General features: G+C 37.9%; 1 protein-coding gene, 2 non-coding genes and 2 pseudogenes across 3 annotated transcripts; 1 reads left to right on the forward strand and 4 right to left on the reverse strand.

The window, feature by feature from the left end:
- Window positions 1-6,157: 6,157 nt before the first annotated feature.
- On the reverse strand, window positions 6,158-6,239 carry TRNAS-AGA (transfer RNA serine (anticodon AGA)). The gene has a single exon. It is a non-coding gene; the product is annotated as a tRNA-Ser (tRNA).
- Window positions 6,240-7,369: 1,130 nt separating this feature from the next.
- Window positions 7,370-30,286, reverse strand: LOC104226197 (auxin-responsive protein IAA13-like; annotated as a pseudogene).
- A 12,035-nt stretch (window positions 30,287-42,321) lies between these two features.
- LOC104242110 (uncharacterized) lies at window positions 42,322-44,851 on the reverse strand. The gene is made up of 2 exons (XM_009797110.2): window positions 44,283-44,851; window positions 42,322-43,868 (listed from the first exon to the last, which is right to left on the reverse strand). The coding sequence occupies exons 1-2, from the start codon at window positions 44,655-44,657 to the stop codon at window positions 42,606-42,608; spliced, it is 1,638 nt and encodes a 545-aa protein (XP_009795412.1). The 5' UTR covers window positions 44,658-44,851; the 3' UTR covers window positions 42,322-42,605.
- A 17,771-nt stretch (window positions 44,852-62,622) lies between these two features.
- On the reverse strand, window positions 62,623-62,725 carry LOC138880556 (small nucleolar RNA R71). The gene has a single exon (XR_011403290.1). It is a non-coding gene; the product is annotated as a small nucleolar RNA R71 (small nucleolar RNA).
- Window positions 62,726-70,833: 8,108 nt separating this feature from the next.
- Window positions 70,834-72,089, forward strand: part of LOC104242109 (pescadillo homolog) — a 1,946-nt pseudogene continuing 690 nt past the window's right edge.

The following is a 72,089-nucleotide window of genomic DNA, read 5'->3' on the forward strand; positions in this document are numbered from 1 at the left end:
TAAGCTTGTTACTAATCTGTATTTGTAAACTAGTTATGAAAAAATAGAATAACATATAAATAGAAAATGCAAAGAAACAAAAATCAATTCGAGCTCACTGAATTCACAGTGTTTCCTTAAGGAATTTAATCCCCTCCTAGTACCCAAGGTTATGGATTATTTCCTCTCAGGATAGAGCGAATTACACACTGGTGTAGTGGTACTTCAAACCCCAGTGTTTCAGCGAACACAAAGTTCGGTAACAAACCACAATTACTGTTGCTTTCTTTGAAGTTAAAACAATGCAGAAGAAGGAGGAGAAACTCAGAAAAACGTATGGAAATTCTTAGAGAATAGACTTGTATTTATAGCCAAAGTTGGACTGAAATCTGAAGAGGTGCAACTCTTCAGAATAGCTGTTTATGCAAAATGGCCATAGCATAAATGCCATAGCATAAATGGTTATTTACTCAACAATAAAGAGGGAAAATTGAAGAGGGTAGTTTAATTTTCAGTTACACAACTGAAAAATGAAAAACTGATTGGATTTAATATTAATATTTATTTTAATATTAACATTCTGTTATTAAAGTGAATATTTAATAACATTTCTGTTAATATTTTACTATTACCAAATAAATTTGGTCCAAAAAATTAATTAATCAATCGATCATTTGACCGAATCCAAATCCGAAGCCGAGCCGAGCGACGACGACGACGGTGCGAGGCTTGCCTTCTTCTCAACTCTTTAAGAGATAGAAGAAGAGCAATTGCTTATATACCTATAGAAAACCTCTTCTTCTTCTAATATAGGACAATGTTCTTTCATCAGGGGGGGGAGGGAACTTAAAATTTCACTTAAAAATTTCATTTCTCTCCATTTCTCATTCACCCTCTTCTAAGCATTTAATATACTTAAAACCCCAACAGCTATGACTAATTTTTTTAATTGTATATTTCTTATTTATCACGCCAAATCTATAAAAATTAGGCTAGAACTCATTATCAGTGTTTTAAAAGGCGCGAGCGTAAAGCTAGGCGTTTTGCATATGCATCAGCGGGGCGTAAGCCCCGAGGCACGCTAAGCCCTATGGGTGTTCAATTTTTAATATTTTATAAAATAATATAATTATAAAAAATATTATTAAATAGGTAAAATTGCATAAAATTATGAAAAAAAACTATAAATAAGTGAAATATATAATTAATCCCATATTATCAAATGAATTATATAGAAGTCCCAAATAAAGTGAAATTACATATAAATCCCAAATAATTATATATAAGTGAAATCCCATTATCTAATGAAATTATAAATCCCAAATAAATAAGTGAAATTATATATAAATCTAATCAATATATATAAAAGCACGCATACATATAATCCCATATTATATTTTGAAAGAGAGCAAGAGAAGCACTAAACTTAAAAAACTAATTACATACATATTTACAAACTAACAGTGAAATATAAAAAGAGAGGAAAGTAATGAGTTCAAAATAATAAAGCTTTTACATGAAGGAAAGAACAAACCTGTTGAATTTGACTTACGGAGAAGAATGAAGTTTTCCGTTGCCAAAAAAAGTGATAAGTCGTTGCTCTTGGTAGAGGCAGACTAGCGGAAAGAATTGGGAAAGAGTTCTAATTTAGGGCTTTTAGCAATATTAAAAAGTTTACTTTTAAATTTAATGTTTTTAATTCCTTTTTAAAAAGATATCTCTTGGGCTTACGCCTCAACCAAAAAACTCGCCTCAACCAAAAACCTCGCCCGGGCGTACGCCTCGAACTTCTGGGCATACGCCTTACGGGATTTTCGCCCCCCACCGTTTTTGGTACGCCTCGCTCCGGGGCTCGCCTTTTAAAACACTGCTCATTATTTTTAGCCGAATAGAACTTTTCTTAGCCAAAATCATGGAGTTTCAATTGTGTATTTCTTGTTATTTAGATGTAATGACTAATTTATTCTAATCATATATTTTGTGGTCAAATTTGAAAAAAAAAAAGTTCCTAGAGTTTTATTATTCTAGCCAATTATTATTTTTTATCCAAAATAATAGAGTTTCAACTGTGTATTTTTTTCTTTAGATGCAATCATTATTTGCTTTAAAACTGCATATTTCTTTTTTTGTTTTTCCAAACCTGTAAAAAGAATTTATAATGTTTTAATTGATGGATTGTGCAAACATGGCCAGTTCGACAAGGCTCATGCTATTTTTGAGAAGCTTTCTTTAATTGGATTGTTTCCCAATGTGATTACATACACAATAATAATTACTGGATTTTGTCTAGAAGGGTTGTTAGATGAAGCTGATGATATGTTAAGAAAAATGGTCATTCGCCAAACAATGTCAGTTACATATTATTGTGCGAGGATTTCTCAAGTTTGGTAAAACTAGTGAAATGATAATTTTTTTCGAAGGAAAAGACTGGAAGGGCTTCTCATTTGATGCAAGTACAATAGAGTTACTAATAGATGCTATATCGATCGAAGGATTCTTCTTTGCTTAACATGATACCACAATTTCACTTGGGAAATAAGAACTGACATTTATTTCACTTGATTTATTCAGCTAAGTTACAATATGATGCAATTTCCTTTTACTTCTGCGAATAAATCATATCTAGTCTAGTTGCCGAAGTTGAAACAATGACAACTAGAACATTTCTTGAGCTTTCCAAACAAGTTTATTGAGGAGGTACATCAGTTCTAATTATAATTTGGTTGTTATGCCACTCTACTTTATCTTGGAAATCATATTTTTTGCATAAGCGATTTGGGTTTCCTCATGTATACACATTATAAGTCCAAGAATAGTATTTTTAGTGGTAAAAGTCTCGTTTGAAAATTCGATAGCAGCTCTAAAACTATAAAGATAGTAGACTAACAAAAACTGAGAAAGGTGAAAAACTTAAGATGGTTTTTCTCTTACATTTGATAAAAAGTACACTTCAAAGTTTTGAGATTTTAGCCTCATTACGATTGAGATTGCTGCTCATTCATCTAAGAATCCTTCATTTTAAAATTTTTGTTTTCTGTATTCCTCACATCACCAATCAACAAGCACTTGAATATTTGGTGGAGACTATCACTGCTTCATCATTTTGCTGCACCTTCTTTTAATACTCTCCTTAGTGTCCGGAAAGCTTTTACTACGATTTGTACATCGAGAAATATGAGATTTCCAGCTGCTACTTAAACCAAAAGGTTGTAACTTAGGATGGTTTCATGTTACATTGATTGTTACAACACTTGAATTTCCTTTTTGATAATTTGGTATCATTATCTTTGTGTTTGATGCTTATTCATCTAGGAATCCTTCGTTTTATTGTATCTTTTTGCAGTGTTGTCAAAGGCGTGCTTAAAGCACACATAAGCCCTAAAGCGAGGCTCAAAACATGTTGAGCACTTCACCTCGCTTAGCGGTCAGTGTTGTCATCAAGGCACAAAGGCATACTTTTCCTTGCCAATGAGTGTAATCCCGACGAGGCGACACTGAACAATGATATTTCAGACTTTCAGTTGATAGTAATTCTTTTTCAATTTCTTTGTCCATATATTGTTATTCGCACTTGTAATTTTTGGTCTTGGTCTATACATACATATTTGTATTTTTTCTCCATTTGCGTCTTTCTTCATTAAAGCCCACGCTTTATTTGCGCTTTGCACTTAAAGTCCCAATAGACTTTAGAGCGTTTTTGTGCTTTTCGCCTTAGATAACACTGTCTTTTTGAAGCTTTTTCCTTATCTGCAGGATCATCTAAATACTTCAGAGATCAAACGAGGGAAAGAGCTTAAGATGGTTTTTGCTACATTGATAAATAATAGTTCTACATTAAATTCTTTTGACTTTCGAGATTTGGTGTCAATGTCATTGACTTATTTAGCGTGTCTTTTGCTGCTTATTCATCTATGATAGAAATATGAGACTTCCCCTAGCGATTTTTTGACGTTTTCGGCAAACTGAATTTGTTCCAAGATATTTGAATTTTCAAAAAAATGAAGAATTGCCTTCTTCATTTTTCTCATGTTTGCAGTTGAGGCATTTGACTCTTCAAAGATGTTTCGTACATCCTCCACCTGGAACTAAGTCACATTTTCCTTTGAATTTCTTGGAGTCCGTTGCTCAAGCATTTGGTGCTGGAACAGCCATTTTGTTAAATGGACCTTGGGCGTAACTCAACCCCAAAAGCTAGCTCAAGAGGTGAGGATTGCCCAAGTCCATATGAGGAGACCACCCATCCCTTCATTGTCGATGTGAGACTCAACACCCCCTCTCACGCCCAGGACTAAACATCTGGAGCGTGGACAATTATGGGGGCCCAACATCGAAAAATCGGGATGGGTCTTCCTCTGATACCATGTTAAATGGACCTTGGCCCTAACTCAACCCCAAAAGCTAGCTCAAGAGGTGAGGATTGCCAAGTCCGTATAAGGAAACCACTCATCCCCTTCATTGTCGATGTGGGACTCAACAAGTTCAAACCACATTGAAATTGATGCTCCCTGGCTGAGGTCATTTGTTTTCTCAGACAATGTACATACACTTCATCTAAAAAATGTTCCTCTTCTTGCAAAAGTTTCTTTTCACTTCACACCATCTTCTGGGAGGCAGGAAATCACGTGCTTGCCAAGCTTTTTGAGTATGTTCCTGCTCTTGAGAATCTCCACTAGAAATACTGTATGTTTCGGGTAACTGTTGTTTCACAACATCATTGTAATGCGTTTTGGGCTTATGAGTCATCCTGATTTTTTTATTGTAGAAGCATGTCAAGTACCAAGAAGGCTTTCCTCTGCTCTGAACTGTCTTAAACATCTGTACATGAATTTAGTGTGCCTGGATGAATTACATGAGCTTCGAGGTGCTCTTTGCTTGATAAGAAGCTCCCCATATTTATAAGATATTGAAAATTGAGGTTCTTAATGAAGTTTTTCTCACTCCTTTTTTTGATGTTATTCTGATTTAATTGCTTTATTATTTTCATGTATGTTGCTCGGACTCTCTGAAATGTTGCCGGTGTGTGTTGGATCCTCCAAAAGTAACTGCATTTTTGGAGGATCCGACACGGGTGCGGCATCATTTTGGAGAGTCAGCGCAACATAGATTTTCATACTCAAAGGATTTTCAATTTAACTTGAAGATTTTTCTTAATCTTTCTCAGGAGTCTCAACGTTTTCCGCCTGGTGAATCAGATAAATTGCTTAATCCAGCAACCAGGGATTATGTTGATCAAACTCCTGCAAGCTTCTCAGATGTGACATTGAATCACCTGATGGCAGTTAAGCTTCAACGTATAGCTGGAACAAGGCCGGAAATGCAGCTGATCAAGCTTCTATTGGCCATCCAGCACCGATCAGAACGAGAATCGACCCCTATGCAATGTCAGAAATAAAATCTCTCAAAGTACTGGGGAAGATAAAAAAATTTCAGTGGATTAATGTTGGGCATGGGAACAACAAGTATTTCTTTGCTTGTATGAAAGCTAGAGCTAGCTCAACCAATATCTCTATCTTAGGATATGCTGGTAGAGTGCTGCAGAAACAGATAAAATACTTCAATTCTACAAAGGGCTCTTAGGTTCTTCTGCAGAAAGGTTATACTTGAGCATCATGAGGCAGCCACCTAGTCTTACAATACAGCAGAAAAGGGATATATGTTGTGAGGTTTCGTACGAGGAGATTAAAAATGCTTTATTTGTTATTGATGATAATATGGCACCAGGGATTGATGGTTTCAGTGCATTTTTTTTTTCATGAAAGCCTGGGAGATTGTCAAAGAGGATATTTGCAATGCAGTGCAGGAATTCTTTAACGAGAACAAATGCAAGACCTGTGAACAACACTGTAGTTACTCTGGTTCCAAAGAATACAGATCCAGAAAATGTGACCGACTTTAGACTTTTTTTTGTTCAACAAGCTCTTATAAAGAAACAGTCCGAATGACATAAGATCATTAACCAAATATTTAAAAAAATGTTAACTCCCTAAATAAGCTTACAAAAGTTCTGTTAATATACTTAGATGTAGCATAATTTATGTGCTCAATTTTTTGGAAAATATATTAGCCATTTTTTTTTTGAAATAAGAATATATATGTACCATTTAAAACTTCTCCAATAGAATCTGTAAAATGCAAGTCAAAATACCAAGTAAAAAAAATATGTAATAAAGCAGCCAAACGTGGTCGGCAGGATTCGAACCTGCGCGGGCAAAGCCCACATGATTTCTAGTCATGCCCGATAACCACTCCGGCACGACCACTTGGTACTACAAAATTACTTCATATTATATATATTTTCTGTTTATAATACCACAACAACAACCCAACCTATTCCCACAAGTGGGGAGGGTAGGATGTATTTGTTGATTTGGTTTCCCAATCTTTGCATTTTTAACATTCAGAGTACATTAGTTCCTCTATTCAAGTGTTTTCCTTCTTTTTGTTGTTGGATATCTCGTTCATTACATCTTCTTTTTGTTTTACAATCCTTTAGTAAGTTACAGTCAAATTAAATTCGAAAAGGTCAACCTTTGTTGAAGTTCTACCCTTCTATGAATATTAGGAAGGAGAGATTATTCCAATTTCGAAACAAGGACTTTGGCATAGAATGGGCGAAATCTCGGGCTCGAGTACGCACTATTCTAGTTCTCTCGCAGAAGAGAAATCAAAAGTAACTCATTCCATGAAGTTATCGCGATTCGCACGCATTTATATGTCTTATAAAGATCTGTAGTACAATGCCAAAGGTCTTGTTATATATCTTTGAGTTTAAATTGTTCTATCTTAAGTGAAATTGAGATTGTAATTATTATTTTTGATTGGAGGATAATCATTTCTAATTTGGTTAGTCCGATGTTGAATAAGGTCGTCGACGACAAGAGAAGGTTGCTCAAGTGGTAAACACCCTTCATCTCCTACTTTGAAATTGTACGTTCGGTCTTGCCCGGAGAATGTAATATTCGTGTATATCCTCGTGTAGAAGAAAGTTAGAACAAAAGAAAGACTACTGAAGATAATTTCACACTTTCTATATCAGAAAATTCCAGGCTGGCTGATTTGGAAAGGCTCGAGAAACTGGACCAAAAGATTGAGAAACTTGAAAAGTATTTGATTAAGAAAATCGTTCAATTACAATTCAAGATTGGTGCAAAAGATCCGAAATTTGTACTTGAAATGGATGTAACTAGTAACTAGTCGTATTTAAGTATAGAAATTGGACTTACTGGTCTAATATTTAAATATTGAAAATGGCTTTGTCTTCATAATTTGACCTAGGAAAATAGACAAAACAAGAACTTAGCATATGATCTAGTGAAGTAAGTATGTGTTAAGCTGGGTAAAGTTCATAATTTTTTGTTTAAAAGAAAAATCATTAAAATTTCAATAAATTTTAAAATTTGAACTCATAAAGATAAAAGTGCAATGTATTAGGAGTAACAACATAAAGATTGAACTCATCAAGTTTAACTTCTGACTCAACCTGTACGAAAGATAAAAGAGCATTTCCATATATACATTATGAGACAAAAAAGTTCAATTAAGCACGGATTCGTGTATCAACTATAAGAGGGATTTCAAGAACTACCCTCAACGAGGCTTACATTAAAAAAAGAAGCTAATTTAGACAGAAAAATGGGTACAAAACAAAATTTGCAACCATAGAAAAGTATCAAATTAAAATGTCTAGACAATGAATAGATTGGTTTTGTTTTGTGTCTCTCCATTGTTTTATCCGATTCTTCTTCTACATACCAACTCCATTGGCTTCATTATTCTTAGCCTTTCCACAGTGCTGAGAAACATCCTAGAAGACAATGCAAAAAAATATGTAAGAACCAATGAGGAGAATGGAATTGCATAATTTCCATGCTTTTGTATGACAAGATTTTAACTAACTATAGAGCACTAAGGACAGCTATGCGCACAAAGCATCTTGCGTCTATGCAGGGTCCAGAAAAGGATCGAACTCCTAGGATCGTTACAGGCAGTCTACGTTCCCTAATGCAAGCATTAATGGCTAGGTCACACGAAAATAATTTTACCGTTATTCTAAAGCTCCCCTTCAAAGTACGATAATTATAAAGAGAATTTCTTAACCCCATGGAACATCTCCCACAAGCATCCAATCTCCATCTTTATCCTCATATGTAAGAACAAACTCGGATGATCCATCCAAAAGCTTATAGGACTTTGTCAATTCTTCCTTTTCTTTATGACCTATTTAAAATAGCACAAATGCAATTGAGCATTATACAATCACTAATAAGAACAATCACACTAACATACAATTAACTCGTCGATAGGGATTTAACTAATTAATCATATACATGCTCGCACTATAGAGAATTTTGTCACTATCAAGTAATACTTTTTTTTTGGTAATAACGGTGAAATTACCATTAACAGTCAAAACATACACCTAAAGAGCACCTAATAACTATATCCACACCTTCAAGTAATATATTTTAATTATATTTTAGATAAGCTGATAGTGCAAAAATAATTTTGCAATACAAACTCTCTTAATCCCAAACTAATTAAGGCAACATGATTTTAAAGCGAATGTAATAATTTAACTAAAGGTAGTCTGGTGCACAAAGCATCCATCATTCACGCAGGATTCAGAGAAGGGTCGCACCCCATAGGGTGTAATATAGACAACCTACTCTAATGCAAGTATTAATAATTGTTTTCGAGGTTATAACCCATAATCTATATGTCACATGTAGTAACGTAGATAACTTTACCATTGTTCCAAGGCTAGCTCCCATTTAAATATAGTAGTTTAACTAATGGAAACATAGTTTACAAGAAGAATTCATACTTTTGATTGATTTGAAGAACATTTCCTCCAAAGTTTTGGCTAAGGTTTTATAGCAAGAATGAGCATTCAAATCCACCATTCTTGTAATTGGCAATCCATCCATATTCACCTACGCAAACCCTAGTTGTCCTCTTTCTTTGACAGTAGCAACATCATTCTTGGTATTTTCATGATTTTTCTTTTTCTTGGAATTCTCATGATTTTTCTTTTGAAACTTGGAATTCTCTTCCTTTTCGTTTCCAGCAACTACATTTTCTTGTTCAACATTTGTAACCTTTGATTGGTTAACCAAACTGTTCATCCTGTAAGTTCTTACTGGTGGCCATCCCACAACCTGACTGCTTCAAAAATGCAAATGTGTCAATTATATATACTCCTCTCCACCCATCAAGTATTATATGTACTCTATTTTTATTAACGGTTCTAACTTAAAAGCTAACATGTCAAAAGGGGAAAGAGAGACAAGATGTTCAACGTACTCCCTCCGTTCACTTTTATTTGTCAAGTATTCTAAAAATAAATTTTTATTTTTACTTGTCACTTTTCGTATATCAAGAGAAAAATAATTTATTTTTCCTGTTTTATCCTTAGTATTAATTACTAATATATTCCAAATTATTTTCTAAATTCATTAAGACTATACCACAATTAATATGAGTATCATGGTAAATTATACACTTTATTTATTGTTTCTTAAGGGACGTCCAAAGCTCAAAGTGGACAAGTAAAAGTGAACGGAGAGAGTATTTACCAAATTAATTTATATATATGAAAAAAATATCTCGTTATATATGTATTTAACCAAAAAATAGAATATGTTATTGATAGAATAGTCTAATAAACACCTTTACTTGTCCCGTTTTGTTATCATGGTTATTATACTCCACGGGATTTTAACCAAATTAAATACTAGTAGTTGTTAAAACACACTGCTTTAAGTTGAATATGAAAGTATTTACTCGTTATGGAAACTCTAGGTATCAAAGTGTGGACTTCAAGTTGGCCACGCAATAACAACCTCTAACTCCCCAAATCATTACAACAGGAGGAGGTGTTGCCTATCAACTTACCTTGTCAAGAGGTGACAGAAGCTCAACAAAAAGTTTAGTCTAAATCTACTTAAACAACCTAAAAATGTCCCTAGCAACCACAGTATTCCCCACCACCCACACATCAAATCAAGAAAAGAAGAAAAATAATTAAAAATAAAAACCTGAAAGTTGAAAGTGAATATAGAGTAGGCAGCTAACCTTAAGGGAAGAATGGACCAATAAATATAATTGCTAAGTGACAGAAATGAAACTATGCATAAAGTACAAAACCTTTGGCCTATTTTTGTAAGTATTATGGCAAATATAATGGTAGAATATTATCTTATGTCAGAATAACGAGCAAAAGAGATTCTTTAGCAAATAGTATATAGTATAATCAAGCTCAGTTTCATCAGAATAAGATGAAGACTCTGAAGTACACGTGTCCATTTTTGACACACTTGAACTTGTATCTTCACCAACTAGTAAACCAAGGGTTGTTTCCATGAGAAGGGGTTCAAGATTGTTATAAGAAACAGTTCAATAAAGGGATCGGATGAGAATATAATGAAGTGATGTTGGGAGAGAATAAGAGAACTAGAGAAGTAAAGGTGAAAGGAGAAGAGAGAATGTATAGAGGGTTTAACGTAGCTTAAAAAGCAGGCCGAAGTTGAGAAGCAGAGTCAATATTTGAAATTTATGAGTTCGGAAATCTAATATGCTTCGAGTTATTGGGTTCCGACAAATATTATTGGATTCGGATGAATATATCTAGTAAGTATTGTTTAAATTTTATATTTGTATTAAAAAACTTATTATATATTCATAAATATTTCTGCCATTAAACAATAGCAGACAAGATCTCCTACTGATGGTTATGTCTTCCATTGAGCCAATAACAATGGCAGACAAGAACAGATCAATTCTGTCTCTTCAAGTTTCATTTACATTCGTTTCCACTTCAGTTTGATTTATATGGCCATGTGTTTGACTTTACTAGAAAGTGTTTTTCCATGTCCCCGGATTTCAGGGGCGGATGTTGCCTTTGGGTTATGTGTTTAAGTAGGCGTTTGGACATGAATTCCAAAAAAAATTTAAAATTTGAAATTTCACTAAAATTTGAATTGATGATGAAGTAGTGTTTGGTTATAATTTTTGCAAAATATTTGGATGTCTTTGTTTTCAAAATCATGAAACATGATTTATATCCCACAACTTATAAAAAATATCAAAACTACCCCAATTTGATTATCCTACTTGAAATAACAAATCAAACATGTTATTGTTTAACTGTTATCATATTCTGCTTTAGTGCCATACAGAGAGATGCAAAGTCAATATCACATTTTCTAACATAGTCAGCTTTCCACTGCTATTACCACTGTTACCAAACATGTAGGTTAATAATTGATGGGGTCATTTTATAAATTTTAAAAGTATAGGGTAAATTTGTAAACTTAAAAACTAGCAAATTCTCATTTTCAAGTGAAATTGGAAAAATTGGGAGGATTTTGATAACCAAACATTGTTTTCAAAACAAAATTTGGAAAAAAGGAAAAATTTTGTATATCCAAACGGGCTCTAAATATATTCATAATTTTCAACATAGAGTATAAATTTATTTGTGAAAATCTATTAAAATTTCAATAAGTATTAGGTTGAACCTATAATTTTAACAGTATAATGAGTTTGATAAATAATTAAATTTATTTTTTTGTAAAATAATTCCATATCTTGCAAATATCTTGTCCAACATCAACAATGTAATTTTTTTTATACTTGCAGGTCGCCTAAAAAGTATATACAATTAATCCTTCACAAAATATAAGATTTCTATTCTTGAAAATAATAAGATAAATTTCTTGCTATAATAGATAAAGATGACTTAATAACGTAAAAACTTTAAATCATATGTAGATATTAGTTAAACTCTTTAATTATTCGACTCCTATTAAGTAAACTACTCTACTAGTCTACTATCCAAACCATATAAGATTGGAGTTTTTTCTTCTTCTACTTTACCTTACATCATAAACTTTTAGTGAAAATTTTCATGTTTAATTATATTTAAACAAAAAATATGGATTCCTTTTGATCCTTTTAGTCATATTTGTTAAAGATGAAAATTAATTGTTAAAACAAATTTCACGAGGTTTTTCCAAACTTCAATTTTAAGTATTTTATTACTTCTTAAATTCCACTCAAATATTATCGAACGACCGCTAAAAGCTCGAGACGAGAAAGATAAAAGCATGTCGCATCAAAGAAACAAGCAGACACAAGTCACAGGATTCGTAAAATGTCAAATGTCACGTAATTCGACAAGTCAAGCAGCTGACCAGGAAAGTACATTTTCACTTTAATTCTTTTGTCCTTTTTATATTTAATCTATATCTATATCAATATTATTATAAAGTGAAAAGCGTTAAAAGTTAAATTACATATGTCTTTAATAATTAAATATTCTACTTAAAAAATAAATAAAAAGAAAAGGGTGCTATAATAGTTTTAAGAAGTGTCTTTTCTTAAAGAGCTGTGCCCTTTCATTTGGGAAAGGGTCAAATACGGTTAAGGGAATCTAATCTTCATATCCGAAAAATAAAAGACCCAAAATCCCATTCCTCAAATCAGATTATTTAATATGGAGTATTTAGTGAATTGGTATCTTCTTCACTGTTTTAATTTTGATTGTTATTGAGCATTTATGTTGGTAATTTAATAGAAATGTTATAAGACGTGAAAAAAAGATTATGGGTTATTTTACTTTGCTAACACTTGAGGGGGAAAATCTCCATACCCCGATCAAGTGCATGAAAAAGGACTTGGATTCTAATGTGCTACATACATTTTTCATCCTTTAATTGAACTTATTCATTTTTCTCATTTGTATTATTTTCAAGTGAATATTTAATTTAGTGAGAAATTACTATATCCAATGTGACATCATGGTGTAATAATTTAATTGATTGTTGGTGTTAGATTAATTTAACAACGATTGCTCTCTGAACTCTTAATTTACAATCTATGTTTACCTTTCTTATATAAGTGTAGTTATTCACTGGCGGTATTTTAAATGCAAAAATAATAATTAATTTGAGATGTGATGTAAGGCATTGCATTTATATATGGTAAAACATGATTTGCTCGGAATTAATATCTAACACTTGCTGCTCTTAGAGTGCCATGTTCATAATAATTATGATTTATTTTGTCTATTTATTGGTTGTTGAGTTTCTTTTTAATATAGAAAGGTATTAAAAAGAGGGTGAGTGAGAAATGGAGGGAAATGAAAATTTTGAGTAAAATTTTAAGTTTCCCTCTTCTTTTAATGAGACATTGTCCCTCATTGGTAGAGGAAAAGAAGTTTTGTGGGTTTATATACAGATGCACTTCATGTAGCTCTTAAAGAGTTAAGAAGAAGACAAACCTCGCGCCGTCGTCGTTGCTCGCTCGGCTTCGGCTACGGCTTCGGACCAAATTTATTTGTTAATAGTAAATATTAACGTAATAATATCCGTGTTTGTAACGGATATGTTCCAATCCATGCATTTGTGCGTCTCCCACCATTGCCAAATGCTTGCTCCATAATAGCAAGTGATTACTGTCACACCTCCTTTTTGCGCGCCCCGCCCCGAAGGGTAAAATGCGCGAGGGAGTTTTTCCAATTTAAGTGACAATATTCGAAATGAGATTATTTATTTAATTCAGAGTCGCCACTTGGGAAAGGTTTGGCTTTTGGTGTCCCAAGTCACCGGTTTATCTTGAATCCCAAATCGAGGAAATTTTCGACTTTTCCAAATGAAGTCTGCGAACCAGAAATTCTAAGTAAGGAATTCTGTTGACCCGAGGGAAGGTGTTAGGCACCCTCGAATCCCGTGGTTCTAGCACGGTCGCTTAAATTGTTATAATGGCTAAATATCTGATTTAAATACATGTTGTGACTTATGTGCTTTTATTAAGTTTAAACCGCTTTTATTATTATCATTTATTTTTATAGAATTGCAACGTCGTGAAAATGCATCTCGAACCACGTCACAATCAATGCACCCGTGGTCGTCGACACATTTTGACTCCGTTGAGATTCGGATTTGGGTCACATCAATGTGCACCCGTGTTTAAGAAGGTTAAATTATTAAAAGTGCGCCTAGAGCAGCTAGCGTATTGTTATTTTAGGAAGGCCGCAAAATTCGCTAAACGGCTTTTCCCGAATTCTAAGCATTTTAATATATACATTTAGAGGGCCCCGCAGCTTGTGCATTTTTGTTTGTCGAGGCTCGTCTTATTTTTATTTAAAAGGATAAACCTACAGTGACTACATTTCTATTATGTTCGTCTCTAATAAAATGAAAGAAGGAGAAATACACGCTAATTACATGCTTGACCAACTTCGGATTCTTATTTGATTATCTGATTTTATGAGGCGTGAATTGTTTTGTGCCTTATTTCATAGATGAACATGTTGTTCAATTGCTAGAGGAGATTAATGTACAAGATTAATAAAACTGCTAAAGCCTATGTTAAATGTTCTTCAAACCCGAATTTGAAACTTACTTATTTAAACCAGGTCAGTAGAATTAACTATCGGAAACTGCTACTAATAGGGTTTGAACGTGGTCATGCGAACTGCCTAACGAGATCCGATAAAACTACATTATACCTGGCAAGGTTAAGGCATTCTGCTCTATACATGCAAAATATAGCCGAAAGGTTAAAGCATTCTGCTCTATACATACAAAATATGGCCGAAAGGAAGTCTAATTATCTGTGTGCCAAACACTCATGCATTCCTTATCATACAAACCACCAAATAGCTGAAATCACAATTTTAAAACAAACTAAGCTTCAATTAAGTACAGGCTACCTGATGTGTTTCTTTATTGAGTTACAAACTAAACAAGTTACACAAATCTAATAACATTCATAAAAAACTGTAACTGCATCAACGAATGATTAAACTCTCGCCTATTTTTATTTCATGCTTTCATCAGATGCGAAGTTCTAGTATGTACCTGGATGTTGGATAGAACAGAAGAAGAAGGGAGGTCAGTAGAGCAATAGAAGCAATACCAAACAGCAGTAGTAACAGCAGGTAACAAATAGAACAAATCCCAGTGCAAGATGCAGCTAGAGCCGATGGAAAAAATGGCAGAATGACAGCAATAACCAGTAGTATGGAATCAGAATTCAGGCAGAACAAATCCAAAAATGAACTAATGCTACACACAACCAGTAACCTCAGTCAGGACTCGGAAAAAATCAGTGTGGAGCTGACAAGTCCAGACCGGTGAAAATCAAGACAACAATGGAAATGCAGTTCCTATTTTCTGTGTTATGCCTCTCTCAATGTGTATCTGTATATCCCCTCTATTTCTCTCTTCTTTTCAAAATTCAGTCCCCAAAATCAATCCCCCAATGTGTATGCCTTACTTCTCTTACCTCTCTATGTATTTCTTTTTGACAAACCCAGAAGAATCCAGTCTCCTTTTGTCTCCTTTTTTTTTCCAGTCCCCTTTTCTAATGGAAATTCCCTCCTCTTATAAGCCCAGCCTCAATCCTTTACAGCCTCTAGACAAATCAGAACCCCTCCCATGTGGTATGTGGTTTTTCCACTCAACTATTTAAAATAAGACCCCTACCATGATATTCCCTGACAGACATATCTCTGAATGGGCTTATTATTTCTAAATTAAAACAGGGTATAGGCAGCAGGGGTGTGTTCTGACAACACCTGTTGACAAGCTTATTTTAATCCTAAAGGCCCTAAATGCATATGCTGTGCACAAATGCACATGACAACAATTCAGATTGCAACTAAACAAACCAAATCCTGTTATATTTCTGATTCAAATCAACAACTATAAGTAGCTAAACTCAATCCCTAATTGATTCAGACAATGCTTAACAGAAGCAGATCAATTTGTTATTGTTCAAACAGCTGAAACTAATCGACGACATATGTCGACTCGACTATACTAATCATAACATGTACAATCGAAAACCATGATCAGAAATCTAACAGTACTAACAAAGGGGTTCAGATTGCAATGTCAAAACAGAGATTAACTTGGGGATTGACTACTCAAACAATTTCAATTCAATCGATTAGGCAGTTTACATACACACACATTATCGGTGAATGAGGAAACATTTGACCAAATACAGAGGTCCAGGCAAGGTGAGCAAAAACAGTTGGTAAAATTCAAAACACAAATTAAACAAGACGTTTGGTCATATGAACAGACCTTTAACAAACACACGAAATGAAATAAAGAAAAGCAAACGAACTTACCTTAAAATCTTTGAAAGAAAAAATCAGAAAAATCAGCTCGTGTTTGAACGGACCCTTCTTAGGGTTGAACGGACTTTAATCGAAGTGTTCTCAGCTGAGAATACTTCGATTAAGGTCCATTAGACCCTAATCACTTTAGCTCAAATGGACACAGGCCAGGCTTGGGGTTTCTAGGGTTCATAGATGGTAGATTTGGGATTTGGGTTTCCATGGTTAGATTCGGACCAAACCAAGCATGGTTTGGTCACGAGGGAGGTTCGGGGACTGTCTGGTGCGAAGCTGGGGTACATCGGTGACAGTCGAGGTTATGCTCGAGTCTTCAAATGAAGATTCGAGACGATGGGGGAAGGTTCGAGATCAGTGGTTTGCAGATCTATGTTCAGGGTGTCAAAGTGGCCTAGGGTGTTAAGGTGGAGGTGACCGGCGTCCATGCCGCCGGGATTAATGGTGAAGGGAAAGGGGGCGGCTAGGGTTCCAAGGGGTCTGTGGTGAGGACGATGGAAGGTAGGGGGTGTTTGGATGGGGCGTGGGGTATGATTGTAGGCTTATATAGTTAGTGGGTGAATGGATCTCGGCCGTCGGATGAGACAAGATGAAGGTCCAGGATCCTTCAGCTAGTGGGAAACGGTGTCGTTTCAAGTGCAAAGGGTTGGGGTCGGTCCGGGGTTGAACGGGTCGGGTCCAAACAAACGGGTAAGTGTGTGTGATATCGGCCGTTGGATCAATTTGGTTTGACGGCCCAGATCAATCAATATCGAAACTACGTCGTTTGGATGCCCCTAAGGTCAGCTGGTTTGGACCGGGCAAAACACAGGTTTTAGGCTTGATTTGGTTCAGTTTTGGGCCTGTTTTGTTTTAACTTGGACTGGCCTGGTCCGAAAATCCTTCTCCTTTTTTTTAATTTCTTAAATTAATTTGCCAAATAATACTATATAAAACATTGAACAACAATTATCACACAATTAACATTTAACTATACTAAACACTTAATGACAAAATACAATGAAAGATGCACACATTTTATTTTTCTTTTAATAAACGGATTACGGTTCACACGACATATATATATATATATATATTTTTTTTATTTTTGTTTGAATAAAATAACCACGGGCAAGATCACAAATAACTAGCAAAAATGCCATGTAAAAATCCAGAAAATGTACAGCAAGACCAATTGCTATTATTTTGTTTCTTTTGGAGTGATTGTCGCGTAAAACAAAAATCACGTGCTCACAGCTGCCCCTCTTTGTTCGGAAACACGAAGAGTTTTCGTGCAAAGATAAAGTGAGCGGATATGAGCGATTTTTGCCTATTGGACTACTCCGTGTGAAGCATGTTTTGAAAGATCTGACCGAATCTTTGCTTCAAAGATTTCCTACATATCCTGGGCTAAACAGGAATCAGGTCAATGTAGTTCGGGAAGCTTTGGTAGCTGGGACTACCATGGGACTGCAATTCTTGCCGTTACTGCTGTTGCTGTTGTCACCGTTGCTTTACTGACCGCCTTATTACAACCAAAGAAAAATTGAAACTGAACTAAATACTTATATGCATGTCAACTGCTAGTTACAACATTCCTATCTATGATTCTTTTGCGACTTGATCTTGGGTCTTAGCTGATTTTGCTTGGAGACTTCGATCCGAATCTTGATGCTTGCGAGTTGTAGGTGCTTGTTTAATCTCTGGGATACTGAGTGAGACGCGACTGGCAGAGTTCGGGACCTTAATCAAATCTTGGAGCGATCAGCCTTCCATTTTCTCCGGTATCTCGAGACATCTTCTTTTTGTCTTTTTCTTCTTTGATTCTGAGTTGAGACTCATCTCGTGGGTCGTTTCGATCCGTGTGGCTCGAGGTTAGACCTGCGGGAAAAAACAAACGAACGAAATATTCTGCCCGAGTTTCACTAGGAAAAATTTCGTGAGTTATTTGCCAGGAAGTTCATAGAATTGATGAAGGAATTTGGAAAATTTCAGTTTCCAAAATGCCAATTCCGGGATTGGATCCACGGTACGGCCACAAGATATGAGTGCTCAGTTTAGGGTTGGAGCCCTAAGGCTGGCGGGATGGAAATAGTTCAATTTAGGGTTGGAGCCCTAATGCCGACTAGCTGGGGAGAAGTTCAGTTTAGAGTTGAAACTCTAATGCTGACCAACTGGGGAAAAGTTCAGTTTAGGGTTGAGACCCTAATACTGACTGAAGGAAAAAAGTTCCGTTTAGGGTTTAAAACCCTAACGCTGACTGAATGGAAAAGTTCAGTTTAGGGTTTAAAACCCTAATGCTGATTAAAGGAAAAAGTTCAGTTTAGGGTTTAAAACACTAATGCTAATTAAAGGATAAAGTTCAGTTTAGGGTTTAAAACCCTAATGCTGATTAAAGGAAAAAGTTCAGTTTAGGGTTTAAAACTCAAATGCTGACTGAATGGAAAAAGTTCAGTTTAGGGTTTAAAACTCTAATGCTGACTGAATGGAAAAGTTCAGTTTAGGGTTTAAAACCCTAATGCTGATTAAAGAAAAAAGTTCAGCTTAGGGTTTAAAACCCTAGTGCTGACTAAATGGAAAAATTCAGTTTAGGGTTTAAAACCCTAATGCTGATTAAAGGAAAAAGTTCAGTTTAGGGTTTAAAACCCTAATACTGACTGAATGGAAAAAGTTCAGTTTAGGGTTTAAAACCCTAATGCTGACTGAATGGAAAAAGTTCAGTTTAGGGTTTAAAACCCTAATGCTGACTAAAGGAAAGTGTTCAGTTTAGGGTTTAAAACCCTAATGCTGATTAAAGGAAAAAGTTCAGTTTAGGGTTTAAAACCCTAATGCTAACTGAATGGAAAAGTTCAGTTTAGGGTTTAAAACCCTAATGCTGACTGAATGGAAAAAGTTCAGTTTAGGGTTTAAAACCCTAATGCCGACTAAAGGAAAGCGTTCAGTTTAGGGTTTAAAACCCTAATGCTGATTAAAGGAAAAAGTTCAGTTTAGGGTTTAAAACCCTAATGCTGACTGAGTGGAAAAGTTCAGTTTAGGGTTTAAAACCCTAATACTGACTGAATGGGAAAAGTTCAGTTTAGGGTTTAAAACTCTAATGCTGACTGAATGGAAAAGTTCAATTTAGGGTTTAAAACCCTAATGCTGACTGAATGGAAAAGTTCAGTTTAGGGTTTAAAACCCTAATGCTGGTTTAAAACCCTAATGCTGACTGAATGGAAAAAGTTCAGTTTAGGGTTTAAAACCCTAATGCTGACTGAATGGAAAAAGTTCAGTTTAGGGTTTAAAACCCTAATGCCGACTAAAGGAAAGAGTTCAGTTTAGGGTTTAAAACCCTAATACTGACTAAAGGAAAAAGTTCAGTTTAGGGTTTAAAACCCTAATGCTGACTGAATGGAAAAGTTCAGTTTAGGGTTTAAAACCCTAATGCTGACTGAATGGAAAAGTTCAGTTTAGGGTTTAAAACCCTAATGCTGACTGAATGGAAAAGTTCAGTTTAGGGTTTAAAACCCTAATGCTGACTGAATGGGAAAAGTTCAGTTTAGGGTTTAAAACCCTAATGCTGACTGAATGGAAAAGTTCACTTTAGGGTTTAAAACCCTAATACTGACTGAATGGAAAAGTTCAGTTTAGGGTTTAAAACCCTAATGCTGACTGAATGGAAAAAGTTCAGTTTAGGATTTAAAACCCTAATGCTGATTAAAGGAAAAAGTTCAGTTTAGGGTTTAAAACCCTAATGCTGACTGGATGGAAAAGTTCAGTTTAGGGTTTAAAACCCTAATGCTGACTGAATGAGAAAAGTTCAGTTTAGGGTTTAAAACCCTAATGCTGACTGAATGGAAAAGTTCAGTTTAGGGTTTAAAACCCTAATGCTGACTGAATGGGAAAAGTTCAGTTTAGGGTTTAAAACCCTAATGCTGACTGAATGGAAAAGTTCAGTTTAGGGTTTAAAACCCTAATGCCGACTAAAGGAAAGAGTTCAGTTTAGGGTTTAAAACCCTAATACTGATTAAAGGAAAAAGTTCAGTTTAGGGTTTAAAACCCTAATGCTGACTGAATGGAAAAGTTCAGTTTAGGGTTTAAAACCCTAATGCTGACTGAATGGAAAAGTTCAGTTTAGGGTTTAAAACCCTAATGCTGATTAAAGGAAAAAGTTCAGTTTAGGCTTTAAAACCCTAATGCTGACTGAATGGAAAAATTCAGTTTAGGGTTTAAAACCCTAATGCTGACTGAATGGGGACAAAGTTCGAGGATACCAACTGACCTTTTTTTTTGAATTTTCTTGTTTTAGTAGAAGATAAAAGGGAATCTCTTGGAAACTTACCTTTCGAGTGAATTCCTTATTGCCAAACTGTTTCTTGTACTCATGTACCTTCTTCGTTGGGTGACACCTGCTTCTTGCACGGTTGTCTTGGATTATACCTGTTTCAACTTCTCGAACAAAGAACAATTGTTAGTTCGGAAATGGCGGTTGGTTCGGTGACCTTGATTGTTCCCATTGCTTTGTTGCGTCCTTATTTCTGTTGAGAAATCCTGCCATTGATTGGATTCAAATAGCGAAACCCTTTTGGACTGCTCAGGCTTGTATTTCCAAATTTCGTGATGATTTGCCTTGTGATGCTCCCCTTTTTGTGTCCCGTTTTGCTTGGGGATTCTCAATGGGGATTTTATTGGGGATACTCTATGGGAATTTGTACAAAGGGAAACTCTGTGGGGGAATATTTACGAAGTGGATTCTTTGTGTGGATTTTTGTACAACGGGAACATGCTGGGGATTTGTTTCAAAGCGGACTTTCCAGGATTTGTTGGGGTAAGCTCGCTGGGGAATTTTTACAAAGGGACTCGTTGGGGATTTGCTGGGGAAATCTTTTTTTTTTTATTTTTTTTTATTATTAACAAAGGGAAGACCTTGTGGGGATCTCTACAAGAGAGAAAATCTGTGTGGATTTCGTTGGGGCAGACTCTTTGGGGAATATTTACGTAGTGGATTCTTTGTGCGGATTTGTACAAAGGGAAACCCTGTGGGGATTTGTACGAGGCGGACTTGCTGGGGAAATTTCTCTCTTTCCTCTTTACTTCGAACGCAGTCAAACATCATGATTCATCAGGTTTGGACAAACGTACCAACGAAACGAGGTGTTTTCCTTCATGAAACGGAATTCCGTGAAACCAAACCTGCCACCTGTCCTTTCCGGTATATCTGGAACTTGGGGTTAAACGTGAAAGGGATTCGAAGAAAAACAAAGGAAGGAGAAAGCAAATTTCAGAAAAGGAGTGTCCCTTCCGGGACGAGAAAGACTTATCTGAGGAAGGCAATGCTGGCTTTAAATGGACATGACATGCTCTTTGGACTGGACGCCTGACCTTCAATGAACTTGCGTTTCCCCAAACCAAAACGGATCTGTGATTCCAAACCGGTGGAACTTTGCCGAGACCTCCTTGGGTGGAGTCATTCTTTCGGCCAACAGCGCCCTTTGCGGGTTTTCGCTGGCTGACCTCTCTCATTTCTCTTCCTATCATCGCTTGATAGCACTCTTTGCGAGTTTTTACTAAACAAGCTCTCTCATTTTGGTTTCTCTACTCCCGTCGCCTCGCGGTGCCTGAAGGTTTTCACCGACGAGACTCTCTCATTTTGTCTCTCTCAGTTTAGAGTGTGCCGGCCTCCATTCGTGACGCTTCTTGGCTTCTCGCTATCTTTGGTAATTGATCTGAAGGCTTGTGCTTGATAAAGAGAGGTAGATGATACTAACTTCTAAACCACTTGACGTGCCCCGGTTTCAATTTCAGGGTAAATGGGATTTTATTGTTGGTGTGACTGAACCTCAGGGAGAGGCTGCCTACGTATCCTTTCAGAATCAAGTCAAACGAAGTTGAGGCCTCAATCAATGTTTTTTTTTCCAATGTAACTGGCTCAAGGCTCGTAGAGAGAGTTGATAGTGGGAATAAAACCTTCGGTATTTCAAATATGTCAGGACCGCTGGGGTGTCATTCAGACGTAGTATCTCTTGACTGCATCTGCATTTACTGTTGTTTCGGGGTCATTTCCTTCAATATCACCTAGGTACAATGCTCCTCTCGGCAACATCTTCCTGATGATGTATGGGCCTTTCCAATTTGGAGCAAATTTCCCTTTTGCTTCCTCGTGATGTGGCAGAATACGCCTCAGTACCAGCTGACCTACTTCGAAATTCCTGGGTAGGACTTTCTTGTTGTAAGCTCGGGCCATTCTTCGTTGGTACAACTGTCCGTGACAAACCGCAGCCATTCGCTTTTCATCGATCAAAGTCAATTGCTCTAATCGAGTCTTGACCTACTCGCTGTCTTCGATTCCTGCTTCGACAATGGTTCGAAGCGAAGGAATTTCTACTTCCGCTGGTATCACAGCCTCGGTCCCATAAACCAAAAGATAAGGAGTTGCTCCTACTGACGTGCGTACTGTAGTGCGATACCCCAACAATGCAAATGGTAACTGCTCATGCCACTGTTGGGAACTTTGGATCGTTTTCCTCAAAATCTTCTTGATGTTTTTGTTCGCCGCTTCTACAGCGCCATTGGCCTTTGGCCGATAAGGAGTAGAATTCCTATGCGTTATTTTGAATTGCTCGCATACATCTCCCATCAAGTGACTGTTCAAGTTTGCTGCGTTATCTGTAATGATAGTCGCAGGAATACCGAAACGACAAGATAAGATTTGAGTGTACAAAATCCACTACAGCTTTTTTAGTGACCGACTTGAGAGTGACAGCCTCTACCCATTTTGTGAAGTAGTCGATGGCAACCAGTATAAATCTGTGTCCATTTGAAGCCTTTGGCTCGATTGGTCCAATGACGTCCATGCCCCAGGCGACAAATGGCCAAGGTGCAGACATGGGATGCAGTTCCGTGGGAGGTGCATGAATCAAATCACCGTGCACCTGACACTGATGACACCTTCGAACGAAGCTAAATCAGTCCTTTTCCATGGTCATCCAGTAATAACCTTCTCGAAGGATTTTCTTCACTAAGACATACCCGTTCATGTGAGGTCCGCACACACCTGCGTGTACTTCGTGCATGATCTTTCTCGCCTCTTCGGCGTCGACACATCTTAGTAGGTTGAGGTCCGGGGTCCTCTTGTACAACAATTCACTACTCAGAAAGAAACCACTTGCATGCCGCCTAATGGTTCTCTTTTGATCTCCAGTAGCATGCTCAGGGTATTCTTGCGTTTCAGGAACCTCTTGATGTCATGGTACCAAGGCTGCGTATTTGATCCCGCCTCGATTACATTGCAGTAACCGTGTCTTTCCCTGATTTGGATTTCCAAAGGATCGACGTGGGCGTTGCCCGGGTAGGGTAGCATTGAAGCTAGAGTAGCAAGTGCATCCGCCAATTCATTGTGACACCTCAGGATATACCTGAACTCTATTGATTTAAAACGCTTGCCGAGGTCCTCCACGTGCTGTCGGTAAGGGATAAGTTTGACATCCCGAGTTTCCCATTCACCTTGGGCTTGCCGGATAATAAGGTCAGAATCTCCCATAATCAGTAAGTCTTCGACATCCTGATCGATCGCCATATGCATGCCCATAATGCAGGCTTCATACTCAGCCGTATTGTTTGTGCAAAAGAAACGCAATCTAGCTGTGGCGGGATAATGCTGACCAGAAGGCGAAATCAAAATTGCCCCGATCCCTACACCTTTGGCATTCGCGGCTCCATCAAAGAACATCTTCCAAACATGAGCGTCCTCCGAGTCCAATTCTACGGTGTTTACTTCTTCATCTGGAAAGTAGGTACTCAATGGCTGGTATTCCTCATCGACCGGATTTTCGGCCAAGTGATCTGCTAGCGCCTGGGCTTTCATTGTCGTGCGAGTAACATAGACTATGTCGAATTCAGTAAGCAAGATTTGCCACTTAACCAGTCTTCCAGTAGGCATTGGTTTCTGAAATATATACTTCAAAGGATCCAACCTGCTTATAAGGAAGGTAGTGTGAGCTTGAAGATAATGTCTCAGTTTTTGAGCAACCCATGTCAAAGCGCAACACGTTCTTTCCAACAGAGTATACTTGGCCTCGTAGCCGGTGAATTTCTTGCTCAAATAGTAGATCGCTTGTTCTTTATTTCCGGTTATGTCATGTTGCCCGAGGACGCAACCGAAAGAGTTTTCCAAGACTGTCAGATACAAGAACAACGGTCTTCCTGGCTCTGGAGGGACCAAAACTGGGGGATTCGAAAGGTATTCTTTGACTTTATCAAAGGCTTCTTGACACTCAGTTGTCCATTTGATCGCCGCATCTTTCCTTAACAGCTTGAATATGGGCTCACACGTGCTTGTCAGCTGGGCAATAAATCGACTGATGTAGTTCAACCTGCCCAACAAACTCATCACGTCTTTCTTCGTTCTCGGGGGAGGTAAATCTCTGATAGATTTTATCTTAGTTGGATCTAGTTCGATACCTCTCCTGCTTACGATGAAGCCCAAAAGTTTGCCCGACGGAACTCCGAAAGCACATTTGGCTGGGTTCAGCTTCAAGTCATACTTCCTTAGTCTCTCGAAGAACTTCCTCAAGTCTTGGATGTGATTATCCTGCATCCTGGACTTGACTATCACGTCGTCCACGTACACCTCTATTTCCTGATGCATCATGTCATGAAAAATGGCAGTCATGGCCCTCATGTAAGTAGCCCCAGCATTCTTCAAACCAAATGGCATGACCCGATAACAGTAGGTGCCCCAAGGCGTGGTGAAGGCAGTTTTCTCGGCGTCCTCTTCATCCATCAATACCTGATGATACCCAGCGTAACAATCTACGAAAGACTGTATCTCGTGTTTGGCGCAATTATCAACGAGGATGTGGATGTTGGGCAGTGGGAAATTATCTTTGGGACTTGCTCTATTCAAATCTCGGTAATCTACACATACCCGAGTTTTCCCGTCCTTTTTTGGTACTAGAACCACATTTGCCAACCACGTTGTATACTGGACTACCCGAATCACTCCCATTTTCAGTTGTTTGGTGATCTCCTCTTTAATCTTGTCACTGACCTCAGTTTTGAACTTTCGTTGCTTTTGTTGAACTGGAGGACAATCAGGATGAATCGGCAATTTATGAACCACTAGATCAATACCTAGTCCCGGCATGTCATCATATGACCAAGCAAACACGTCTTTAAATTCAAAAAGAAGTTGAATTATCGCATCTCGCATTTTCTTGTCCGTGTGAATGCTTATTTTGGTCTCCCGGATTTCTTCAGGAGTTCCTAAATTAACCGGTTCAGTGTCATTCAGATTTGGCTTAGGTTTATTCTCAAAATGTTCCAATTCTCGGTTTATTTCCCTAAAAGCTTCTTCTTCATCATATTCCGGTTCTGGGTTCATTAATTCACAGTTAAATAGCTCGTTGTGATCTGGGCGTGAAGTCCGCAAGCATGTCATACTTAAAGCCGCATTATTATAACTGAAAGGAAAGATAAAAGGAAAAATAACAAAAATCAGAACAAAAGAAAAAATGGGGAAGCAAATGACGATTTTTTTTCATTTTCTTTGGGAAGTTGGACGACAACAATGTTTACAACTTAGGAATTCAAAACAACAATTGAAAGGAAGAAAACGTTTAAGTTATGTCCTGGAGATAACTTGTGACACAGGAAAGGTGGCAGGACAGGTCTACCCGGACTTCCGTCTAGTCGGGAATGGCGTGGCCTCCCAGTTTCGAAGTTTGGCATTCGGCCCCACGTACAGCATCTCAGCGGTGCTTGTGCCTTCACCTGGTTGAACCATGTGAGTCTCGTAGAGCATTTCTCTCATTGCCCCACATATCTCCTCGATTTCCTCAGCCGTGAAGACCTCATCGTCTTCTTCTTCGGTGTACCTTGGCCTGATGAAAGTTTCATATAAATCCGGCAATGGTCGAGGTAACTTCCAACCCTCATTTTTCCTTTTCTTTGCCCACTCTTCATCTCCTGGAGTGGGTTTGAAACCTAGTCCAAATGGTTTCTTGGCGGTTGGCAAGGTGATGGGTTTTGTTATTACCTGCAGGGTTCGTCCAAGCCCTTTCCCTGGCCTGAACCCGTGCCGGATCATCTCTTTGGCTACCATAACCGAGGCGTTATACAAGAAAGGCTGGGGGCAAGGTATTCCCTCTTCATGCTGCTCTGCTAGTACAATCTCGAAAGCTTGATAGACCGTGTGTTCGCTCCCTTCTCTTGGTTCAAGATATGGGATGGATGGGTCCCGATAAATAGCATGCTCGTCTTCTCCATGGACCACGATCTCTCGGTCTTCGTACTCAAACTTCACCATCTGGTGAAGAGTGGAAGGCACAGCTCCTGCCACATGGATCCAAGGTCTGCCGAGGAGAAAATTGTAGGATGTATCCATGTCGAGCACCTGGAAGGTTACTTCAAACTCGACTGGTCCTATGACCAACAACAGGTCTATCTCCCCCATGGTATCTCTCTTGATGCCGTCGAAAGCCCTTACGCAGACATTATTGGGTTGGATTCTTCCGGTCCCAATTTCCATTCTTTGTAGCATGGAGAGCGGGCAAATGTCAACACCTGAACCCCCATCCAACATTACCCGCTTGACATAGTAGTCCTCGCATTTAACTGTTAGATGCAAGGCCTTGTTGTGTGCCGCTCCTTCTGGGGGTAAATCGTTCTTGCTGAAAGAGATTTGGTTAACGACGAAGAATCTTTCTGTCATTCGCTCCAGTTGTTCAACTGAGGTTTCTGCTGGTACGTATGCTTCATTCAAGGTCTTGAGTAAGATCTTTTGATGCTCGGTTGACTTCATCAACAATGATAGCATGGACACTTGCTCGGGGCACTTGCGCAGTTGATCTATCACTTCGTAATCCGGCATTTTCATTTGTTGGAAGAACACTTCCGCTTCTTCAACGCTTACAGGCTTCTTTGGTGGGAAGCGCCTTTGTGTGGCGTTGTTCAGCTCTTGGGTATTTGAATACCTTCCAATGAAAGTATTTTCTGGAAGTTCTCCCATGACCTCTTTACCTTTGTACATTACCAAAGTCCTTTGATAATTCCACGGCACTGTGGACGGGTTGGTCATCGGCTTTTGTGGCACGCGTCCGATAACCACTGGCTCATTTAGCCGAGGTGGTTGAATCGTCCCCCGGACCACATAGGCCCCTTTTGGCACGTACATAGGTTTTGCCTTTTTGATCCCGAAGCTCTGCGGCTTCTCTGCTCGACCTCGTGGTATGTAAAGAACTCCATCCTTTACCGGTACTACTTTCTTCTCCACCTTCTTTTCAGGCTCGCTCTTTACAGCATTGGCCTCCTCCCCCTTTTCTGGTTTCTGGTCTGTCTCAGGCCTTTTCCTCGTGTCGACAATGGCGATTATAGCCTTCAAAGCAGGGTCGAATTCGTTGTCTTCGCAAATCATTCCGATCAACGACCCGTTATTATGAGCAGGTAATGGGTTGTTAGTCACATTTGGGACCTCCTCGTCCCTTAGCACTATTTTCCCTTGCTCTATTAAATTCTCGACCACTCATTTCAATGACCAGCAGTCATTTGTATCGTGCCCCTCGGCCCCTGAATGATAGGCGCATCTGACTCCAGCTTTGTAAGAAGGTGACGTCGGGTTTTGCCTTGTTGGAGGGACTGGTTGCAGGAAGCCCAACTGGACTAGCTTCGGGAACAAAGTAGAGTATGGTTCACCGATGGGCGTGAAAGTCCGCCTCCTAGGTGGCTCCTGAGGGCGGAAGTTATTTTGCGGAGGTTGCGAGTTATAGTGGTTGCGGTAATGAGGCTGATTTCTGGGAGGTGGAGCTTGGCCTCGGTTGGCTTGTTGCGGCGGATGGACATAAGGCTGGGCATTCATGACCATATAGGGTTGATGAGCATATGCCAGATTTGAGTGGGGGTAATAGTGTTGTGGGGTTCTTTCCGGAAAACGGGGCCTGGGATTACGATATTCCCTTGCTTCTGAGGCTGCCATGGCCGCTTCTTCCTTTTTATTCCCTCTTGCCATTCCTCCGGACCCGCTTTGGACGGCTTGGGAAGTCGCCCTTATGGCTGCTTGACTCAAAATCCTACCCGTTTTCAGACCATTCTCCACCATCTCTCCAATCTTAATCGCTTCTGCAAACGGCTTTCCCATGGCTGACATCATGTTTTGGAAATAGTCAGACTCTTGAGCCTGGAGAAAGGTAGTGACCATTTCCACTTCATCCATGGGAGGCTTCACCCTCGACGCCTGCTCGCGCCACTTAATAGCATACTCTCTGAAGCTTTCTGAAGGTTTCTTTTTCAAGTTCGACAGAGAATTTCGGTCTGGTGCGATGTCGATGTTATACTGGAATTGTCTCACAAAATCTCTAGCGAGATCATCCCAGACATGCCATCGGGACATGTCCTGGTCCATGTACCATTCCGAGGCTATTCCTACCAGACTTTCCCCGAAATATGCCATTAGCAATTCCTCTTTTCCGCCGGCTCCCCTTAATTGGTTGCAATATTTCTTTAGGTGAGCAATGGGGTCACCGTGCCCGTCGTACTTCTCAAACTTTGGGGTCTTAAAACCCACTGGTAGGTGTACGTGAGGGAACATACATAGGTCGGCGTAAGAGACGCTTTTCTGTCCGCTCAAACCTTGCATATTCTTTAAACTCTGTTCAAGGCTTCTCATTCTTTTGGCCATCTCATTTTGTTCCGCAATTCTGGGGTTCTGATCCTGTCCAGGTGCAAGCTCGCACTGAGGCTGTGGAGGATTAGTGCTGGTGGCGAACCTAGTTAGTTCCATTGAGAAAGATGGGGCTTGGAATGTAAACGAGGACGAGTCAAAAGTCGGCTTGTATGCAGCAGGTTCTGCCGTGATCGGGCAAGGTGGTGCAGTGAAGATATTGGTGTTTACATCCGTCTTTGACATTCGAGGATGAGACTCAGAGGGCGATCCAGCAGAGAAGGCTGAAATGGCTGGTTTATCCGAATGGGGTAGCAGGATAACTTATGGGGACATTAGAAGTCCCGCTTGTCCTGGAGAATAACTCAGGGAATCCAGGGACGATGCTTGGTGGCTCTTTTCCATTATTCCAGTCATCAAGCATTTCCAGCATGCGAAGCCGCAAGATTCTATTTTCCTCCGCAGTTGCGGATTCGGGCGTGAGGACGGCCGAGATAGAACTTTCCTCGGAAACAGGGATTGTTGGCAACGGAACCTCTGAAGACATTACTACACTTCCTTTTGACCTTGTGAAGTAAGTGTGAGCACTGCTTCTCGACTTAACAACAGGTAGTTGAACACTCCTCTTTGACCTCGTGAAGTATGAGTGCGAGGCCAGACTTTCACCAAACCAACCGTCTTTTCCAAAAAAAAACCTGGAATGCTCAATGACAAATGAGCGGTTAATTCGAAACAAATAATAGATAGGCAACCTCACGTTGAGCATGATGCACCTATACAGTTAAGTGAATTCTACATGTTTGCGACGAAAGCATGCGTCATTCCGGCATTCTTTTTAGGCTTTTTTATTATTTTCCCTTTTTTTCAATTTTTCTCCTTGGTTAAACCGCAACCGGATCCGATGAGGATTGCCTACGTATCACGATGTCACGTGAATCAGATCATTACGTAGTTCAAAAACACAAATGAGTGTAAAAGAAGCAACCTTTTTATTGTTGAAACGGTCTATTACAAACTATATTTTGCAAAAGAAAGAGGAAACTTTGAAAATAAACCTAGACTCAAAATAGACTAAAAATCATCCTGATAGGAAAAACAGGCAGAAGATGCTAAGATACAGACTTGACTTATGAGTACATTATGGTTTTGAAAATTGGTGCCCGCGGGGCATCGTTCGGTCTCGCCGCGGTCCTAGGTGTGAGATCCCTCTCAAGTTGCTCCAGCTCATGCATGGTCTGCTTGACATAACCCATTACTGCCGGGAGGACGGTAACGCTGGTCATGTTCTCACATCGTAGACATCGTCTGGTGATGGCATGGGCAATGGCCTTGATCCCATCTCTGGTTTGCTTCTTCTCTATGAGTAGGCGTTTTATCTGATCGCTACACATCTTGAATACCTGAGCATCCTGTATATGCTGATTCTTCAGTCGCCGTACTTCTAACTTCATCTGGCTTAATATGTCATAACAGTATCTGTTCTCAATTTGGAAATCCTTGGCCTGATTAGCTGCCTTGATCTCAAGTGTAGCCATCTCTCTCTTCATTTTAACAATAGTTTTCTCGTGGTCGCCTTTCAATTGATTCAAGTATCGGCGATGCTTATCTGTTCTTGTATCCCACTGTGCCCTGAGCTCTGCTATGACGTTTTTAGATTTCTTTAAACCCTCTTGCCATTCCCTGACTTCACTTTTTAGCCTTTTTATCAACTGCTCGTCTGATCGACGCCTCGGCTGTTTATCCGCATCCATCCTCATCTGTTTGATCTGGACTCTGAGCATTTCGTTTTCCTGAATTAACCTGTTTTGCTCTCCCAGATCGGTAGCAACTTGCACGTTGTGTTCGTATTTCAAGCTTTCCACTTGTTGCTTTAACCTGCTGATTTCGGCACAATAGCCTCTTTCTTTTGCTAACCAATCCCACTGTCTTTGCGATGATTCGGCGAAATTCAGGATGTGGGGTCTCTTAGCCGGCCTTTCATGCTCAAGTTCCCTTCTATACCAGGCAAGGTAACCTGGTGCCGTCTCACCTTTGGCTCGATCCCGCACGCAAGTATCTGATTTCAAATATTGACACTCACTCCAGATTTGGCGAATTTTCGCTTCTGGAAACTGTCCGTCATGACTTATCTCAATTGTTTGAGCGCTAAGATCTTCCTCATGCGGTACTGTCTGGCATCTTCCGAGCTGTCTCAAAACTCGGCAGGGCGCGTAAGGTTGAATGCTCTTAAGCCCCATTAGTAAGAAATGAGTTCTAGTTGTTGGCATATATATGACTTCGTCAACAGGCAACCATCCCAGTGTCCACTGTATTTGGCTGGCAGTAAGAGCTTGAAAGAATAAGGTCCATGCCATAACTCCTTTGGGCAGACTGATCTCCTTGGTTCTCATGTAAAATTCTTCTACGCAAGTTTCCTCCGAGGAACCATGGCTCAAGAGCTCGGAACGATGGCAAAGGTGTTCAGTCATCCACATTTGTAGCAGCAAATTACAACCTTCGAAGAAATTTCCCCCGGCTTTGCAGGCTGTGAGAGCTCGAAAGATATCAGATACTATCATAGGCGCGAGAGCGCTATTGTTTTGAGTGAGCAAAGTACTGACTACCCCAGATATTTTCAGATCAATATTCCCGTCTTTCCTCAGAAATATCAGAAGGCCCAAAAACATCATCATGAAAGCTACCCGTCTGTGCTTGTCCCACTTCTGACGAATACCTTTGCTACACAATTTGTTGATCGGATTGTTGAATCCTCCTTCATGACCGTACCTGTCATATATGAAGCATGGAGTACAAAAACCGGCAGCCAGATCCGGGTTGTGGACCGTCCCGGGTATCTTTAGTGAATCTAAGAACCGATGCACTGTGACGACCCTTGGGGCGACCAGGTATCTATGCTTTAATGGAAGTTCAGCATTTCCGATGTACCCAGCCATTTCTTCTAGAGTCGGGGTGAGTTCAAAATCGGAGAAATGAAAAACATTATGCGCCGGGTCCCAGTAGGTGACCAAAGCTCTTATGATATCCCCTCGAGGCGGGATTTCCATTAGACCCGTGAGACCCTTCAGATATTTTTTGACCTCGGCTTGCTCCTCAGCACCTAAATCATTCCACCATAGCCGTAACTTGACAGGGATTTTGGTCATTATTGAAAAATGTTCATTTTGCATTGTGCTCATCCTGCACATTTAGGTGATTTTAACAAAAATAACTTGACTCAAAATATTTTACAAGGAGGATCAAGTTTTCGAACACGGCCTTTCAGCACTTCGGGGATGAAGATTTTAAGGCTGTGTGGGTCAATTGGATGAAAATCCTAAACATGACCCAAAAGGTGACTGTTTATGCAAAATCAGCCTTCCGGCGTCCCTTTGGGAACATTCGGCTATTTATGATAAAACAGCACCACCTGACTTATTTTGACACATTATATTTTTTTTTAGTTTTGGCTATCTTAGTAAAAGCGGGGTTGAACCCGATGGGGGTTGCCTACGTATCTCACATCCGGTGAGAATCAAACCGGCGTAGTTCGGTATATCGTGAATAGAGAAAATCAATTAAACCCAGAAAAGCAAGAATATGTTTTTTTTTTCTTATTTTCTTTTGAAAAGGGATAAAGACTAAAGCAAATATTTTTTTTAAGGAAATATTTGGACTATTAGTCTGAATTTATAAAAGAGGTACCACGAAAGAAACAACATTTTTTTTCTGAATTATGAATTTTCCATTTTTTTTTAATTTTAAATAAATATCTTTTTTGATTTTGCAAGTGATTAAAAAGAAAATTTTTATATGTTTTTTTTAATAAATCAAACTAGAAGACAAATTTTGTTTTTATTCTTTTTTTTTAGAAAAATTCCGGCGAGGTTTTGGCAATACTTGGACATTGGTTTTATTTTTCCAAAATAAGTAATTATCTCCCTATGCTGCTATTTTTCCCCTTTTTAGAAACCGGTCAGCATGCGGAACTGAAGCAAATAAATGCGCAAAACAAATAGGATGCAGCAGGATGGTCTTTTCATTTCAGGTTGCCTGTCCTAGACGGACCCAACCCCTGTGTTGAGTCCCCTAAGTCAAATGCAACATGATGCAAATAAGCGTTCCTACTAGGGATCCGGCATGAAGTCAAGTTATTCTAGGTTCGTAACCTGGGTATTTGTTCTAGACTGTGTACCCGAGCGGACAACTCGAGTCGAGGAGGGGGCTACGTACCGGGGACCCGCGAGATCGTCCGGCTTTGTAACTTGTCCGGCCTCTTTCTTATTTCAGGTATTGACACTAACAGAATAGGGAGTCTCGACCAGCGAGCTTCTCCCCGGAGGTAAGAAGAGAAGGGTTTCGGCACAGTTTATATATAGTTCAGATAATATCAAAGCGGTAAAAGACAACATTTAGCACGTTATGCAAAAACATGTAATAAAGATCAGATAATAAAGCCAAATATAACAATTATTCTAAGCTCGAATTCTTGAACCCTGAACCAGTGGTTCTGGGAACTAATTCCCCAGCGGAGTCGCCAGAGCTGTCACACCTCCTTTTTGCGCGCCCCGCCCCGAAGGGTAAAATGCGCGAGGGAGTTTTTCCAATTTAAGTGACAATATTCGAAATGAGATTATTTATTTAATTCAGAGTCGCCACTTGGGAAAGGTTTGGCTTTTGGTGTCCCAAGTCACCGGTTTATCTTGAATCCCAAATCGAGGAAATTTTCGACTTTTCCAAATGAAGTCTGCGAACCAGAAATTCTAAGTAAGGAATTCTGTTGACCCGAGGGAAGGTGTTAGGCACCCTCGAATCCCGTGGTTCTAGCACGGTCGCTTAAATTGTTATAATGGCTAAATATCTGATTTAAATACATGTTGTGACTTATGTGCTTTTATTAAGTTTAAACCGCTTTTATTATTATCATTTATTTTTATAGAATTGCAACGTCGTGAAAATGCATCTCGAACCACGTCACAATCAATGCACCCGTGGTCGTCGACACATTTTGACTCCGTTGAGATTCGGATTTGGGTCACATCAATGTGCACCCGTGTTTAAGAAGGTTAAATTATTAAAGGTGCGCCTAGAGCAGCTAGTGTATTGTTATTTTAGGAAGGCCGCAAAATTCGCTAAACGGCTTTTCCCGAATTCTAAGCATTTTAATATATACATTTAGAGGGCCCCGCAGCTTGTGCATTTTTGTTTGTCGAGGCTCGTCTTATTTTTATTTAAAAGGATAAACCTACAGTGACTACATTTCTATTATGTTCGTCTCTAATAAAATGAAAGAAGGAGAAATACACGCTAATTACATGCTTGACCAACTTCAGATTCTTATTTGATTATCTGATTTTATGAGGCGTGAATTGTTTTGTGCCTTATTTCATAGATGAACATGTTGTTCAATTGCTAGAGGAGATTAATGTACAAGATTAATAAAACTGCTAAAGCCTATGTTAAATGTTCTTCAAACCCGAATTTGAAACTTACTTATTTAAACCAGGTCAGTAGAATTAACTATCGGAAACTGCTACTAATAGGGTTTGAACGTGGTCATGCGAACTGCCTAACGAGATCCGATAAAACTACATTATACCTGGCAAGGTTAAGGCATTCTGCTCTATACATGCAAAATATAGCCGAAAGGTTAAAGCATTCTGCTCTATACATACAAAATATGGCCGAAAGGAAGTCTAATTATCTGTGTGCCAAACACTCATGCATTCCTTATCATACAAACCACCAAATAGCTGAAATCACAATTTTAAAACAAACTAAGCTTCAATTAAGTACAGGCTACCTGATGTGTTTCTTTATTGAGTTACAAACTAAACAAGTTACACAAATCTAATAACATTCATAAAAAACTGTAACTGCAGCAACGAATGATTAAACTCCCGCCTATTTTTATTTCATGCTTTCATCATATGCGAAGTTCTAGTATGTACCTGGATGTTGGATAGAACAGAAGAAGTAGGGAGGTCAGTAGAGCAATAGAAGCAATACCAAACAGCAGCAGTAACAGCAGGTAACAAATAGAACAAATCCCAGTGCAAGATGCAACTAGAGCCGATGGAAAAAATGGCAGAATGACAACAATAACCAGTAGTATGGAATCAGAATTCAGGCAGAACAAATCCAGAAATGAACTAATGCTACACACAACCAGTAACCTCAGTCAGGACTCGGAAAAAATCAGTGTGGAGCTGACAAGTCCAGACCGGTGAAAATCAAGACAACAATGGAAATGCAGTTCCTATTTTCTGTGTTATGCCTCTCTCAATGTGTATCTGTATATCCCCTCTATTTCTCTCTTCTTTTCAAAATTCAGTCCCCAAAATCAATCCCCCAATGTGTATGCCTTAGTTCTCTTACCTCTCTATGTATTTCTTTTTGACAAACCCAGAAGAATCCAGTCTCCTTTTATCTCCTTTTTTTTTCAGTCCCCTTTTCTAATGGAAATTCCCTCCTCTTATAAGCCCAGCCTCAGTCCTTTACAGCCTCTAGACAAATCAGAACCCCTCCCATGTGGTCTGTGATTTTTCCACTCAACTATTTAAAATAAGACCCCTACCATGATATTCCCTGACAGACATATCTCTGAATGGGCTTATTATTTCTAAATTAAAACAGGGTATGGGCAGCAGGGGTGTGTTCTGACAACACCTGTTGACAAGCTTATTTTAATCCTAAAGGCCCTAAATGCATATGTTGTGCACAAATGCACATGACAACAATTCAGATTGCAACTAAACAAACCAAATCCTGTTATATTTCTGATTCAAATCAACAACTATAAGTAGCTAAACTCAATCCCTAATTGATTCAGACAATGCTTAACAGAAGCAGATCAATTTGTTATTGTTCAAACAGCTGAAACTAATCGACGACATATGTCGACTCGACTATACTAATCATAACATGTACAATCGAAAACCATGATCAGAAATCTAACAGTACTAACAAAGGGGTTCAGATTGCAATGTCAAAACAGAGATTAACTTGGGGATTGACTACTCAAACAATTTCAATTCAATCGATTAGGCAGTTTACATACACACACATTATCGGTGAATGAGGAAACATTTGACCAAATACAGAGGTCCAGGCAAGGTGAGCAAAAACAGTTGGTAAAATTCAAAACACAAATTAAACAAGATGTTTGGTCATATGAACAGACCTTTAACAAACACACGAAATGAAATAAAGAAAAGCAAACGAACTTACCTTAAAATCTTTGAAAGAAAAAATCAGAAAAATCAGCTCGTGTTTGAACAGACCCTTCTTAGGGTTGAACGGACTTTAATCGAAGTGTTCTCAGCTGAGAACACTTCGATTAAGGTCCATTAGACCCTAATCACTTTAGCTCAAACGGACACATGCCAGGCTTGGGGTTTCTAGGGTTCATAGATGGTAGATTTGGGATTTGGGTTTCCATGGTTAGATTCGGACCAAACCAAGCATGGTTTGGTCACGAGGAGGTTCGGGGACTGTCTGGTGCGAAGCTGGGGTACATCGGTGTCAGTCGAGGTTATGCTCGAATCTTCAAATGAAGATTCGAGACGATAGGGGAAGGTTCGAGATCAGTGGTTTGCAGATCTATGTTCAGGGTGTCAAGGTGGTCCCAGGGTGTTAAGGTGGAGGTGACCGGCGTCCATGCCGCCGGGATTAATGGTGAAGGGAAAGGGGGCGGCTAGGGTTCCAAGGGGTCTGTGGTGAGGACGATGGAAGGTAGGGGGGTGTTTGGATGGGGCGTGGGGTATGATTATAGGCTTATATAGTTAGTGGGTGAATGGATCTCGGCCGTCGGATGAGACAAGATGAAGGGCCAGGATCCTTCAGCTAGTGGGAAACGGTGTCGTTTCAAGTGCAAAGGGTTGGGGTCGGTCCGGGGTTGAACGGGTCTGGTCCAAACAAACGGGTAAGTGTGAGTGATATCGGCCGTTGGATCAATTTGGTTTGACGGCCCAGATCAATCAATATCGAAACTACGTCGTTTGGATGCCCCTAAGGTCAGCTGGTTTGGACCGGGAAAAACACAGGTTTTGGGCTTGATTTGGTTCAGTTTTGGGCCTGTTTTGTTTTAACTTGGACTGGCCTGGTCCGAAAATCCTTCTCCTTTTTTTTTTTAATTTCTTAAATTAATTTGCCAAATAATACTATATAAAACATTGAACAACAATTATCACACAATTAACATTTAATTATACTAAATACTTAATGACAAAATACAATGAAAGATGCACACATTTTATTTTTCTTTTAATAAACGGATTACGGTTCACACGACATATATATATATATATATATATATATATATATATATATATATACATATATATATTTTTTATTTTTGTTTGAATAAAATAACCACGGGCAAGATCACAAATAACTAGCAAAAATGCCACGTAAAAATCCAGAAAATGTACAGCAAGACCAATTGCTATTATTTTGTTTCTTTTGGAGTGATTGTCGCGTAAAACAAAAATCACGTGCTCACAATTACTCCATTAGTTAGCAGCCTGGTGCTCCGTCCACCATGGCCAAGTGCTCCACTAAATGAGTGGCAGCGGGTCCGTGTTTAGCAGCTAACTGCACTATAAATAGATGGAGCTATTGATCTTCTCTTCACCGAAAACTCAACGTTGGCTATAATTTGCATTCCTTCCTCTCAGAATTTCCATTCGACTTCTGAGTTTTCCTCTCTTGTTCTGCATTATTTTAAACTACAAACAAAGCATCCGTAAGTGTGATTTGCTGCCGAACTTTGTGTTCGCTGAAACATTGGGGTTTGAAGTACGCTACACCAATGTGTAATTCGTTCTATCCTGGGAGGAAATAATCCATAACCTTGGGTACTAGGAGGGGATTAAATTCCTTAAGGAAACACTGTAAATTCAGTGGGCTCGAATTAATTTGTGTTTCATTTATATTTACGTTAATAAGCTAACATTCTAATTTCCAGAATCATTATTTACAAATACAGGCATAATAACATTGGTTTCTAATTCTTCTTTCTCCAGTTAATTCGGCTCATATGTTGAGTATGAGTTATCTTTCGTGGATAGAGCGGTGACATAAAATTACTGTTTGAAGAATCAGAAGAGAAGCCTAATCCTCATTTCTGGTCGATCGCTTTGAGTTAAGACCAAATTAGTTTGGAGCAGTCGAATTCAAAAAAGGAAATATACCCAAGTATAATTGAAAGCATGATTACTAGAAGAACAGAGAAAAAGTTGATCAAAGAATATGTCTTTTGAGTTTTTTCATAAAAGGTCTTAAGGTTACATTAAGATTTGTAATTTATAATTTAATAAAATATTTTTTTTGAATATGTATGCATTAACTATTTTTAGTCTTTTTAAAAAAGTAATATAAAATAGCACATGGAGAGAGACTAGTTATATTAAAAAAAGGAAGCCCTTGATTTAAAAGTTAAATTACAAAATGTCCTTCTAATTAATCTAAGTTTCCTAATTAGTAACTATTTAAACTAATCTAAAAAACATTATATGAAAGCGATTAAAAATCCAATTGTAACTTTGTCTGCCTTTATATTTTAAATACACGGCTTCCGGTGCATGCTTTGAAATAAATAGTAACAATGACCAATGATATAACCTCATTTTGTCAATTGTTCCAGTAAACTTTTGACAAAAGATGAGTGAATAATTTTTTGAAGTTAAATGGGATGGGAATACTCATCGATAAGAGGAGGATGCATTTTTCACATCAAAGTGATAAATCAAAGAGAATGTGATAATAAAAACGGGTTCTACTTTCTTAATTTGTATATTTATTAAAAATGAATAAATAAAACTATCAAATTTGTTTGAAGGGGTGTTATTTTAATTTTATTTGAAGGGGTGTCTTTCAGATTAGTTACTATATTAAAGTTAGTGTCACTGCTTACTTCTCTTCGCAGTCAAGCCTTTCAATATTATCAATGAGATGAAGAATCAAATGAACAAATCGTGCAACTTTCTTATTTATGTTTAATTAAGTTCCTTTTGTTTTTTTGTTTGTGATTAGTTCAGAAATGTTATTTCAAGAATATAGTCCGAAATTCATGCTTTCTTGGAATTCTATAATTGGTGGGTTCGACTGTTTGATTGTTAAGACTACTCGTCATAATGTAATGAAGATGAGGTAGAGAGATAAACAACACGATTTTTCTTTGGATGCAAGCACTCAAGTCATAAAATCATCAGATATATCTATACACTCATACTTCCCGGGAATACAACTCTCGGAATCATCACCTGTTTACAGTTGCTATCCGTACACGACATCCACAACAGCCACAATATAGCAATCAGCTATCAGCTATCATCTATCAGCTAAGAAATTTCATTACTATTCGCCTTTTATTTTCCGCATTGCATAAGGCTACCTTTCTGCCTTCCGAGGTTAAGCTCTACCTCCATCTACATTGCATAAGGCTACCTTTCTGCCTTCCGAGGCTATGATCTGCCTCCATCTGCATTTTCTGCATTGCATAAGGATACCTTTCTGCCTTCCGAGACTAAGCTCTATCTCCATCTGCATTTCTCTGTATTGCATAAGGCTACCTTTCTGCCTTCCGAGGCTATGCACTACCTTCATCTGCATTTTTTGCATTGCATAAGGCTACCTTTCTGCCTTCCAAGACTAAGCTCTGTCTCCATCTGCATTTTCTGCATTGCATAAGGCTACCTTTCTGCCTTCCGAGACTAAGATCTGTCTCCATCTGCATTTTCTGCATAGCATAAGGCTACCTTTTTGCCTTCCGAGGCTATGATCTGCCTCCATCTGCATTTTCTGCATTGCATAAGGATACCTTTCTGCCTTCCGAGACTAAGCTCTATCTCCATCTGCATTTCTCTGCATTGCATAAGGCTACCTTTCTGCCTTCCGAGGCTATGCTCTACCCCCATCTGCATTTTCTGCATTGCATAAGGCTACCTTTCTGCCTTCCAAGACTAAGCTCTGTCTCCATCTGCATTTTCTGCATTGCATAAGGCTACCTTTCTGCCTTCCGAGACTAAGCTCTGTCTCCATCTACATTTTCTGCATTGCATAAGACTACATTTCTGCCTTCCGAGGTTAAGCTCTGTCTCCATCTGCATTTTCTGCATTGCATAAGGCTACCTTTATGCCTTTCGAGGTTAAGCTCTACCTCCATCTGCATCTCCTGCATTGCATAAGGCTACCTTTTTGCCTTCCAAGGTTAAGCTCTACCTCCATCTGCATGGCTGAAATACCGCCACCTTATTTCTCTTGCATTGACTGAAATATCGCCACTCTATTTCTCTTGCATGACTGAAATACCGACATCTTATTTCTCTTGCATGGCTAAAATACCGCCACCCTTTATTTACGTCTTGCATCGGCTGAAAGATCGCCACCTTCTGCATTTTCATAGGCTGAAAGATCGCCAAATTGTCCAAAGGCGTCATTGTTCGGAGGCACCATTTTCATAGCCCGAGAACGCCATGATATGGCCTAAGGACCCCATTTTATCTTTTGCATATCATTATTCAAAGGCATCATGGTTCGGAGGCATCATCCTTGGCGTTGCGTTTTCGTTGTCTTCCCTACCGGCTTCATTGAGGGAATTCAGGAGGTTGTTCGTGATACCTACTATTGCCTTTAATCTTGCTTCTACCTTTCCTGCCATTGTTGGCCTTTGCGAGGCTAAGGAGAGGTGATTATTTCTTTCAAAGATCTAGACGAAACAAAGATCTCAGCTATAGAAATCCTCACAGACGGCGCCAAATTGTTTGACTCAAAAGATATTGAAACCTTTTTGAATAAATCAATCAAAGAAATAAAGGGGTAAATCTTAGCTAAGTATAATAATCTCTAGAACAAAAGATAGATAAGGAGAACACAGAAGATAAGATTTCTTTATCTTGTTAAGATCAACCCTTAAACAATAATGACATCATTTATTTATGTAAACAAGTGTTTTGAGTTAGGAAAATGCCCAGAGGGCTTACAAAGTTGTTTTACGCTCTATATATAAGGGACAAACCCCTTCTAAACCCTAAAAGACAAGTCATAGGGAATATTCGAAAGAATATTCCTAATGTCCCCTAATGGGCCTGCACTGCTGCAAAAGTCGTAGTCTCTTGTTCGCCTGTAGGTCGTCTCCTGCAGGATGTGGAGCTACAGGGATCTCGCCGTTTGTCGTACTCATTAACGATCGTGGTTGTTCAAATTTGAACCATACAATGTTCTCCAATTTTGTCTATGATGATGGAGCCGTACAATTATGTCTTGCATTTATGAGAAGTAGGAGGCATTTACCATTTATTATATGGAAGGAAATCTATGACTTCATCCGAAAGATTTGTGGCTATTTATCGCACTCATTGATAAGTAACGTATTTTCGCGTATCTATTGTACATTTTTTTCCATTTAGTATGATAGAATATCAAATATGTTTACTAATTTTGGCTTCTTAATTTCTTGAAAAAGTAGTAGCGTGCTTACAGTTTATGTAAGATTGTAAAATGTATAATTTTTTAAATAATTACATACGGATAAATTACAATTAATCAATAGAGTTGCGTCAATGTTCCTTGATATTGTAGAGAAATAATTGAAGAAATATTTGCGAAGGTGCATGTGAAAAATTAAATTTTAACTTTTTGGAGAGAGTATTATATCATTCACATCAAACAATAAAAAAAATCTATTGAACAATTTATCGAATAAAAATCATTTACATGCTTAAAAGGGAATAAGTACTGCACATCTCGTGGCATAAGAGCCATAGGAAGGAGAAATACAATAAATTAATTTGAGGAGCGAATAGATATTGTCTTACAGAAGAGAGAACTAATGTAAATAGGTGTGTGCTTTCACTATTTTTTGTTTGTTTGTTTGCATTTGAGTTCGAATATTTATTACCGTATAAATTTTAGATTTTTAGACAATAAAGTTGGAGGCCAATTTCATATTTAGAGGAATGATTTAACTCTATTAATTCATGCACCTTTCACCTTTCAAAAGATGAATGGGAACTCCTAATAACTGTAAATATTTTTGGTATGTGCGACATATCATAGTATTTCCAACACATATTTCCCGGTAGCTGTATATTACGAGAATAATAATCATCTTGATGAAATCCAATCATCTTGATCTCAACAATCGACAATTCACGTTTATCATTCATTAAATCTGTACTTATTTTTCATCCATAATTATTTACACAAAATTTCTGTTTCAACAATATATTGGTTTTATTTTACAAATTGCGTACTATATGACTGGGCATACACGTGCAACACACGTAAAGAGAAACTAGTATAGTTAAATTCAGAACCAATTCTTTTAAAAAACTACTAATTGCTTCAAAAAACAACAAAGAATTTTAATAAAAAATAATCCACGCCCAGTGTTTACATAAATCTAATAGATGTAAGACATATGTATTTAATATACAAATATATAATTCATGTATAATATGTATATAATTATTGTATAATCATGTATACCGACTGGAAAGCAATAAACAGTGAAATCAGTCGGTTATTTGCGTAAAGATCCCAATTCATATAGTTACAAGCGTTTGAGCGAAGTGATTTTTTGCAAAACAATAAGAAAAGAAGATTAGCAATCAACCATGCATAAGACAACAAATGATTTATAGTCTGGATAAGTTTATCTTCAGAAACCAAAATTAAAAAAAATTAATACAACATCTTATAAACAATAATAATAATGAATATTTTTCTTTGGAAAAGTAGCCTAACCAACATAGATCCCCTAATAGCATCTTGTAGTATAATGTTCTCCTTCAAAAGACAATTGCAAGTTGAATGCGTTTTCCTTCATTTTCCTTTCCCTTATTGCAGTAGGGCCTTGAAGGCTTATTTGGGCTTGGGCTTGGGCTTTCACACCCATGACCGGCTTCCAACTGATGGGCTTTGAAACTTTGGGTTCAAACTTTTCCTTTTGGGCTTACCACAAATGCATTGACATTCATAACCATAAAAGTTACCAAAGCAAGAAAACAAACCACTTCCACCATCAGTATGCCTTCTCGTGTGACGACCGGTCGAGTGGTAGCTACTCGAAGCCATCCCGCGGTCGTAGAGTGGCGGTAGCTCGGTCCGCCACCTCTCGAGCTTCGACCTGAGTCCTTCGACGCTCTCGTCCAAGCTCCAACCATCCAAAACTGAGCTTTTTTCCTCTTCTAATGGATATTTCTTTTCAGCCATAATTGCAGCCACCTCAGAGGGTGAAGGCCCAACTTCTGAATCAGACCACATTGAATGGGCCTTATATGGGCCTCCAAATACAAACTTCCCATTTTGCCCTGGTCCTGGGCCTAACCCTTTTGGGCCTCCATAATCATATCCACCATTGCTTGGCATGGGCTTTCCTATTACTGTAGTTTGTTTCTCTTTGGGCATATCACCAACTCCTAAACCTTTGGACTTTGTAACAGATTTTTCATCAACTGCTTTAGTTGTTGGTGAGTCAGTTCCAGTGCCCGTCTTCTTTTCATTTATGGGCTTGTCTTTGTCCCCAAGTTCTAACTCTATAAGTTTGAGTTTGGGCTTTTCATCTTTGGGCCTATTATTATCTTTGGGCTTGGGCTTATGATCATCTTTGGGCCTGTTTATAAGACTAGATGACTCTTTACTCACAATTGAATCACTTAGGACTGAACCAGACTTACCTTTCTTATCTTTTGTTTTTGGTTTTTCCCTTAGCTCAGCACCACTTATTACAGAACTTGCTTTTCCTTTCTTCTTCATCATCATATGCTTTGGAGGTTCAAATGAAATGCTAAGTATTGAACTCTCTTTTTCAACCGCCACAGCCTTTTTTTTTGGAGGAACTGCAACTAATGAACTGTTAGCCATTGAGGCACTATCGAACGTGACACGTTCGCTACGTTCACTCTTTGTACGACGTAGTATAGGTTTTATCGTGGTGGCATTGTTGTTGGTGGTGTTATCGACCTTGTCATTTTGAGTTTCTATTTTTTCGTTATAGTTGGGAAGATGTGCATCTTCTTCCATCAAATCGCGATATCCAACTGCTGACATACTCAATTGTCTGTACAATGGCATGCTTCTCATAGTGCCACCAAGTAATGTCACACCAATGTTTAATATACCCTGAGGACGACCTGATGGACGACGTATCTATTCCCAAAAAATAAAACCACCTTTAGATCCTAATTAATTACACATATATTTAGTCAATGAAATATTGTGAATCATTGGCTATTGATTTGCAAGAATCCTAGATGTGTTGAGAAATCTAACATATCATAAACTACGAACCCAGTGTAAATGGGTTGTGGGTTCGGTGGCAAACAATGGTTGTCATAACCCACAACTGAATTCGTCTATGAAAGGAGGAACACCAAATAGCAAAAATGAAAGAATAGAGGACAATTTACATTTCATACTATAAAATTATATTTTGTAACTTATAATAAAGGAGATAAAAAATAGGAAAATCAAATATATATATGCATGCAACTTTCTACGTGGACGTAAACAATATTCACAAGAAGACTAAAACCAAAAGAGATTAAATCGAAAGAAACAAACCTGAAGTGCAACAAAACGCATACCAATATGGTGTTGGTGCTGCAGCCTAGTAGGAGGAGGGATGAGATTTCCGACGAGGACACGAACGGAGCCGACGAGCGAATCGCGAAACCAATGGACGGAATAAATGTCAATCTGAACGGCAGATGTGTCCTGCCGAAGAAATTCCTCATCTACCCGAAAAACAAACTTATCGTTCCACGTGGGGTTGTTACCTCCTTCGGTATCAACCCCGGTGGTGAGTTTTCGGGTAGGGTGGACCCACGCGGTCGCGTAGGTTTTCATTCTTTTGGACACGGGTTCCAAATCTTGGGCAGAAATGATGTTCACTTCCAATAATTGGAATGGTTTCAAAACTCCCCCTTTGGGAGGCATTTTGAATACTAGTGATGGCGGTGGTGGTTGATGATAATGGAATAAAGAATTTCCGCCCGCCGCCCGTCGTTGATGGGACGACGAGGGAAAAGTTTTGCATTAACGTGGAAGGAGACCCCGAGGAGGGAAATTGGGGAAGGAGAGGAAGGTGATCTCTCGAGAGGACATTAAAGAAAAAAGCGAATACAAAGGAAGTAATTGAATTCAAAGTCTTTTTTTGACCATAAGGCTATCAACACATTTGAATGATTTGTAATTCTCTAAATGTTATCTTCTAGAGTCAATAATCGTGGACCTTTAGTTTTAGACGAAAATCTTTTCATATGTGAAATTTTATCACAAATAAAATCTACTCATTTGGGCATTGGTTGCACCTGTATATAATCTATATCTATATCTATATCTATACTATATTAAAAGCACAAAGGCCTTTAGCGAAATATCGTTCGCTTTTTTTACCCTTAAAAAGTATATTTCATATTGGATAGAACAGTAAATTATTTTTTTTCTAATTTTTAATACTTTAAAATTAACTAAAATTTTGGTTATTAAATCATTCCTTATTTAAAACGATACCAAATACACTAAATCTCCTTTAATAAATGAACTGCTAATATTTAGAAATTTGAGATCATTAATAAAATTTGCCACTTTTATTCCCAAAAAGAAAGTTCAACGTCTATATGAATGGAAAAATCTTAAAGCCTACGAAAAAGTATGCTTCCAACCATCATACCAAATCGGGTGGCAATTCACCTAAATACAAAATTAAGTTTTTTCTTTCTCCATTTATTCCAACAAATGATTAAATGTAGTTTTTATTATATTAAATTATTGGTGTTAGTTGATAAATCTTGAGAAATTGTGATAAAAGCATATGAAGCAACAAATATCCATAATTTTTGGATTTAATAATAGGCCACACAAATAATAATATTTTCAAAAGATATATTGAAAGCATGATCTTTTTAAATTTACGTGAAATTGATCGATCAAACTCTTATATAAAGTTGAACGACCTTTTAACCTTAAAAAGAAGCACTTATTCTATAACATTTATGTACCAAAAAATATCCATATTCTAATAAATTTTTCCGTTACCTGCTATTATTATATTTTTTAATTCAATATTGAATCATACAAATAATTCATTAATAAAAGCACACTTAACTATGGCACATCAAGTTCAAACGATATAGTATCCAACATTAAAGGAGACAAAGATATTATTATTACATCCTTATAGTTTAATTTATGTAAATCAAGTATATTCTATTGATTAATTCCAAAATAAATAAGAATAATATAACTCCATAACGTAAGACACTAAAATGGAAGTCCAAAATCATCACTATTTAATTTTGAACTTCATTAGAACAATAAATGGAACTATAAATAGCACGCGACTTAGTAATTGTATACTCGATATCATCAATTTCCCAAAATCATCAAAGTTTTTTCTAATATTTTAAAGTTTTTAATTAGTCAATTTTTTTTGTATTAAATCCTTACTTATTTGAGCTATATATAAATTTTTAATATTAAATATATCATATAAATTCTTAGAATTATGTAAAGTTTTATGTTATAACTCAAATATAATTTTAATATAATACTAGAACTACACTATTTTAGCCAAATCAATTTTCTTTTTTATAAAAATAATAGAGTACTATTGGTGTATTTCTTGTTATTTTTTCTTATATGCAAATGACTGTTTATTTCAATTGTATATTTTTTTTTTCAGTAAAAGGAAGAATGGCTAGAGCTCCATTATTTTTCTTGGCTGATAAAAAAGATATCGCCAAAATAATAGAGTTGCAATTGTATACTTTTTTTAAAAAATTTTCTTTAGATACAATGACTATTTATTTTAACTATGTATTTTTTATAAAAAAATTATGAAAATATACTTGCTTAGAGCTCCATTATTTTTAGTCTAACAAAAAATTGTAAACAAAATGGTAATGAAGTTCAAACTATGTATTTTTACTTAAAAAAATTTAAATACAATGATTATTTATTTTAGCTGTATATTTATTCTTCTTTAGATAAATTTGTAGGAGTTTTAACTGAAATTTCATCATTTTAACCAATAAAATAGATATATTAATGACTACGTTTTTAAATGCATACTTATTGATTAAAATTTTAAGAATATCAATAGTTTCTTTTGAAAGAAAATAAAGAGGAAAAATAGGTAAGAAGACAAAAATTACAAAACATTTATCGTCAGTTGTAGGAAAAAGAAACTTACCTTCTATGTAAGTATTTTTTTAAAATATTTTTGGTTCTTATTAGGAAAAAGATATTTAACATAAATTTAAAATTTTAGTTGATTTAGAACTCCTAAATATTAGGGAATAAGGAAGGATTTAATTACTAAAATTATACTTGATTTTAAAGTCCTAAATATTAGGAAAAATAACTAAATTACAATTTTGTCCCTTGTAAAATTTATTTTTAAAGGACAAAATAGGCGAACGACATTTCACTAAGGGCCTTCGTGCTTTTAATATAGTACTAGTTTTTAGAGTACGCGTGTTGCGCGTGCATCCTATCTCAATGAGAATTTTTCCTAAAAACATATTGTATAAAAATTATATTAAAAATGTGTTTATGTTATAAAAAAGTATAAATTCCTGAAATTGATGAAAGTCTATATTATATAGCTAACTCAATAAATAAAAGAAATTATAGCCCATAAAAGTTCTCAGTCATCATCCAATATATTCAATTTCACAAGCTATTATGCTCCCTTTTTAGATTCAGCAAAAACAAATAACTTAGAGATTTTAGAATTTCTTTGAAAACATTTTCAGAAAACTATTCTCAAGTTTAGTCGAGAGGACACAAACATGGTTAGCTATATTTTATTCTTATTTTTTTTTATAGATTTCAAAAACATAAATTGAAAAAATCTTTTTATCTTTTAGAGATTTGGGAAAGAAGAGGTTGGTCCTATGACTCATGAAAACAATTGATAAATGACAATATAAAGTACAAAAATAACTAATGTTAAGCTAAAATTTTGTAATAAAAAATATATATATAATTAATAAAAACTTATTTAGAATACGTTTTGTTTTCCACTTTTTTTTTATCCTTATCTAGCACTTTTACCAAATTTGAGTCTTAATACTGAAATTAATAGAATTAGATTCTTTTTCTAATATGGTATTTTAAAGATTTAATTATTTATTATTACTATTAAAGGAAATAATTTTTTCTTATGATTCAATTTTTTTTAATATTTAACTGTAATAATTATTTTATCAACTAAGAGTCTATTTAAAGAATAAAAAATCGATGCCTGTGTCTTAGGGTTCTTGAATTATAAATAGGAAAACAAACATATAAAAGTGAATATTCTATTTCATATTTAGCTGTGTTAAATAGTCAGAATTTTATTGTTAATTTGATTCCTTTGGATTATGTTCATTATTCTTATTATTATGCCAGTGTTTCTTTATTTTTGAACTACTATATGATATATATTGCTATCATATTTATATTTGCTTCCTTATTTGATCATACAAGCATTAAGTATTACTTAATGACTATTCCATTATTCAATATGATTTATATATGAAAGGTAAATTGCATAATGTTAGTGCTCTTTTTTATGTATTTATTCGAATTGAAGTGGTAAATTTTGGATCGATTTTAGAGTTTTAAACATTATGACTTCTTACATAGTTTAAATAAAGAAGAGTTTATTAAACAAAACTTAGTTGATTTTAAAGTCCTAAAAATTAAAAAAAAAATGACAATTTTGTCTTGTGTGAAATCTATTTTTAAAGGTCAAAATAGGCAAATGACATTTCGCTAAGGACATTCGTGCTTTTAATATAGTACAGATAGATAATAGTTTTACTTGAAAATTTATGTTGAATTGATATTGTTATAGATATCTTATTGTCCTTCTCAATATTGTTAACAAATTGATGAACTATTTTAAATTTTAATGTTTTGGGATTCAAAAGTTTAGAAGTAAAATATTATCGATGCTACAAAGGCCAGCTGCCTATAAAGTAAAAAGATATGACGAATGAAAATTCTTTGGTTGGCACCGGAGAGAAACATTTAACTAAGAACCTCTAAAAATAGCATTTTTCCCTAGATAATGTGGAGTTGTATATATTAGTTACCCTTAATATCATGAAAAGAGAAAAGATCGGGTAATATGTTGGTATTATAGTTATGTTATACAATTTAAATAAAGAAAGAACTTATTGAGAAAAGATCGGGTAATATGTAGGTATTATAGTTATGTTATACAATTTAAATAAAGAAAGAATTTATATAAAGCAAAAAATCTTCATAGATTTTAAAGTCCTAATACGAAAAGATTTAATAATTAAAATTTTAATTGATTTTAAAGTCTTAAATATTAGATGATTAACTAAATGACCGTTTTTATCTATTATAAGCTTTATTTTTAAAGGGTAAGAAAGGCGAACGACATTTCGCTAAGGGCCTTCGTGCTTTTAATATAATATAGATATATAGATAGATAGAGTACGCGCTTTGCGCGTGTACCCTATCTTAATGAGTAAAAACTTATTTAAAATTTATCTTTGAGTTATCAAATAAAAATATAAGTTCCTGAAAATGATGAATGGTGATTGTGTATAATTAACTCTATAATGAAACAATTGTCCAACATAAATACTTAATTATCAGTCAATAATTCAACTTAAAAATTATTTCAATGACTGAAATTAGAATTCTGTATTTGGTTTTGCAGTATCAGTATTCAAGTGATATGAGTAATTCAATAGTATTAGCTAATGCCAAATTTTAAATATTTAACTGTAGTTATATTCTTTTCAATAGGATTTTTTTTTTCAAATAATAAAAAATCAATTAGGTAGAAAAAGTCATCCATGAATGACATGTTCCCAGAAAGAAAAAACAAATAAAAATACTTTGTATATCTCAATCATTATATACAATAAATAAATTATAAATCAAATGCAAAGCCATAATTGTCGTCAAGAAACCTACTTATATTCATCTAAATTTAATATTAAAAATGTTAAGATATCTCATAAATTATCTTTTTGGAATAACTGATAATTGTTTCATATAAATCCGAGCGTACAAAGTTTATAAAAAGACTTTAACACCTATGTTATTATTCAAAACCTCATACTTCCTCTTTCTTTGATCTTTTTCATTATTCCCTTTATTTTTTTTATCATTTATATATAGTTAAATGCAAGATTTTGATAAGGTAAAATTTTAATAATTTTAAATTTCTAAATATGAGGACTTTCAATATAGTTCATATAAAAAAGATTTAATATGTAAAATTTAGTTGACTTTAATTAAAATAATAATTAAATTACTATTTTTCTAAGTGCAAACTATATTTTTAAAAGGTAAAAAGGCTAAAAACATTTCGCTATGGGACTTTATGCTTTTAATATAGTTTGCACTTAGAAATAATATTCAAAGTTGTATTTATATTTTAAATTAAAAATTAACAGACAATTATATGCTCCTTAAAATGATAAATACTAATCATAGATAGGGATTTGTACCTATTTTAGAAGATACAAAGAGGATCAACTAACTCGCAAAAGATATCTTCTTTTATTTTTCTCGCAAAGAAAATGCAAAATTTTCAATTTCTTTTATCAATAAAAAATAATATAAAAATTATTTTCAACAGATTAGAAAAGAAGAAATCACTATTTCTTCGTCTTGGAGAAAGCTTTCTTTTCTCTGCCCAATTATATATTAATGTATTTATTTGGATGCATCCAAATGGTGTCCTTTCACGGAGGAAGAATCAATAATTAAAATTGAATTACTTGCAATTGACGGGTTCTGAAAGGACTATGTTAATAATATCATAGAAGGAGTACAAATATGAAATTTATATTAAAATTAGAATTACAATTTGTTCTTTCAACCAAATCTCATGAATATAGTTTTTAGTTTTGTTATGTCTGTATAATCAGTTCTCATTTAAACTTGGATTAAAAGTAAGTATTATTTAATTAAAATAATATTTTAATTTTTATATTATAAAAAAAATTATGAAAAATAATTTACAAAAAAAGCTTTACATTTTTGTTTTCTAAAAATATTTTGTATGAATTTTTTATTTTACTTTATTGATATGTATTAGTATGTCAGACCAATTTCCTGTTAGGGAATGCAAATGATCCGAATAACCTATATAAAATTTGTAAAAATGTCAGTTTAAACTAATAATCATACATGAGATATCGTAAAAAAAAAATCATAACTGACATCCTTTTAATTTTCAATTGTCTATCAAAAATTCACTTTATTAATTTACTTATACTTTATTTAAACATAAAAAATATTTCAAACGTTACCTGCATATCTATAGTATATGTTTTTGTAATATAAAATTATAATATAAACATAATACATCAAATAAATTAATATGGCGTAGTCACCAAAAGTACATTATAACTCTATATTTTTAAGAAGTGGCATATAAGATAAAAGAACTATATCGAAAACGGGAACAAACAAATAACTGGAAAAAGTAATTTCTTTCTCCTACCAGAAAAAGAAAGAAGACGAGCATTCATAGATTGTGATTTAAAGTTCACAAATATGACGTCTTCATGAGTTCATGTTCATGCTATATAATTTTTGAAAGATCATGACGCAAATTTAATGATATATAGATTGTAAGTGGGCGAATGTTGACAAAAAGGAATGCGTAAATAGGTTAAACTACGAGGAAAAAAAGGACTTCAAAACCTAAAAATGATGGAAGAAATCCTAAATATAAGGGAAGTAATTGATTATCTATTCCTAAATATAGGAAAAATAATTCAACTTTTATTCTCAAATATTAGGAAATATTAAATAATTATTTCATCTAATGTGAAATCAAATTTCAAAGGGTAAAAAAGGCGAACGACATTTCGCTAAGGGCCTTCGTGCTTTTAATATAACAAGTAACTTGAGTTGGCATAGCAATATGTATTATTAATTATACAACAAACGAGAAATAATACTAATATTTAAGTAATAAGACTTAGATCGAATGTCTAACCGATTTTCTGTGATGAATTGCAATTGTTCAATAACCTATATTAAAATTATAAGTTACGTGAGATTTGAAATTAGCCAAGTCCAAAATATGAAACAAAACATTATATAATAAAAATTTCTTGATGCAACACTAAAAACTGGTGCATGCAAACGTGCTTGCAAAATATGAAGTAGCAAAAGATATTGATATTAGTAAAAGAAAAAAAACCTGAGATCGTGATGTTGGAATAGGGCGAAGTTAGACGATTAAATTGTGACGCTGTAACTTCTTTTATAGAAGTATATGGTACACAATTTGATACATGAAAAGAATTATTTAAAGTAAATTTATGTGTAGGTCAAAAAGACAAAAAAAATTTACCAAATAATAAAGACTTCTAACAAAATATAAGTCGTAACGTAAAGGAATTTTAACCAAGTCCAAACTTTCCTTGTGTAACCAGCGTGAAGAAACTTTTACCAAATATTAAGGCACATTTAATACTCCAACTTTCCTTGTGTACCAAAGTCCCAACTTTTACCAAGTCTCAAATGTAAAGGGAATCTAACTAAGTCCCAAGTCCGAATTTTTCCTGTGTAACACTCATGAAGAAAACTTTTATCAAATAATTAAGGCAAACATAATAACTCATTTAATACTCCAAAGAGTAAAAGGAATCTAACGAATTTAATGAGATAGTGTCATTTAATGAGAGTGAAAATTAGAAATTCTTTTTTTATTAAGTTTCCTTGCGTAAGAAACGTGAAGAAAATTTAACCAAATAATTAAGGCAAAGTTTAATAGCAAATAATTCAAGATTATTTACAAAAATTTACCAAAAAATGTTACAATACTTAAATTACTATATTGTCTAATGGGAACTTTATGTTTTAAAGGGTAAAAAAGGTGAACGATATTTCGCTAAGGGCCTTCGTATTTTTAATATAATATAGATAGATAGATATAGATATAGATATAGATATAGATTTATATAATCATTTTATACATATTATTGAGATGGGGTACACGCGCAAAGCGCGTATCCTAAGACTATTACTTAATATACTGAAAGAGAAGTCGAAAAGAAAACATAAAAAAGGAAGATAAAAACAAACAAAAGAACTTTCTATGTTCTAAGCACCTTGGAGTATTTTTATTTTTATGATAAAGGCATATTGGTTGGTATGAGTGATCAATTGAGAGAGCTCTTTTCTTTTCTTTTCTTTTCTTTTTTAATAAAAAAACTTTTTCCAATCTGATAATTTTTTCCACTGCAATATTTAAATAAAGAGTTTAATAAGTTTTAAGCAATACTGATAGATCGAAATTATACTATTTACCGAATCAGGTTACTTGTAATTACAAGGTAAATTTTTACATATTACTAATTGATAATTTAGTAAAAATAATAAATACATATTATCACGATTATAATTGCATTTAGCATGTAAAAGATATTAAATTTGTAATTTATATGACTCAAATCCAAAAGAAAATCACTTACATAACACTAGGGCGCCCACAAAATGATCTATTTTGAAAGTGTTCCCAAGGATGAAATGTCTTTTAATATTTGTACAATGTTCTAAGCTTTGAGTCAAACTCTTATAGCTTCTTTTTTCCTAAAACGTTTCCATGCTATTAAAAGTATTTCTACGATATCGGATATAATTCGTGGATTGGTAAATGATAATTACCGCCACATCAAACTAACCCTTGTCTAGATAAGCCCCCGAAGTTCTCTCAATCAACATCTTTCTTTAGCAAACACTGCTATGGAGAATCAAAACACCATAGCAAACTCTTCCACCAGATATTCACCAAACTGGTGTCAATTCCCCAGCAGTCCACCAAACAAGTGTTAATTCTCCAGCAGTCCAAACCACCTTCAAGGAAAAATTGCTGGCAAGCGAGCAAATAATCGATATTGACATGGAACATCAAGATAATGAAGATAAGCAAGGAGTTTGTGATACAATACCCAGTGACCAAAACCTCAATAGCTTATCCAGTGCAATAAAGGCTATACAATTATCTATCTCGAAAAAAGAAAGACTATACTCCACATGGAAATATTCACTAATCATAAAGCTCTTTGGAAAAAGAATTATGCATCACTATTTAAAATCAAAGATACAACAATTATGGAACCCCACAGAGCAATTTCCGCTAATCGATCTGGGCTCTGACTATTACATAGTGAAATTCACAAAGGAGGAAAACATGAATAATGTCCTTAAGAACGGGCCTTGGTTTATTAACGGACACTTCCTCTTTGTGAAGAAATGGGAACCCAACTTTGTGACTGCAAAAGCAAAACAAACGTATGCAGCAGTCTGGGTTCCACTGCTCCAATTACCAATGGAATACTATGATGAAAATTTACTCAAACGTATAGGGAACTCACTAGGCACACTACTAAAGATCGATGCATGCACCAGCTCCATACTGAGAGGAAGATACGCTCGTCTATGCATCCAAGTTCCACTCGAAGAACCAGTGACCACGTGCATTCAAATAGACTCTCACCTTCAACAAATTATTTATGAAAGGGAGGGTTTCCTTTGTAAGCTATGCGGCATATTAGGCCATACAAACGTCCACTACCCTCACCACCAACACAGTACACAACCAGTGCCAGAATCACCACCAGGCAAGGAGGCAGCAGATCAAGCGACAAACAAAGACCTCAACAATCCACATCAAAGCCACCAAACACTGAACAACAACACCTATGAATGGCACACAGTCTCATTCGCCAGGAGAAGGAATAAAAACAGGCCATCACAGGAGGTAAGAAAAAACAACAACGAAAAGAAGTCTCCAAACTCTCCAGGTATGGCTGTTAACCTTTATCCAAGAGAACAAGGTACGTCTTCTAACCCTCCGGCTATGGGCTATAAGCCTAAACCCAATAGGACTCAATTCAATTACCGGTATCTAAAATATTATGATGAAAAACCCCACACGCCTCTAACATTAATTACAGATACTATCATGGAACCTCCCCCTAATACTTCTCCTACTAATGGCCGAAAAATGAAATTACCCAATGAGAAACGTTTAATCATATCCAATCAAATTGCAACCCTTCCTTTACCCAATATGGGTTCTGAGGAGTTTGTGAAAACCACCACTCCTCACGCCGCCTCTAACCCTACCATACACGCTTCACCCCTTTCGAGACAAACAAGAGAAAATATTCCCAGCACTCAGCCACATGGGACAAACGTGTCCCTATCAAGAAATAAGACTGCCACTACTCAAATATATAAAAATACGCTGCCAAGTAATCTCCAACGTATATCCTCAGGAAAAATTGAACATTACCCCCCCCCCCCCCAATACCTCCACCTCTCCTTGCCCATCATACTTGGCAAATTACTTAAGCCAAGTAGACATGCAAATGGATTTTCTAAATCTGGATACCACCACCAACACGCCAAGCTCCCCCAATACCAGCCCTAATATATCTTCAAACCAAGATTTGCAATCATTGTCTCCCCCAAACCCCCTTCACACATCTTCCGATATTAACCTATCCTTTCTCCCTCACAATGCAACGCCACACTCAACTCATGCACACAACAACTCCTCATCTCCCTCACTCACGTTTTCACAGAATCACAACCACCCCAATGAACAACCTCCCACCCCAACTAGCGCACCACCAGTTGGTGTATGCAACACAAGCACTCCCTCCACTTCACCAACCTCAATCCTGGATCGAACAAGGGATCCCAGGACAAGCTGGTTTCTTCACAATGGTGATAAATGGAGTGGAATTTCTAATTATCATCCAAAATCCCAACTTCCTAGCACAATAGATAACGGAGGGAATGTTGCTCGCCATGGACAACTACATGAATCACATGTGCTTAGCAAATGTATTGGATCCACTAGCTCCAGCGATTGCCCCAGCCCTATACCTCAACATGCAACAACAATGGAACCTACCCCCACACTTCAACCCCCTTCTCAATATGAACCACATTTACGATCCCCCCTTCTTCCCTCCTCAGGAGATGATGAATATCAACCCTCTGTTCTTCCCTTGCAGCCCCAGCAATTTCAATACCATGTCCAACCACAACATGCCCCCATGCACATGAATGCACAACCTTCTCCACCACCACAAGAACCAGAAGAGATCCACATAGTGGAGGAGATGCCTCCCCCCGTGGGCTCGTTCACAGAAATCTCAAGGCTCAGAGACACAAGCCTTATGATATTCTCAGAGAGAGAGAGGAAAAAAAGTACATCCTCAACTGCCCAGTTGCACTGACAAAGTGCTCATTTGATCTACATCTAGCGATGAACAGAGCTTTGTCCAAGTATACAGTGGTAATGAGCCCAATCCTAAGGGGGAGCCAATTTCCTATGAAGAAGAGTCGGAAGACTCTTCACCCCCTCTCCCCATCTTCCCCTCATGAATCGACCAACTAGTTTTATAGTTTGGAATACCAGGGGGACCCATAGTGATGCCTTCAAACGTAATTTTAGAGAGCTTCTTACCACTCACAAGCCATGCATGGTGGCCTTGCTTGAAACTAGGATGGAAAGCCATGTGGAGCTCAAAGATGAATTCCACTTTGATGATTTCCTTGAAGTACCTGCCCAAGGTAGGGCAGGGGGGATTGTGTTTATGTGGCTCACAAATATGATCACCGTCACCCACATTAGGCAAACGGACCAAGAACTTCATGCTATAATCCAGGTATGGCCCAACCCCATTTCATGGCTGTATAGTATCATCTATGCAAGTACTAATCTTAGCAAACGCAGACTCCTATGGGATAGTTTAGAAAATGTTGCTGACACTTATAGGGGTCCTTGGTTATTAACAGGAGATTTTAATGAAGTTATTAATCAAGACGAAAAATGGGGGGGGGGGGTCGACTAATTAATCGAAGCAGATCTCATAGCTTTTGGTCTTGCTTAAATAATTGTAATCTAATAGATTTAGGATTCAAAGAGAGCCGCTATACTTGGTCCAATCATCGTAGAAGACGCAAGGGCTTAATCCTTAAACACCTTGATAGATGTCACGCTAATGAAATATGGCTTCAACAATACCCTAATGCCACGGTCACTCATCTCCCTAAGGTGCATTCGGACCATAACCCTCTCCTAATTAATACTAGTACTACGATCTTTAGACCTACAAAGAAGCCTTTTAAGTTACAAAGCTTTTGGTGCTCTCATCCAGATTTCCATAATATTGTTCAACAAAGTTGGCTTCAAAACGACCTTCCACAAGCCACTGCCACTTTCTAAAATAATATAACTACTTGGAGTAATGCAACCTTTGGCAATATCTTCAGTATAAAAAGAAAATTTTTAGCTAGATTAGAAGGCATTCAAAATTCCCATTCTTATCCTACTAGCAATTTCCTCCAATATCTAGAAGCAGAACTCATTCGTGAATTTAATAATATTTTGCAACTAGAGGAAGACTACTGGAAAATTAGGTCACATGTTAATTGGCTCAACGAAGGCGACGCAAACACCAAATTCTTCCACCTATTCGTTATTAATAGAAGAAGAAAAAATAGAATCTCCTTCTTCAAAGATGAAGAAGGCAATTGGATTACAGATCATAACCTATTGACCCAACACACACTCCATTACTTTCAATCCATCTTCGCCATGGAACATACCAATACCAACTGGAGCGATATCCTTAAAAGCCCCACTAGCTACCACCAAATAGATCTATCACCCCTTGATAACCCCTCCTCAACCAAGAGGTTATTCAAGCATTATTCTCCTTCAAACCTTTTAAAGCACCGGGCCCCGATGGCCTCCACCCCTTCTTCTATCAAAAACACTGGCGCATAGTAGGAAAGTCTGTACTGGCATATTGGCACCAAATTTTTAGATCACAAAAGGTTCCTGAAGCTTTCAATGAAACTTTATTATGACTTATCCCGAAATTTAAGAATGCTAACAATTTAAAGAATTTTCGACCAATAGGGCTGTGTAACACAATCTAAAAAGTTATTACGAAAGTCATCGTCAACCTCATTAAACCGTTCCTGCCTGAACTCATTGGACCCTACCAATGCTCCTTCCTCAAAGGAAGAAGAGCAAGTGATAATGCTATACTCGTTCAGGAAATCCTTAGACATGTTAAGCGCTCAAAAAGGTAGTAAGGGCAAACTGATGCTAAAAATCGACCTTGAAAAGGCATTTGACCGCATAGAATGGTCATTTGTATACCGTACTCTTCGCTTCTTCAAATTTCCCCCAAAGATCACCTCCCTCATTATGAATTGTATTACTAGCAGTAACATTGCTATTTTAGTTAACGCTACGAAAACTAACTACTTTTCCCCATCAAGAGGCATCCAGCAAGGTGACTCTTTGTCCCCTTACATTTTTATCATGTGTATGGAACTGCTCTCTACATATATTAACCACCAAGTAGACCTTCAACGCTGGGACCCTATCACTCTTAGTAATAAAGGACCTCAACTATCCCACTTATTCTACACAGACGACTTAACCTTCATGGCCAATGCCAGTCATAAGTCATACATTCGATCCACAATAGCCTACAATACTTCTGTTACTTTTCGGGACAAAAAATCAATCCCACCAAATCCAAAGCTGTCTATTCCCCCCAATGCCATGAGGAGACTAAACAACTTGTCTTTCAACTCCTCAATATCAAAGCTACTGATAATTTTGGCAAATACTTGGACTTCCCCATACTCAATACAAAACTAAAGGCCTCCGATTTCCAATACATCATTGATAACATGAAAAATAGGTTATATAGTTGGCAAACTAATTCCTAACACCAGCAGGAAGAGTCACCCTTGCAAAATCCACCTTAAATACAATCCCAGCATATGCCATGCAATATTTCCTCCTTCCAAAATTCATCTGTCACAATATTTATAAAATTCAACGAGACTTCATTTGGGGGACCCTTCCTCAAAAAAAGAGAATTCATTATATTAGCTGGGATGTGGTAACGCTCCCAAAAAATCAAGGAGGACTGGGCCTTCGTAAAGCCCATGACAAAAATATGGCCCTTCTGACGAGTCTCTCGTGGCGTCTGTTTTTGAACCCTAAATCTCTTTGGGCGCAAACATTGATTAATAAATACACCCCTATACGAAACTCTACCTCTCATTCCTTCATCTGGACAAATGTTCTAAAAGGGTGAACGTATTGCATTAAGGGTATAGCTTGGTCACCTGGGGCAAATTCCTCAATCGATATATGGAACTCAAGGTGGATCCCCCAATCCCCTCCACTTAGAGAAATTGTTCATGGCCCCCTAACCCAAAATGAACAAGGCATGACACTCATGTTCACCTATGGAAAGATAATGAGTGGGACTGAGCGAAGTTATCTTTCCAAATCCCCTGCGAGACTACCCTAAAAGCCTTAGCCACATCTATCCCGGCCTCTGACAGTGTTAAGGACACGCCCTACTGGGCACTCAACGCCAATGGCATGTTCACAGTCAAATCTATTTACTCCCTCATTCACACAAACCCCCCATACACTACAACTTCAACTGGATATGGTCATTACACACGTTGGAAAAAATAAAAATTTTCCTTTGGCTATGCTCTCGTAATAGGTTACCTACAAGAATGTACCTTCACCACATAGGCCTAAATGTAGAACCTACTTGCACCATTTGCAACACCACACAAGAAAATAAACACCATATATTCTTCGAATGCCCGATAGCAATGAAATTTTTGTTAGACATGCGCTTGAACGTTTAACAACTACCATACCATGATCTCCACTGGCTTCAACTCTTAAAAGATTTAAATATCTCGCTCCACACTCATCATCTTGAATGACTTGACTTTCTACCATTTGCGCTATGACATATTTGGGTTAATCGAAATCATAATTCCTTTGAAAACAAGCGTCAACTACTCCCCATCAGCACCCCTATTAAGAGGGCTCTAGAATTCATACACATAATTGCTCCCAAGGAAAAGAATAGAGAAACAAGGCATATTCATGTAAAATGGACACGCCCCATTTCTGGCATTTATAAACTAAATACAGATGGGGCCTACAACATTAACACAAATAGCGGTGGAATTGGTGGAGTATCAGAAACTCAAATGAAGACTGGGTGATTGGCTACTGGAAATATTCATATGCTATAAATCACACCCACATGGAAATATTACCACTACAACAAGGACTGCAACTAGCCATATCACATGCTTTAAGTCCAATTGAAATTGAAATCGACTCAATGGAAGTCCTGCAACTAATAGAACATTGCACTCCTATCTATCAAACACTAATTGATTCTTGCAGGTGCCTATTGAGGAAGTTGGGAAATCCAGTGGTCCGACATAGCTTTCGCGAGGCAAATTCAGTAGATCCCTTTTTGCCCAAGGAAGGATCCAAGGAAGCAAGGTGCAACAACCTCTTAGTATTTTGGCAACCACCTACAACTATATGCAATAGCCTGCAAGCTGATAAAGAAGCAGTACCTAAAGAAAAAATAGCATCAGTTTCTGTATGTAGTAACTTGGCAAAGCTTGGAAACCAAAATGTACTTCATATAGGAGACACTACTACCACCAGTACTTCTACCTTTGTAATGATGGCTCATAATAGAGCTCCTGTAACAGTTTAGTATTATCTATAAAATCATCCTATTGACCAAAAAAAAGTATTTCTACATCTTATAATTTATATGTAATTTTATTTTTACCACCAAAGGATGTGGTGCAGTGGATGAAACTACACTTTCCTTAACTAGAAGTCTCAAGTTCGAGCCGTGGGTATTGGAAAATATCTTGGTAGGAAGCGGTTCCCCTCGAATGGGGCCCTACGCGGCACGTGTCCGGATATAGTCGGGTTCCAACTCGGGTACCAGGCACCGGCGGGAAACCAAAAAAAAATATAATTTTGTGTTTGAATCAACTTTAATTCGATACTTTATTTGCATACCCAATAATTTTGCAGATTGATAATAGGTGAATTGGACTATAATTAGGCCCTAAAGAACCACCTTCTTGTATAGTTTTTATGGTAAAAAGTGATAACAAAATGCTCTGATTAGTGCTTTTCATGCTTTGCAGGCTATATACAATAAAAGAAGTCTATGGAGTACTTTTGGGATCAATTACGGAGAAAAAGAGGCCAATCTTACAATATACGCTAAGTGCACCACGCGAAGGCAGCAAAACCAGAACTGGAGATGGACTGTTGCGGTCCTGGTGTAACCACGGTCGGACCGTGGAAGAAGGCTGTTGCGGATTCTAAGAGGCTAGTTGGCTGCGGTCCTGGCGTAACCGCGGTAGGACCGCGATATGAAACGGAAAATTGAGGGACTGAAGTGCAAAACACGGGATTTTTAGCCCAAAACCCTATATTAAACAATAGAACTCGCCTAAGGGAGGCATGGAATGTTTTTAGAGTACTTTGGAAAGAAAAACAAGTGTGAGAGATCACCCAAAACATCATATTTTCTTCTTCTCTTTATTTTTCTTGCAATTTTGATCATGAATATTTTCATAGTTTATTTACCCATTGTCATGAGTAGCTAAATCCTTTGTCTAGGGTTTTGATGGAACCTATTGAAGGATGAACTTCTTGATTATGTTAATATAGTTTGCCAGTTTAATCTCTATTTGTTCAACTACGTGTTTGTTGTAGTTAATTGACAGGATCCTCAATTAGCTGTGCCTAATTAGTGTGCATAACTCGGGAGAGAGTGCATGTTTAGGTGATTGTTGAACAATACCACTCCCAAAATATAAGAGAGATCTATAACTGCGGGTTTAAAGGTGAGATTAGGGATAACGAAGTCTTGGGTGCAATCTAAAGTGAATTGTAATAAACAAAGCCAACTAGCGTATCTCGAGAGAGTGCGTCTAGTAAATTATCGTGATTACTCGGGAGAGATTCACGATAAAAAGAGTGTTCATGATTGATAGAGATGTGTTGGTAAATCTATATGAAAGGATTCCATCAATAAGGGAAATCACTACCTTAAAACCTTCTCATTATTGTTCACAACTTAAGCATATTTAGTTTACAACTGTTTATTGACATTCAATCTTAGTTATTAAATATACTATCAACTGTTATTCACAACGTTTGGGGAAGCTGATTCTAAAGAATTTAGTAAGTCCAACGAAAGTAATTGATAGGTTAATTCTGTGGATTCGACTCTGGGCATAAATACTCAGGTTATATTTGCAATGTCCGCATTGTCCTTTTATAAGGCATAGTTGGGCGTGATCAAATTTTGGAGCCATTGCGGGGGAATTAATAGTGTTATCAATTACAATTGAAAGAAGTACAAAAATTCTTATTGTAGTCATTTTTTCTCTACACCCAATTTTTACATTGAAATTTTAACGTTTGTTGACTTGGTTGCACAGGTGCATGCCTAGAAACTCATCGAGATCTGGTGAAGTATTTGAAGCATTATCAGATCCCAAGAAAGTTTTTAAGGCCTTGAATCGGGCTAATCGAAAAAACAAACAACAACCAACAACTGCACAATTCGAAACAGTCATGGGGGATCACGACGAAAACCCAGCGGTACCAATAGTGCCAGAGGCTGCTCTCTATGACTGGGCACAACCCACAGCTGAAAATATATCCACAGCCATTGTAGTTCCGTAGATACAGGCTGAGTCATTCCAAATTACGAATAACATGCTGCACTTGTTGCAGAACAAGGGACTATTTTCGGGGTCGCAAGTCGAAGATCCTCAATAGCACTTAAAGAACTTCCTCTCTATCTGCAAAACCCAAAGGCATCCCAACGTAACTCCTGAAGCAATAAAGTTGTTATTGTTTCCATTCTCAGTGACAGGAGCTGCCCAGACTTGGCTAAACTCACTTCCCATAAATTATATAACAATTTGGGATGAGTTAGTCAGGCAATTCTATAACAAGTTCCACACACCCAATAAGACTGCTTAACAAATTGATGAAATTTTGAGTTTTAAACAGAGACCAATGGAGACACTGCATGAAACATGGGAGCGCTTTAAAGGGATGTTGTATGCCCGCACCATGGTATTCCAGATCTGATGTTGGGGTAGCGGTTTTACATGGGATTGTCAGATAGCGTGAAGAATATTGTTGATGCTTCAGCTGGTGGAGCATTTTTGAGCAAAACATGGAGAGAAGGCCAGAGTCTGCTTGACAGGATGGCACAAAATTCAGGATGGACAACCAGGAATGCACCTATCACTCCAGTGGTTCACTCAGTGCCCTTAGATCCATCCAACTCTATGGCTGAAAATATGGCCACCTTATTGACACAGATGAGTATACTCACCAAAAAGGTGGAAGAGTCAGGGCAAAAGCAACAGGTACACATCGTAGATACTACCAATGGGGGCTTGTGCGCATCTTGCATTAGTCAGCCAATCGGTAACCAATGGAATGCAGAACATGATCATCACCACTACCCTAAAGACATAAATTATGTGTCTAATTATGGAGGCCAGAGACAGGGTGGTCAGAATTGGGGCCAACAAAATCCGCAATACAGGCCAGTTCATCCACAATTCAACAATAGAAACATGGGAGGTATGAGACCCCCTAACAATATGGCACCTTACCCAAGGCCATAGGGATATAATAATCAGAATCAGCAGCAGGGGTATCACCCTCCTCGGCAGCAGCATGGTGGAAGGCAGGAAGATGGGTTTGCTAAACTTGAGGCAATGATGTAGCAGGTTATTGGGTCTAATGCAAAGATTAATGAGAGAGTGGATGCACATGATGCAGCAATCAAGAATATTGAAGTACAGGTGGGCCAAATTTCTATGTCTCTGAACAATCGTCCTCATAGGACACTACCTGCAGACACCCAGATAAATCCAAAAGATCAAGGCTCAAAGTAGCTGATGGCGGTAAGTCCACGTAATGGAAGAGATCTGGATGTAGAGCAAGAGAGGGCTCTAGAAACTAGACAAGCTGAGACACTTATACCAGTGCCCATTGAGCTGGATGAGTCAACAAAACTGACAGAGGTTCTAGTCCAGCCTGCCCAGGAAGAAAATAGCATTCAGAATGCGACCGAGAAAAAAGCTGAGATAGTCCAGGAACCAGTAGTTGATGTAGCAGCTGATAAGGATCAATCCCAGTTGATTGGGAAGAAGAGACCTCCTGCACCTTTCCCTCAGAGGCTGGCTAAGTACCAAAAGGAGGAACAATACAAGAAGTTCTTCGAAATGCTGAAACAAATCCAGGTAAACATACCATTGATTGAAGCTTTGAAGGAGATGCTTGGGTATGCGAAAATGATGAAGGACTTGATGTCCCGAAAGTTTGATTTCCAAGACTTGGCCATAGTTACTCTTACTCAGACATGTAGTGCAGTGGTGACTAGACCAATTGCAGAAAAGCTGTTTGACCTAGGGAGCTTTACAATTCCATGCACTATTGGTAATTTTGCTTTTGCTAAAGCACTGTGTGATCTAAGGGTCAGCATCAATCTTATGCCCCTGGCGATTTAAAAGAGGCTGGGCATTGGAAGAGCCAGACCCACCTCTATGTTGTTGTTGCAGCTGGCTGACAGGACAGTGAAACGACCCTCTGGTATACTGGATGATGTGCTAATTCAGGTAGGGAAATTTGTGTTCCCTGTAGATTTTGTGATCTTAGACTGCAGAGTGGATGAAGAGATTCCCATAATTTTAGGAACAACATTCTTGTCCACAGGAAGAGCTCTCATTGATTGTGAAACCGGGGAGCTCAAGATGAGATTGAACGATGAGGAGATAACATTCAATGTACAGAAATCTATGAGGCGACCAAGTGAGTTCGCCAATTGTTCTCTTATTGATGTCGTGGATGTAATCGTAGAGACTGATGATGAGGTGCTAACCATTGAGGACCCCCTTGCTACATGTTTAATGAATTTGGATGAGGTGAATGGTAAGGAACTGGCGGAATGGGTGTTGGCATTAGAGGGTAGAGGGTTCTGGGATAGAACTCTAGAATTTGAGCCCTTGCACTTGGAAAATCGAGAGACTCCTCCAGCCAAGCCATCTATCGAAGAACCACCAAAGTTGGAGTTAAATCCATTGGCCAACCATCTCAGGTATGAATTCCTTGGACCTAACTCCACATTACCTATTATTATCTCATCTAGTTTGTTAGATGTGCAGGCGCAACAACTCTTGCAGGAACTTAAGGAGTCCAAGACCGCCATTGGGTGGACCATGGCAGACATAAAGGGGATCAGCCCCGCCTACTGTATGCACAAAATTCTACTGGAAGAGGGACACAAACATTTCAGGGAACACCAAAGAAGGCTGAACCCTAACATGAAGGAAGTGGTGAAGAAGGAAGTAATAAAGTGGTTAGACGCGGGAATTATCTTCCCAATCTCTGACAGCAGTTGGGTTAGCCCAGTTCAATGTGTACCTAAAAAGGGTGGCATGACGGAAGTTAAGAATGAAAACAATGAATTGATCTCTACAAGAACAGTCACGAGCTGGAAAATTTGCATGGATTATAGAAAGCTAAATCTAGCCATTCGGAAAGACCACTTCCCACTTCCCTTCATTGATCAGATGTTAGACAGACTGGCAGGGAGGTCACACTTCTATATTTTGGACGGGTACTCAAGATACAACCAGATCTCCATTGCACCGGAGGACAGAGAGAAGACCTCTTTCACTTGCCCTTATGGCATTTATGCCTTTCGGAGGATGCCCTTTGGCCTATGCAACGCACCTGCCACATTTCAATGGTGCATGATGGCCATATTCACTACATGGTAGAGGACATAATGGAGGTGTTCATGGATGACTTCTCAGTGGTGGGGAATTCATTTGATGAGTGCCTGATAAATCTGACGCGTGTGCTGAAATGGTGTATCAAGACTAACTTGGTTCTGAACTGGGAGAAGTGCCACTTCATGGTACAAGAAGGCATAGTCTTGGGGCACCGGGTGTCAAGCAAAGGAATTGAGGTGGATCGTGCTAAAGTGGATGTAATAGCAAAGCTACCTCCTCCAACTTCAGTAAAAGCAATCAGAAGCTTCCTTGGGCATGCCGGTTTCTACCGGAGATTCATAAAAGACTTCTCAAAAATTACCAACCCTCTCTGTAAGTTGTTAGAAAGAGATCACCGTTTCTTGTTTTCTGATGATTGCAGGGTAGCATTCGAGGAGCTGAAAAAGAGACTGGTCACAACACATATCATTGTTGCCCCCAACTAGGAGCAACCATTCGAACTTATGTGTGATGCCAGTGACTACGCAGTGGGGGCAGTGCTGGGACAGCGGAAGGACAAGTTGATGCATCCAATCTACTATGCTAGTAGAACGCTGAGTGGAGCCCAGCTGAACTATACTGTGACTGAGAAGGAGATGTTGGCTGTGGTGTTTGCTTTCGACAAGTTCAGATCATATCTGATTGGTTCTAAAGTAATTGTATACACTGATCATGCAACTCTCAGGTACTTGATTGAGAATAAGGAGTCTAAGCCGCGCCTGATTTGTTGGGTGTTGCTGCTGCAAGAATTCGACCTTGAAATTCGTGACCGTAATGGCACAAAGAACCAAGTCGCTGATCATCTATCACGACTTGAGGGAGCTGAAAGTGCAGTTGAGGTTGAAGATATTCTGGAAACCTTTCCAGACGAGCAGCTGCTCGCTACTAATCTTGAGGAAGCGCCATGGTATGCAGACTTTGCAAATTACCTGGCCTGCGGTATAGTTCCCTATGACCTTTCATCTGTACAAAAGAAAAAATTTTATCATGACTGCCACATGTATTATTGGGATGAGCCTTACCTGTTTAGAATTTGTGTTAACAATATGATCCGGAGGTGTGTCCCCGAGATAAAACAATCTTCTGTTTTGCAGGCTTGTCATGCATCGGCTTATGTAGGACATTTTGGAGGGGTCAGGACAGCTGCAAAAGTGCTTGAGGCCGGATTCTTTTGGCCAACAGTGTTTAAAGATGCTCACCAATGGGTGAAGGGCTGCAATGAATGTCAGCGGACCGGGAACATTTTCCGTCGCCATGAGATGCCCATGAACCCAACTCAAGAGGTGGAAGTGTTTGATGTCTGGGGGATTGACTTCATGGGTTCCTTCGTCAGCTCCTATGGCAATAAGTACATACTTGTTGCTGTGAATTACGTGTCCAAATGGGTAGAAGCTAGAACATTGCCCACTAATGATGCAAGAGTGGTGGTGGGGTTTTTGAAGAAGAACATATTCACCAGATTTGGGACACCAAGAGCGATTATCAGTGACGGAGGCACTCACTTCTGTAATAGAGCTTTCAAGAAGTTGCTTGCAAAGTATGATGTACGCCATAAGGTGGCTACCCCTTATCACCCGCAAACTAGTGGGCAGGTTGAAGTGTCCAACAGAGAGATAAAGAGTGTGCTAACCAAGACTGTGAACGCCACAAGAACTGATTGGGCGAAAAAGTTAGATGATGCACTCTGGGCCTATAGAACTGCTTTTAAAACACCGATTGGTATGTCACCATATAAGTTGGTGTTCGGGAAGGCCTACCATTTGCCAGTGGAACTTGAACATAGAGCGTGGTGGGCACTGAAACAGCTAAATCTAGACATCGAGGCTGCGGGCACAACGAGAATCATAGAATTGCATGCACTCGACGAGTTCAGACATATTGCTTTTGAGAGCACAAGCTTGTACAAGGAAAGAATGAAGAGGTTGCACGACAAGAACATTGTGGAGCGAAATTTCAATCCTGGAGATATGGTGTTGCTTTATAACTCACGATTAAGGCTATTTCCGGGTAAACTCAGGTCACGATGGTCTGGACCATTTAGAGTGGTTGAAGTTTTCCCTTCATGTGTTGTCGAGATTGCCACAAAGAAAGAATCTCGTACATTTAGAGTCAATGGGCAGAGATTGAAACTATATGTGGGCATGTGCGAACCAAAGGAAGTGTCTGAGCTACACCTGACTGAACCACAGAGGTCGAGCGAGCCTTAAATGCGCTCATCTGCATCGTGCCGCGACGTTAAATCAGGCGCTTCATGGGAGGCAATCCACGAATGTGTTGTAAGTGTAATGCATAAAAAAAAGTAACAAGAACATGCCCAGACCGCGGTCCCAGCGTAACCGCAGTTGGATCGCGGTCAAGGACCTCTTCTGAAAGAAGTCTACCGCGGTCCCCGCGTAACCGCGGTAGGACCGCGGTCAAATACCCCCTCTGAAAGAGGTCTACCGCGGTCCCAGCGTAACCGCGGCAGACCAGCGCGGGCCAGATAAGTGCATATTTTGTTTCCCCCCCCCCTTTTAATAAACCTAACCCCCCACTATTCCCCCAAACCCTTCTTTTCTTCAAACCACCCGCAACCCCCATCCCCTTCTCTCTTCTCTTCTCTCTTTCACACCATCTCCTATCCCTCAAACCTCCATTGTTGCCCCTCCTTTCTTCTCCATCTCTCTCTCTCTTCAACCTATCCCTTCCATTCATCCTCAAGGTAAGCTTCTCTATTCTTTTCTCTTTCTTTTCCATAACTTAGTATAATGAGTAGTCTAAATTAGTTTCAATTAAACCCTAGGTAGTGTTTTAGTGTAAATTTTTTTAATTTTTTTTCTTTCTTTTCTTTCCTTTTCTCCATTATTTGTTTCTTTTGGACATGATTGATGCTTAAATGATTGGGTTTTTATTGTGCTTAACTTGGGGGCGATTTTTAGAATGTTTGGAGGCCTAAACAAATTTTTTAGGGTGAAGCTTGGTGGAGGGGCCTAAATGGCCGAAAATTGGGGTGTGTTGTAAAATTTTGGAGCACTTTGTGCCCTTCTTAGTTTGTGGTGGTGGTAGCATTTGACATGATTCCCTTGTGGGAGATTGTGTGGGGTATTATATGGTGAAATTGTAGAATTAATAGTGGTGTGAGGGCAATAGTGGAGGTTGTCAACTCTGGGCACCTTACTAATTGGGCATACTGGTATTGATAGACAAAAGGAAACTGTTTGGTGCCATCAGGTGGCGAAGTCTGAGTACCCATCCGATTGGCACATGTTAGGATGCATAAGATTGTTACCCTGAATTGTCTGCAGGTAATATGGCTCGCAAAAGGCGAAAGAGCTCGGCAAGTACTTCCCAAATGCCAATATATGATGCCACCAGGTTCCAGTCACAGGAGGCAGAGGACGCGTTTCATGCTAAGGCCACCAAAAGCTTTGTCCCTGAGATTCCTGTTGATAGGGATGCCCTCCGTATGGAAAAAGCATACATGTATGAGGAAATCAGACGGAGGGAGATGGAGTTCTTGTTTGATGAACCTGAGACGGCAAACCCAATAATGGTCCGGGAGTTCTACGCGAACTGCCCGGAACATTTGTGCCGGTCTGCGATTGTGCGGGGCAGGGTGGTAGATGCCTCAATTCTGAAGATTCGCCAGGTCTTGCAGCTGCCCCAGTTCACTGGTGACATTGATCATTACCACGACACCCAAGGGGTCACTTGGGACACTATGATTGAGACAATCTGCGCAGGGGGTCGACCAATCTGGCTACAAGAAAACATTACCCTTCACTCCAAGTCGTTCACACATGAGGCTAAGTGCTGGTTCACCATTATTTGCAGCCGGTTATTGCCCACGGGAAATACGACAGATGTGAACCACCTACGGGCTCTATTGGTGTGGTGCTTCGTCACCAAGAAAGACTTTGATGTGGCGAGAATTATTGGAGATGAAATGATCCTTCGGTCACCTCTACTATCTAGGGGGTTTTACTTCCCCTCACTTGTGACAAGGTTGTGTCTGCTGGATGGTGTCCCCACCAATCCTACAGATGGATCTTTGCCTGCAAAAGCGGCATTCAGAGCTTCAAAGATCATAGTGGGCAGAAATGCACCCACAACCATTGAGCTTGATGATGAGGATGACGCCCCAGCACCCATGGCACCATCCAGGAGATCCTATGATGGAGCTGGATCCTCTCGGTGACCCCATACTGGGGCAGGGTTCTCTAGATCACAGTCCAGCCAACCCATGTTGCATTCTTTGGAGGAAGAGGTGGCAGATCTTCGCTCCTCGATGGATGGCATGCATGTGTGTATGGATGCCATGTCTCAGTGGCAGGCCAGGTCTGAGATCCGGATGATAGCTTGGTTCCATGCTTTGGGGAGGGCTTGTCATGTGGATCCCAGCACCGTCTCCGACTCTGAGTGATGCTCAGGGAAGTCTTCTTACCCTTCTGCACTTTATTTGTGTTATGACATGGGGACATGCCATATTCTTTTTATGTGGGGTGGGAGACTTGCTTTAGTGGTGTATTCTTAGTGTACATATACATTGATTGTAAAATAAATAAATGTAGGAGACTCTTCCCGAGGACGGACCACTTGGAAAGTACTCTTGAGGGAAGTAGTCCATTTAGATTTTTTTTATTTTATTTTTCTTTTTAGGTAGTGTAGTAATTCCTCCTTGGTTTTTCTTTTGACCACGGTTCTTTTCCAAGGGCTTTTCATGAACCGGGTTAGGTAAATTTTTCTTTAATATTTTTAGGACCCTTAGGACTCTATTGGACCAAGATGGGTGAAGACAAGAATGCAACCCGTAATGTACACACCTGCAAATAACTAAAACGAACTTGAGGGTGCGACGTCTAGGCTCGTTTGTAGACTCGTAATTTTATACCTTAATTCTGCACACCTTGTCTTTCTTGAACGCTCACGTGAGTGTGTTGACAAACTAATTCGGAATGAGTTACATGACAAGTGTGTGTGAGATAATACTTGTATTCTGTGCTTGCATGCGATACCTAGAACTTGCTCTGTGTGTTTGCAAAGCGAAATAGAAGTTGTTTGGCCTTAGAGATGATTGAGGTAGTTCTTTGTGTAGCCTGTATAATTATGAATCCACCTGTACATATTGCCATAGTTAACCCCTTAGAGCCTGAAGCCTGTTCTTTGATAACCTTACAATAACCTACATCCTGTGTTTGAATAGTTTGACTGTTTGAACCTGTACCTCCTAGAATCACTTGAATCGTTAAAGAGCATATAAAAGTCAAAGTGTGGGGTGGTAATGGAGTGGGAAAAGGAAAATCAGGAAAATACTTGAATGGTGCAATGGCTGTTAAAAATAAAAAAAATAAAAAGAGAAAAAAAAAGAGGTCAGTTGCACCTAAAGAAAAGTGGGGGGGGGGGGCTTTACCCTAAAGCCGCCATCGACCGCCTCTAACGTATTCTGCATCTATGCTGAAGCATTACAGGCCTACTGGAAAGAAAAAGGAAGGAAATGCAGCAAGATATATTACAAAATCACAAGCTGTGAAATACCTTCAAGTCAGTTTATCACTGTTCAGGAAGCTATGCATCTTGAAAGGTATTTTCCCCCGTGAACCAAAGAAGAAGGTTAAGGGAAACCACCATACCTACTATCACACGAAAGATATTTTGTTCCTTAAACATGAGCCCTTACTCGAGAAGTTCAAAGAAATGCGAGCATACGAGAAAAAGATTAAAAAAGTAGTCTCAAAGAAAAACCGGGATCTTGCTGAACGCCTGTTAACTCGAAAACCCACTTATACCCTTGACATGCTTATTCGAGAGAGGTACCCTAAATTCATTGATGCACTTAGAGATTTGGATGACTGCCTTAGTATGGTGCACTTGTTTGCTGCATTGCCTGCTGTAGAAAGAGAGAAGATATCGGTAAACCGTGTCCATAACTGTCGAAGTTTGAGCCATGAATGGCAAGACTACATTTCGCGCACCCACAAACTATAGAAAACATTTATATCAGTGAAAGGAATATATTACCAGGCAGAAATAGATAGGCAAAAAATCACTTGGTTAACTCCACATGCATTGCAACAAGTACTTCCTGCTGACGTTGACTACAGCATTATGCTGACTTTCTTGGAATTTTACGAGACACTCCTAGCTTTTGTTAATTTCAAGCTTTACCATTCAATAAATGTGAAATATCCTCCCATTCTTGATTCTCGGCTTGAAGCTTTAGCTGCTGATCTTTATGCATTATCTAGGTTCTTCGATAGTAGAGCCTCTACGACAGAGACAAAAACTGCTAGTATCTTTGACTCTGATGTGAGTAAGGACCTGGGAGAGGGGACAAACTATGATGAATCTGAACTTAGACTGGCTCAACTTCAATAATAGCTCCCTTCCAATGAACCAGGTGCCTTAATGCACCTTGTTCAAAATGCTGCAGAAAGTGATGAAGATGATTCCGAAACAAGAAAATGCAAAGCATTTTTCAAGGATGTCAAGTTCTTCTTGAGTTGTGAGGTTCCGAGAGAGTCACTATTGTTTGTTATCCCTGCTTTTGGTGGTATAGTTTCTTGGGATAGAGAAGGGGCACCATTTAAAGAGACTGACCAGAGTATTACTTATCAGATTGTTGACCGTCCCACTCAGGGCCATAAATTCCTTTCCCGAGAATATGTCCAGCCA

Source organism: Nicotiana sylvestris, chromosome 10, assembly GCF_000393655.2.
Source record: "Nicotiana sylvestris chromosome 10, ASM39365v2, whole genome shotgun sequence".
Lineage (NCBI taxonomy): Eukaryota > Viridiplantae > Streptophyta > Magnoliopsida > Solanales > Solanaceae > Nicotiana > Nicotiana sylvestris.

Coding starts and splice junctions, on each gene's coding strand:
- LOC104242110 (XM_009797110.2), bottom strand. CDS start 44,657: ATGCCTCCCAAAGGGGGAGTTTTGAAACCATTCCAATTATTGGAAGTG. Junction 43,869..44,282: donor TGCGTTTTGTTGCACTTCAG/GTTTGTTTCTTT, acceptor TTTTGGGAATAG/ATACGTCGTCCATCAGGTCG.